This window comes from Monodon monoceros, unplaced genomic scaffold, assembly GCF_005190385.1.
Source record: "Monodon monoceros isolate NGI ecotype Baffin Bay Population unplaced genomic scaffold, NGI_Narwhal_1 Super_Scaffold_22, whole genome shotgun sequence".
Classification (NCBI taxonomy): Eukaryota; Metazoa; Chordata; class Mammalia; order Artiodactyla; family Monodontidae; genus Monodon; species Monodon monoceros.
This window is the reverse complement of record NW_021703779.1, coordinates 64,628,629-64,694,959: the sequence shown is the minus strand read 5'-3', so window position 1 is coordinate 64,694,959 and position 66,331 is coordinate 64,628,629. Positions and strand designations below refer to the sequence as shown.

The 66,331-nt window shown below is 39.9% G+C and overlaps 2 protein-coding genes and 1 pseudogene across 4 annotated transcripts; 2 read left to right on the top strand and 1 right to left on the bottom strand.

The window, feature by feature from the left end:
* The first annotated feature begins 17,060 nt into the window (after positions 1–17,060).
* On the top strand, positions 17,061–25,581 carry TAF9B (TATA-box binding protein associated factor 9b). 2 transcript variants are annotated; one of them, XM_029239903.1, is made up of 7 exons: positions 17,061–17,140; positions 17,790–17,871; positions 18,466–18,602; positions 18,679–18,813; positions 19,615–19,690; positions 21,666–21,776; positions 23,367–25,581. In XM_029239903.1, the coding sequence occupies exons 1-7, from the start codon at positions 17,090–17,092 to the stop codon at positions 23,525–23,527; spliced, it is 753 nt and encodes a 250-aa protein (XP_029095736.1). In that variant the 5' UTR covers positions 17,061–17,089; the 3' UTR covers positions 23,528–25,581. The 2 variants fall into 2 exon arrangements, with proteins under 2 accessions (XP_029095736.1, XP_029095737.1); XM_029239904.1 differs by lacking the exon at positions 21,666–21,776 and having other exon boundaries at positions 17,071–17,140.
* A 3,126-nt stretch (positions 25,582–28,707) lies between these two features.
* On the bottom strand, positions 28,708–49,501 carry PGK1 (phosphoglycerate kinase 1). Its single transcript, XM_029241103.1, has 11 exons — positions 49,304–49,501; positions 43,024–43,074; positions 40,266–40,421; positions 40,007–40,151; positions 36,856–36,959; positions 36,095–36,214; positions 32,454–32,568; positions 32,022–32,201; positions 29,949–30,126; positions 29,572–29,670; positions 28,708–29,198 (listed from the first exon to the last, which is right to left on the bottom strand). Exons 1-11 carry the CDS (start codon positions 49,366–49,368, stop codon positions 29,158–29,160), a joined length of 1,254 nt encoding a protein of 417 aa, XP_029096936.1. The 5' UTR covers positions 49,369–49,501; the 3' UTR covers positions 28,708–29,157.
* Positions 49,502–58,701: 9,200 nt separating this feature from the next.
* LOC114905827 lies at positions 58,702–59,502 on the top strand (annotated as a pseudogene). Its single transcript, XR_003796329.1, has one exon. The product of XR_003796329.1 is annotated as a tail-anchored protein insertion receptor WRB pseudogene (transcript).
* Positions 59,503–66,331: the final 6,829 nt, after the last annotated feature.

Sequence of the window (66,331 nt, the reverse complement as noted above, 5' to 3'; positions counted from 1 at the left end):
TACCGCAAAAAAAAAAAAAGGTATTCCATGCAAGTAAAAATGAAAAGAAAGCTGGAGTAGCAATACTTATATCAGACAAAAGAAACTTTAAAATAAAGACTATTACAAGAAACAAGGACACTACATAATGATCAAGGGATCAATCCAAGAAGAAGATATAATAATTGTAAATACACAGGGACCCAACATAGGGACACCTCAATACATAAGGCAAATATTAACAGACATAAGAGGAGAAGTCAATAGTAACACAATAACTGTAGGGGACTTTAACACCCCACTTACGTCAATGGACAGATCATCCAGACAGAAAATCAATAAACCCAGGCCTTAAATAACATATTAGGCAGACCAAATGGACTTAATTGATATTTATAGAGCACTCCATCCAAAAGCAACAGAATACACATTCTTTTCAGGTGCACATGGAACATTCTGCAGGATAGCTCACATGCTAGGCCACAAAACAATCACTGGTAAACTTAAGAAAATTGAAATCATATCAAGCATCTTTTTCCAAACACAACATTATGAGACTGCAAATCAACTACAAGAAAAAACTGCAAAAAAACCCCAAAACACATGGAGGCTAAACAATATGCTATTTAACAGCCAATGATCAGTTAAGAAATCAAAGAGGAAATCAAAAACTACCAAATAAAAAAAAAAAAACCATGATGATCCAAAACCTATGGGATGCAGCAAAAGTAGTTCTAAGAGGGAAGTCTATAGCAACACAATCTTACCTCACGAAAGAAGAAAAATATCAAATAAACAACCTAACCTTACACCTAAAGCAACTAGAAAAAGAAGAAGCAAAATTCAAAGTTACTAGAAGGAAAGAGATCATAAAGACCAGAGCAGAAACAAATAGAGACTAAAAAAATAGACAAGATAATGAAACTAAAAGCTGGTTCTTGGAAAAGGTAAACAAAATGGATAAAACTTTAACCAGACTCATCAAGAAAAAAAAGGGAGAGGGCCCAAATCAATAAAATTAGAAATGAAAAAGGAGAAGTTACAACCAACACCACAGAAATACAAAGGATCTTAAGACTACTACAAGCAACTATACATCAATCAAATGGACAACCTAGAAGTAATGGAAAAATTCATAGAAAGGCACAATCTCCCAACACTGAACCAAAAAGAAATAGAAAATATGACCAGACCAATTACAAGTACTGAAATTGAATCTATGATTTAAAAATTCCCAACAAACAAAAGTCCAGGACCAGATGGCTTCATAGTGAATTCTACAAAACATTTAGAGAAGAGTTAACACCTATCCTTCTGAAACTATTACAAAAACTTCAGAGGAAGGAACACTTCCAAACTCATTCTATAAGGCCACCATCATCCTGATACCAAAACCTGACAAAGGTATCACAATAAAAGAAAATTACAGGGCAATATCACTGATGAACATAGGTGCAAAAATACTCAACAAACTACTAGCAAACTGAAGCCAACAATATATTAAAAGGATCATACACCATGATCAAGTGGGATTGTCCCAGGGATGCACATCAAACAGTATGATACACCACATTAACAAATTGAAAAATAAAAACCATATGATCATCTCAGTAGATGCAGAAAAAGCTTTTCATAAAATTCAACATCCATCTATGATAAAACCTCTCCAGAAAGTGGGCATAGAGGGAACATACCTCAACATAATAAAGGCCATATAGGACAAACCCACTGCTAACATTATACTGAATGGTCAAAAGCTGAAAGCATTCCAAGACCAGGAACAAGACAAGGATTCCCACTCTCACCATTTCTATACAATATAGTTTTGGAAGTCCAAGCCACAGTAATCAGAGAAGAAAAAGAATAAAAGGAAACCAAATTGGAAAGGAAAAAGTAAAATTGTCACTGTTGGTAGATGACATGATACTATACATCAGCAGTTCCCAACCTTTTTGGCACCAGGGACCAGTTTCGAGGAAGACAATGTTTCCACAGACGGGGGTTGGGGGATGGTTCAAGAGGTAATGCAAGCAGTGGGGAGCGATGGGGAACAGTAGATGAAGCTTCACTCACTCGCCCACTGCTCGCCGCCTGCTGTGCAGCCCAGTTCCTAACAGGCTGCGGACCAGTACCGGTCTGTGGCCTGAGGGTTGGGGACCCCTGTTATACATAGAAAATCCGAAAGACACCACCAGAAACTACTAGAGCTCGTCAATAAATTTGGTACAGTTGCAGGATACAAAATTACTACACAGAAATCTGTTGCATTTCTATACACTAATGACGAAATGGGAAATTAAAGAATCAATCACATTTACCGTCGCATCAAAAGGAATAAAATGCCTAGGAATAAATTTACCTAAGGAGGCAAAAGACCTGTATTCCTAAAACTATAAGACACTGATGAAAGAAATTAAAGATGATACAAACAGATGGAGAGATATACCATGTTCTTAGATTGGAAGAATAAATATTGTTAAAATGACCATACTACCCAAGGCAATCTACAGATTCAATGTAATCCCTATCAAATTACCAATGGCATTTTTCATGGAACTAGAACAAATCATTTTAAAATTTGTATGGAAACAAATAAGATCCAGAATAGCAAAAATGATGTCAGGAACAAAGAACAGACCTGGTGGAATCACACTCCCTGACTTCAAACTATACTACAAAGGTACAGTCATTGAAACAGTGTGTTACTGGTACAAAAACAGACACATAGATCAATGGAACAGGATAGAAAGCCCAGAAATAAACCTACGCACTTGTGGTCAATTAATCAACAATAAAGAAGGCAAGAATATACAATGCAGAAAAGACAGTCTCTTCAATAAGTGGTACTCGGAAAACTGGACAGCTACATGTAAAAGAATGAAATTAGAACATTCTCTAACACCATATACAACAATAAAATCAAAATTGATTAAAGATCTAAATGTAAGACCGGATACTATAAAACTAGAGGAAAACAAGGCAGAACACTCCTTAACATAAATTGCAACAATATTTTTTGGATCTGTCTCCTAGAGTAATGGAAACAAAAGCAAAGATAAACAAATGGGAATGGATTAAACTTAAAAGCTTTTGCACAGCAAAAGAGACCATAAACAAAATAAAAAGACAACCTACAGAATGGAAGAAAATATTTGCAAACCATGTGACTAACAAGGGATTAATTTCCAAAATATAAAAACAGCTCATACAGCTCACTATTAAAAAAAAATGAACAAACAACCCAATCAAAAAGTGGGCAGAAGACCTAAACAGACATTCCTCCAAAGAAGACACATAGATGGCCAACAGGCACATGAAAAGCTTCTCAACATCACTAATTATTAGAGAAAGGCAAATCAAAACTAAAATGAGGTATTACCTCACATCAGTCAGAATATCCATCATCAAAATGTCAACAAATAATAAATGCTAGAGAGAGTGTGAAGAAAAGGGAAGGCTTCAACACTGTTCGTGAGAATGTAAATTGGTACAGCCACTATGGAGAACAGCATGGTGGTTCCCTAAAACACTAAAAATAGAGTTACCATATGATCCAGCAATCCCCCTCCTGGGCATATATCTGGAGAAAACCATACTTTGAAAAGATACATGCACCCCAATGTTCATTGCAGCACTATTTACAATAGCCAAGACATGGAAGCAACCTAAATGTACATCAACAGATGAATGGGTAAAGATGTGGTACATACATACAATGGAATATTACTCAGCCATAAAAATGAATTAAATAATGCCATTTGCAGCAACATGGATGGACCTAAAGATTATCATACTAAGTGAAGTAAGTCAGACAGAGAAAGACAAATATAAGATATCAATCATATGTGGAACTCCAAAAAAAAAAATGAACTTACTTCCAAAAGAGAAACAGACTCACAGACATAGAAAACAAACTTATGGTTACCAGAGGGAAAAGGTGGGGGGAGGGATAAATTAGGAGGTTGGAATTAACATATACACACTACTATATATAAAATAGATAATCAACAAGGACCTACTGTACAGCACAGGGAACTCTATTCTATACTCTATAATAACCTATATGGGAAGAGATTCTGAAAAAGAATAGATATACATGTATGTATAACTAAATCACCTTACTGTACAGCTGAAACTAACACAACATTGTAAATCAAATATACTCCAATATAAAACTGTAAAACGTAAATAAATAAACGTTTTAAAATGGATTAAAGGCCTAAATGCAAGATTGGATACTATAAAACTCCCAGAGGAAAACATAGGCAAAACACTCTTACCATAAATCGTAGCAATGTCATTTTGAATCTGTCTCCTAGAAAATGGAAATAAAAACAAAAATAAACAAATGGGACCTGATTAAATTTAAAAGCTTTTGCACAGAAAAGGAAATCATAAGCAAAAAAAAAGATGACCTACAGAAGGGGAGAAAATATTCGCAAACAGTGCATGTATATATATATATATATATATATATATATATATATATATATACACACACACACATATATATATGTAACAATCACTTTACTGTACACTTGAAACTAATGCAACATTGCAAATTAGCTATACCTCAATTTCAAAAAAGGATTGAAGGAGAGATTAAAAAGCTTCTCAAAAAGCAAAAACTGAAAGACTTCATCAATACTAAACCAACCATACAATAAGTGTTAAAGGGTCTTCTTTAAGTGAAAAAGAAAAGGTTATAACAAGAAATAGGAAATTATAGGAAGGGAAAAGTCGCATTGGTAAATGTAAATATATAGTAAAGGCTGCAGATCAACCACTTAACTAAGAGAGTATGAAGTTTAAAAGACAAAAATTGTCAAATGAACTATAACTACAATAAACAGTTAAGGGATAGACATGAAGATATAAATTATGACATTAAAAAAACAAGATATGGGAACATATGTATATGTATAACTGATTCACTTTGTTATAAAGCAGAAACTAACACACCATTGTAAAGCAATTATACTCCAATAAAGATGTAAAAAAAAAAACGTGGAGGGTGGGGGTAAAAATGCAGAGCCTTTAGAATGTGTTGGAACACAAATAAGTATCAGTTTTAAATCAGTAGATGTAGTTATAGGTCAACATATATGAACTCCATTGTAACCACAAAGCAAAAGCCTACATTAGATATAGAAAAATTGGAGATAAAGGAACACAAACATAATGCTAAAGAAAATCATCAAACCACAATGGAAGAGACCACAATGGAAAAGAAGAAGAAAAGAACAAAGAACTACAAAAACAACCAGAAAACAAACAACAAAATGGAAATAAGTACATAAATATCAATAATCACTTTAAATGTCAAAGGACTAAATGCCATAATAAAAAAAATGGTGGCTAATTGGATTAAATGAACAAGATCCATACAGTTGCTGCCTTCAAGAGACTCACTTCAGAGTTCCAGCGGGGATAGGGGAGGACGGGGGCAATGGCTGCTTCTTCTAGATGTTAGGGAATGCAGCTGGAACTGGATCCAAAGCAGGCTGTCCATAGCAACCAGGCCTGGAGGACAACGCCCAGCTGGAGGACCGGGTGCGGCACAGAAGGCTGGCCACACTGTGCATTTGGACTGGAGAATTTAACCATTTACATGTAAGCCATGTGGCTGACAGGGTCTTGGTGCTCTGGCTCGGTGTCAGGCCTGAGCCTCTGAGGTGGGAGAGCCAACTTCAGGACACTGGACCACCAGAGATTTCCTGGCCCCATGTAATATCAATTGGTGAGAGCTCTCCCAGAGAACTCTGTCTCAATGCTAAGACCCACTTCCACTCAACGACTAGCAAGCTCCAGCGCTGGACACCCCATGCAAAACAACTAGTAAGAGAGGAACACAACCCCACCCATTAGCAGAGAGGCTGCCTAAAATGATAATAAGTTCACAGACACCCCAAAACACACCACCAGATGTGGTCCTGCCCACCAGAAAGACAAGATCCAGCCTCATCCACCAGAACACAGGCACTAGTCCCCTCCACCAAGAAGCCTACACAACCCACTGAACAAACCTTACCCACTGAGGGCAAACACCAAATACAACGGGAACTACAAACCTGCAGCCTGTGAAAAGGAGACTCCAAACACAGTAAGTTAAGCAAAATGAGAAGACAGAGAAATACTCAGCAGATGAAGGAGCAAAGTAAAAACACACCAGACCAAACAAATGAAGAGGAATTGAGAAGGCTACTTGAAAAAGAATTCAGAGTAATGATATTAAAGATGAACCAAAATCTTGGAAATAGAATAGAGAAAATACCAGAAACGTTTAACAAGAACCTAGAAGAAGTAAAGAGAAAACAAACAGTGACGAACAGCACAATAAGTGAAATTAAAAATTCTCTAGAAGGAATCAATAGCAGAATAACTGAGGCAGAAGAACGGATAAGTAGCCTGGAAGATAAAATAGTGGAAATAACTACCACAGAAAAGGATAAAGAGAAAAGAATGAAAAGAATAGAGGACAGTCTCAGAGACCTCTCAGACAACAATAAACATACCAACAATCGAATTATAGGGGTCCCAGAAGAAGAAGAGAAAAAGAAAGGGACTGAGAAAATATTTGAAGAGATTATAGTTGAAAACTTCCCTAATATGGGAAAGGAAATAGTCAATCAAGGCCAGGAAGCACTGATTCCCATACACGATAAATCCAAGGAGAAACATACCAAGACACATATTAATCAAGCAATCAAAAATTATATACAAGAAAAAAATATTAACAACAGCAAGGGTAAAACAACAAATAACATACAAGGGAATCCCCATAAGGTTAACAGCTGATTTCTCAGCAAAAACTCTGCAAGCCAGAGGGTGTGGCAGGACATATTTAAAGTGATGAAAGGGAAAAACCTACAATCAAAATTACTCTACCCAGCAAGGACCTCATTCAAATTCGATGGAGAAATTAACACCTTTACAGACAAGGAAAAGCTAAGAGAATTCAGCACCACCAAACCAGCCTTACAACAAATGCTAAAGGAACTTCTCTAAGTGGGAAACACAAGAGAAGAAAAGGACCTACAAAAACTAACCAAAAACAATTAAGAAAATGGTCATAGGAACATACATATCGATAATTACCTTAAATGTAAATGGATTAAATGCTCAAACCCAAAGACACAGACTGGCAGAATGGATATAAAAACAAGACCAGTATATATGCTGTCTACAAGACACACACTTCAGACCTAGGGACACATACAGACTGAAAGTGAGGGGATTGAAAAAGATATTCAATGCAAATGGAAATGAAAAGAAAGCTGGAGTAGCAATTCTCATAACAGACAAAATAGATTTTAAAACAAAGACTATTACAAGAGACAAAGAAGGACACTACATAATGATCAAGGGATCAATCCAAGAGAAGTACAACAATTGGATATATTTATGCACCCAAAAAACGGAGCACCTCAGTACATAAGGCAAATGCTGACAACCATAAAAGGGGAAATTGACAGTAACACAATCATAGTAGGAGACTTTAACACCCCACTTTCACCAATGGACAGATCATCCAAAATGAAAATAAATAAGGAAACATAAGCTTTAAATGATACATTAAACAAGATGGACTTAATTGATATTTATAGGACATTCGATCCAAAAACAACAGAAAACAATTTCTTCTCAAGTGTTCATGGAACATTCTCCAGGATAGATCATATCTTGGGTCACAAATCAAGCCTTGGTAAATTCAAAAAAATTGAAATTGTATCAAGTATCTTTTCCGACCACAGTGCTATGAGACTAGACATCAATTACAGGAAAAAAATCTGTAAAAAAATACAAACACATGTAGGCTTAACAATATACTACTTAATAACCAAGAGATCACTGAAGAAACCAAAGAGGAAATGAAAAATACCTAGAAACAAATGACAATGAAAAGACGAAGACCCAAAACCTATGGGATGTAGCAAAAGTAGTGCTAAGAGGGAAGTTTATAGCAATACAATCCTAACTCAAGAAACAAGAAACAGTCAAATAAACAACCTAACCTTCCATCTAAAGCAATTAGAGAAAGAAGAACAAAAATACCCCAAAGTTAGCAGAAGGAAAAAAATCATAAATATCAGATCAGAATTAAATGAAAAAGAAATGACGGAAACAATAGCAAAGATCAATAAAACTGAAAGCTGGTTCTTTGAGAAGATAAACAAAATTGATAAACCATTAGCGAGATTCATCAAGAATGAAAGGGAGAAGACTCCAATCTATAGAATTAGAAATGAAAAAGGAGAAGTAACAACTGACACTGCAGAAATACAAAGGATCATGAGAGATTACTACAAGCAACTCTATGCCAATAAAATGGACAACCTGGAAGAAATGGACAAATTCTTAGAAAAGCAAAACCTTCAGTTAATGATCCAGGAAGAAATCGAAAATATAAGCAGACCAATCACAAGCACTGAAATTGAAATTCTGATTAAAAATCTTTCAATAAACAAAAACACAGGACCAGGTGCCTTCACAGGCGAATTCCATCAAATATTTAGAGAAGAGCTAACACCTATCCTTCTCAAACTCTTCCAAAATATAGCAGATGGAGGAACACACCAAAACTCATCCTACAATGCCACCATCACCCTGATACCAAAACCAAAAATGTCAAAAAAAAAAAAGAAAACTACAGGCCAATATCACTGATGAACATAGATGCAAAAATCCTCAACAAAATACTTGCAAACATAATCCAACAGCACATTAAAAGGATCATACACGATGATCAAGTGTGGTTTATCCCAGGAATGCAAGGATTCTTCAATATATGCAAATCAATCAGTGTGATATACCATATTAACAAACTGAAGGAGAAAAACCATGTGATCATCTCAAGAGATGCAGAAACAGCTTTCAACAAAATTCAACACCCATTTATGATAAAAACCCTCCAGAAAGTAGGTATAGAGGGAACTTCCTCAACATAATAAAGGCCATATATGACAAACACACAGCCAACATCATTCTCAATGGTGAAAAACTGAAACCATTTCCTCTAAGATGAGGAACAAGACAAGGGTGTCCACTCTCACCACTATTATTCAACATAGCTTTGGAAGTTTTAGCCACAGCAATCAGAGAAGAAAAAGAAATAAAAGGAATCCAAATCAGAAAAGAAAAACTAAAGCTGTCACTGTTTGCAGATGGCACGATACTATACATAGAGAATCCTAAAGATGCTACTAGAAAACTACTAGAGCTAATCAATGAATTTGGTAAAGTAGCAGGACACACAATTAAAGCACAGAAATCTCTGGCATTCCTATACACTAATGATGAAAAATCTGAAAGAGAAATTAAGGAAACACTACCATTTACCACTGCAACAAAAAGAATAAAATACCAAGGAATAAACCTACCTAAGAAGACAAAAGACCTGTATGCAAAAAATTATAAGACACCGATGAAAGAAATTAAAGATGATAAAAACAGATGGAGAGTTACACTATGTTCTTGTACTGGGAGAATCAATATTGTGGAAATGACTATACTACCCAAAGCAATCTACAGATTCAATGCAATCCCTATCAAACTACCAATGGCATTTTTCACAGAACTAGAACAAAAAATTTCACAATGTGTATGGAAACACAAAAGACCCCAAAGAGCTAAAACAATCTTGAGAAAGAAAAACGGAGCTCAAGGAATCAGGCTCCCTGACTTCAGACTATACTACAAAGCTACAGTAATCAAGACAGTATGCTACTAGCACAAAAACAGAAATATAGATCAATGGAACAGGATAGAAATACCAGAGTTAAACCCACGCATATATGGTCACCTTATTTTTGATAAAGGCGGCAAGAATGTACAATGGAGAAAAGACAGCCTCTTTAATAAGTGGTGCTGAGAACACTGGACAACTACATGTAAAAGAATGAAATTAGAACACTCCCTAACACCATACACAAAAATAAACTCAAGGGGCTTCCCTGGTGGCGCAGTGGTTGAGAGTCCGCTTGCCAATGCAAGGGACACAGGTTCATGCCCAGGTCCGGGAAGATCCCACATGCTGTGGAGCGGCTGGGCTGGTGAGCCATGGCCGCTGAGCCTGCATGTCTGGAGCCTGTGCTCCGCAACGGGAGAGGCCACAACAGTGAGATGCCCGCGTACCACAAAAAACATAAAATAAAAAATAAAATCAAAATGGATTAAAGAACTAAATGTAAGGCCAGACACTATAAAACTCTTAAGAGGAAAACATAGGCAGAACACTCTGTGACATAAATCACAGCAAAATCCTTTTTGAACCACTCCTAGAGAAATGGAAATAAAAACAAAAATAAACAAATGGAACCTATTGAAACTTAAAAGCTTTTGCACAGCAAAGGAAACCATACACAGGACGAAAACACAACCTGCAGAATGGGAGAAAATAGTTGCAAATGAAGCAACTGACAAAGGATTAAGCTCCAAAATTGACAAGCAGCTCATACAGCTCAATATCAAAAAAACAAACAACCCAGTCCAAAAATGGGCAGAAGACCTAAATAGACATTTTTCCAAAGAAGATATATAGATTGCCAACAAACACATGAATGGATACTCAACATCACTAATCATTAAAGAAATGCAAATCAAAACTACAATGAGGTATCACCTCACACCAGTCAGAATGGCCATCATCAAAAAATCTACAAACAATAAATGCTGGAGAGGGTGTGGAGAAAAGGGAACCCTCCTGCACTGTTTGTGGGAATGTAAATTGATACAGCCACTATGGAGAACATTGTGGAGGTACCTTAAAAAACTAAAAATGGAAGTACCATAAGACCCAGCAATATAACTACTGGGCATATACCCTGAGAAAACCATAATTCAAAAAGAGTCATGTACCAAAATGTTCATTGCAGCTCTATTTACAATAGCCAGGACATGGAAGCAACCTAAGTGTCCATCAACAGATGAATGCATAAAGAAGATGTGGCACATATATGCAATGGAATATTACTCAGCCATAAAAAGAAACGAAATTGAGCTATTTGTAATGAGGTGGATAGACCTAGACTCTGTCATACAGAGTGAAGTAAGTCAGAAAGAGAAAGGCAAATACCGTATGCTAACACATATATATGGAATTTAAGAAAAAAATGTCATGAAGAACCTAGGGGTAAGACAGGAATAAAGACACAGACCTACTAGAGAATGGACTTGAGGACACGGGGAGAGGGAAGGGTAAACTGGGACGAAGGAGAGAGTGGCACTGATATATATACACTACCAAATGTAAAGTTGAGAGCTAGTGGGAAGCAGCTGCATAGCACAGGGAGATCAGCTCGGTGTTTTGTGACCACCTAGAAGGTTGGGATAGGAAGGGTGGGAGGGAGATGCAAGGGGGAGGGGATATGGGCGTAAATGTATAGGTATAGCTGATTCACTGTGTTATACAGCAGAAAGCAACACAAGATTGTAAGCAATTATACTCCAATAAAGTTGTTAAAATAAAAAAGAGACTCACTTCAGAGCTAAAGATACACACAGGCTGCATGTAAGGGGATGGATAAAGCTATTCTGTGCAAATGGGAATGAAAAGAAAGGTGGGGTAGCAGTACTCAAGTTAGACAAAGTAGACTTTAAAACAAAGTCTGTAATAGAAGACAAAGAAGGCCACTATATAATGTAAAGGGATCAATGAAGGAAGATACAACATTCATAAATATATGTACACCTAATATAGGAGCTCCTAAATATTAAGCTAAAATATAAATTTTAACAGACGTAAAGGGAGAAATTGACAACAATTCAATAATAGTAGAGGACATTAACATTCTATTTACATCAATGGACAGACCATCCAGAAAGAAAATCAGTAAGGAAACAGTGGCCTTAAATGACACAGTAGTCCATTTGAACTTAATAGATATCTACTGGACATTCCATCCAAAAACAGCAGAATACACGTTCTTTTCAAGTGCACATGGAATGTTCAGCAGGATAGACCATACACTAGGCTATAAAACAATTCTTAACATATTTAAGAGGACAGAAATTATATCAAGCAACTTTTCCAACTACAGTGGTATGAAACTACAAATCAATTACAGGAGGAAAAGTGGGAAAAACAAACATGTGAAGAGTAAACTACATGCTACCAAAAAAACAATTGGTCACTGAAGAAATAATGAGAAAATCAGAAAATACCTTGAGACCAATGGAAATAAAAACACAACCTTCCAAAATCTATGGGATGCAGCAAAGCAGTTCTAAGAGGAAGTTTATATCAATGCAGTCCTACCTCAATAAATAATACAAATCTCAAATAAACTACCTACCTACCATCTAAAGGAATTAGAAAAAGAAGAACAGAGCCCACAGTCAGCAGAAGGAAGGAAATTATAAAGATCAGAGAGGAGATGAATAAAACAGAGACCAAAAAGTAGAAAAGATCAATGAAACCAAGAGCCTGTTTTTTTGAAAAGATAAACAAAATTGATAAGTCATTAGCCAGGCTCATTTGCAAATACTATAAATAGTTTTATGCCAACAAATTGGACAATCTAAAGAAATGGATAACTACCTAGAAACATACAATCTTCCGAGACTGAGTAAAGAAATGGATAATCTGAACAGATTAATTACTAGTATTGAAAATGAATCAGTAATCAAAAACTCCCTACTAGGGGCTTCCCTGGTGGTGCAGTGGTTGAGAGTCCGCCCGCCGATGCAGGGGACACTGGTTTGTGCCCTGGTCCGGGAAGATCCCACATGCCACAGAGCAGCTAGGCCCGTGAGCCATGGCTGCTGAGCCTGCGTGTCTGGAGCCTGTGCTCCACAACGGGAGAGGCCACAACAGTGAGAGGCCTGCATACCGCAAAAAAAAAAAAAAACTCCCTACAAGCAAAACTCCAGTACCAGACAGCTTCATGGGAATTCTACCAAATATATAAAGAAGAGTTAATACCTATTCTTCTCAAACGATTCCAGAAATTGAAGAGGAGGAACCACTTCCAAGTTTACTCTACTAGGCTACCATTACTCTGATACCAAAACCAGACAATGACACTACATAAAAAGAAAATTACAGGTCAATATCCCTGATGAACATAGATGCAAAAATTCTGAACAGAATAGTAGCAAAACAAATTCCACAATATATTAAAATAATCATACAAATTCCACAATATATTAAAATAATCATACACCATGATCAAATGGGATTTATTCCAGGGATGCAAGGATGGTGCAATATCCACAAATCAATCAATGTGATACACCACATTAACAAAATAAAGGATAAAGATCACATAATCATCTAAACAGATGCAGAAAAAGCATTTGACAAAATTCAACATCCATTCATGATAAAAAACTCTCAACAAAGTTGGTGTAGAGGGAACATATCTCAACATAATAAAGGCCATTTATGACACACATACAGCTTACATCATACTAAATGGTGAAAAATTGAAAGCCTTTCCTCTAAAATCAGGAACAAGACAAGGATGCCTCCTCTCACCATTTCTATTTAACATAGTTATGGAAGTCCTAACCACAGTAACCAAACAAGAAAAAGAAATAAAATGCATCCAAATTAGAAGGGAAGAAGTAAAACTGCCACTATTTGCAGATGACATGATGACACACTATATATTGAAAACCCTAAAGTCTCCATCAAAAAAAAAAAGAAAAGAAAAGAAAAAGGAATGTTACCAGAAAGACACCTGAGTTAAACAGGACTCTCTCATTTCTTTACTAAAATTTTAACTTATTTGGAATCCAACTTCAATTTCATGAGTTCAAATTACCTTTGTGCTTGAAAACCTTTTTTCCCTGAGAAAGAAAGATTTAATTTATGATGACATCTAACATGCTTCAGAATGTTAAAAAAGGATGGATATTTTAGACATTGACAGACTATATGGTGAATGTGTAGATGCAAAGGGCCTAATTGACTGGCAAATAGCTGGTTTACCAAGACAAGCCTCTAGTACTAAGTGGATGGGCATTTTTTGGAGAACTGAGAACTAATTTCTACAAGTCTAAAAACCTGCTATTTCTAGTAAGTAATATTTAGGAGTACTCCATACTCAAACACTTTTTTTGAAAGGATATTTAGCTTGATGTCATCACACTGGACTGACACCAGGAATCAGTCTAATGTAGGCTTGATAAGAGCAAAGATGCATATCAAAATGAATATTATGTTTGATCATATTCAGTTTTACCACTACATAAAAGAAGGATGTCCTACAGTCTGCAGGAAGTTTAGAGAAGTATTATTAGAAAAGAAACAAAGAGTAAAAATATCCTACTATACTCTGGTGCCAAAAGGAACATTTCATTGTAATTTTTTTATTAAATATAGGCAATAGATAATACTGTTTAATTTGTTTTATTGTGTTTACATTCTTCTTTTTTAGTCTTACATTTATGTATATTGAAAATATACAATAATATGACCTAAAAAATTTAAACAACCAAGAGTTGAAATAAATTGCTGTGACAGGACAGAAATATGAAAAATATGGTTAAAATTAATTAGTCCTATTAATTACTACTAATTGCCACTGTTAAGTAGTCCTATTGTTTTATTTAAATAGCATGTATGTAACAGAAAAGTAAATACTACAGAAAAACAATTTTAAATGAACATCTATTTTCATATTTTTATATTACAGCAATAACACATGTATACAACTATTTATTACATCTTATGGGTCTTTTCATCTAGTACAGCTGTGTCCCGATTGGCTCTCTAAAGGTTGGTCACCCCAACGGTACAGTACCATTTGGGTAGGGGAAAAAGATATAAAGGAGGTAATATTTGCAAATTAAATAGACAAGAAACTGGTAAACAGTGATGCCTTCTGCGAAAGAGAAATGAGTGGCTGGAACAAGCCAGAGAGGCTTTTTCTTAGTTTTTAAATATATTTTAAAATATTTGTACCCTGCGTATATGCTACCTATTCGAAAAACATTATTAGTCTTACATAGACGTTCCCCGCACTGAGCTGGGAAAGGCGCTTGTGTAGCATGAGGATCAGTGTTCCTCCCGGAACCACAGTGTTAACAACACGTGGGTCGTGGGGAGACCTGCTCAGAGTTCAATATGGCTGTGTGGTGGACGGATTCAGACAGGCCCGATGAGGTAAGACGGTGGCCAAAACTGAAGGGCCCGCCAAGCCCCAGAAATCAGTTTGAATTTGTGTGTGTGTGTGTGAGGGAAGCCATTAGAGGGTTTTAAGGAAAAGAATGCAATTATTTAGTTTATGACTAAGAAATCTCTCCGGTTGTGTAAAAATGTGGGGGAGCACAATTTCGGGGTCCTTTTGCTGTAGCCTTGGTAATTAGGGCTGTTAGCTTGGACCATTAGCATGGTAGCACTGGATGGAGATGCGGAGCCATGGACAGAGGTTTTGTGACTTTGGGAGGTCACCCTGACAGGACTTGCTGCTAGACTTAAGTGTGGCTTGTTCGGGAAAGAGCATAACATGGCTGACGGCTCTTCCCGGCTGGGTGGGTCAGAGTGCATTTCTCAGAAATGGAGGGCGTTGGTGGATGTTGAGGAGGAAGAAAGAGTTCTCTTTGGGACACTTAAAGCCAGAGACAGTTAACTGATGCATGTTTTTTGAAAGACCCTCAGGCTGTTCTGTGGAGAGTGGGAAGAAGGCATCTGGGGCTCCAGGGGCGAATCTTTCAGGCTGTCAAAGGCTTTAGCTTTGCATCAGTATGAAATGAGCAATTATGACAGGGCTTTGAGTGTAGGAGAGCTGACCAAATGCCTGCTGGGTGGAGAGCAGACCATAGTGTAGAGTTGCCAGATTTAGCAAATAAAAATAGAGAACACAATGAGGTGGATAGACCTAGAGTCTGTCATACAGAGTGAAGTAAGTCAGAAAGAGAAAGACAAATACCGTATGCTAACACATATATATGGAATTTAAGGGGAAAAAATGTCATGAAGAACCTAGGGGTAAGACAGGAATAAAGACACAGACCTACTAGAGAACGGACTTGAGGATATGGGGAGGGGGGAGGGGGAACTGTGACAAAGCGAGAGAGAGGCATGGACATATATACACTACCAAACGTAAGGTAGATAGCTAGTGGGAAGCAGCCGCATAGCACAGGGAGATCAGCTCGGTGCTTTGTGACCGCCTGGAGGGGTGGGATAGGGAGGGTGGGAGGGAGGGAGACACAAGAGGGAAGAGATATGGGAACATATGTATATGTATAACTGATTCACTTTGTTATAAAGGAGAAACTAACACACTATTGTAAAGCAATTATACCCCAATAAAGATGTTAAAAAAATAAAAATAAATAATAAAAATTTAAAATGTCATTGGAATTTTGAAAAAAAACAAAGAGAGAGAGCACATAGGGCTTCCCTGGTGGCGCAGTGGTTGAGAGTCCGCCTGTCGATGCAGGGGACACGGGTTCGTGCCCCGGTCCAGGAGGATCCCACACGCCGCGGAGCGGTTGGGCCCGTGAGCCATGGCCGCTGAGCCTGCGCGTCCGGAGCCTGTGCTCCGCAACGGGAGAGGCCACAACAGTGAGAGGCCCGCACACCGCAAAAAAAAAAACAAAAACAAAAACTAGAGAGCACCCAGTTAAATTTGAATATCAGATCAACAATAAATCATTTCATAGTGTAAGTATAGTCCGTGTAATATTTGGGATAAACTTATGCTAAAAACGTGATTATTGATCTGACATTCAAATTTAACTGGGCTTTCTGCATTTGACCAGGCAGCACTACCACAAAGGCAGGTGGATGCAGGGACTCTGCAGACATTCAGGGAGAGGGAAGGGGCCGGGGTGGCTGCAGGGGACGTGAGGAGGGGCCCCAGAAAAGACAAGGGTGCCCCTTTTCGTGTACTTTTCCGGGGAACAGCTCTGGGAAGGCGAACTTATCAGTCTTCCAAGCGTTGGCCGAGGGCTCTTCGGAGAAGGCTTCAGCGCCGTGGGCTCCCTGCTAGCCCGGCCTCCCTCTGCCTCCGCGGGGCGGGCGGGCGGCTGGGAAGCGGCAGCCAGCGGAGCAAAAGGACCGGCGCGGTAATCCCGCCCTCCGCGCCCAGAGGGGTGGAGCCTGAGCGAGGAATCCGCGAGCAGTCCTCTCTCCCCGGATGACTAGCAGCAGGATAACATGGAGTCGGGCAAGATGGCGCCTCCCAAGAACGCTCCGAGAGATGCCTTGGTGAGTGCGAAGGATGCGAGGCGGGGTGCGAAGCTGGGCGCGACCGCAGCCGGGGACCTGAGAGGCGGGCCTGGGGGAAGGACCTGATGATGGGCTCGCGGGTCGACTTCAGCCATGCCAGGGCCGCCAGGAGCTGGAGATTCGAGTGCCCTGGACCCCAGGGCTCTCTCCCGCCACCCCGGCGGCCCAGCCGGAGGGAGGCTGGCGGCCCGCCGGATGCGCAGGCCGGCCTCCCGGCTTTGTCTCCTGGGCCTCGGGCCCGGGCCGCCTAGTCGTCCCGCCCCGTCTGCGAATCCTGGCTCGCGCCTCCAGTGTTCTGATGCAAAGCTACCGCAGTCGCCACATCTGAAAATGACAACCAGCTGTAACCACCCCTACCTCGACTGGGAAAGCCAACCCGGGCCTTTTTCTTCTCTTTGCCCCCGCCCCCACCCCCACCCCCACCCCCGCCAAAAAAAAAAGTTTTCAGCAAAGAGATCAAGACGAGATTTGGTGTGAACCTGACACTCGCTTGGGAGGAAAAGGATAAGTACAAGTTTGGAACCCAGAGAAGGGGGAACCTTGTATCATAAATATAATTACTACCTTCGGTCCAGTCTTGATTTCTATACCTAGATTATGCATCTGGCGTTTTAATTTGAATCCACAGGTGATGGCACAGATCCTGAAGGATATGGGAATTACGGAGTACGAACCAAGGGTTATAAATCAAATGTTGGAATTTGCTTTCCGTAAGTTAACAAAACACCAAAATCGCCTAACTTGTGAATTTTAAAAATCGTTCATTGTAAGAACATTTTCAACCAAAATACTTTAACAGTTAATGTCATAACATGTCATTATACACTTGTCCAAACCCACAAAATGTAGAGTTCCAAGAGTGAACCATAATATAAACTACGGACTATCGGGGATTATGATGGGTCCGTGTAGGACTATCAATTGTAACAAACGCACCACTTTGCAGGGAACATTGATAATAGAGGATGCTATGCATGTATGGCGTCAGGGAGTATATAGGAAATCTCTGTATATTCCCCTCAATTTTGCTGTGAACCTAAAACTACTCTACAGAAATAAAGTCTTAAAAATATGTGAAGAAAAAAAAGAGTTAATGTTATAGAATTCAGAAAGCAGTAAAAAGGAGCTCAGGCTAGGGAACAGTATATTGTGATATCTGTTTAAAATTGATCATATAGATAGGCCAATTAGATATTAGAACCAAAATTCATAAACTTTCTGGAAATTAGTGAAACTTTTTAAAAAAACTGGCCATAAATATTAATCTATTTTCATATGTTTTAAATAATGTTTTGTTCTTAAAGGATATGTGACTTCAATTCTGGATGATGCAAAAATTTATTCAAGCCATGCTAAGAAACCTAATGTTGATGCAGATGATGTGAGACTGGCAATCCAGTGTCGGGCTGACCAGTCTTTTACCTCTCCTCCCCCGAGAGATGTGAGCAAAATTTTATTTGAAGTTCATTTTACTTATAATTTTTAATTGTAGTTCTAATAAGGATTTTTTTTTTTAGTTTTTACTGGATATTGCAAGGCAGAAAAATCAAACCCCTTTACCACTGATTAAGCCATATGCAGGACCCAGACTGCCACCTGACAGATATTGCTTAACAGCTCCAAACTATAGGCTAAAGTCCTTAATTAAAAAGGTAAGAATTTTTAGTCATCTTAGCTTTTAAAAAGGGTAAGATGTGTTAGGGGTAAATAGTGCAGTAAATTAAAGGCTAAGATAATTTACTAGGATTTTTTAAAATTTAGTTCCTTGAAAGTACTATGTCTGCAATTAGCTACTATGTTAAAATATAGAATATATGATCCAAGATTTTTAGGGCTAAAAGGAACTTTATTGTTCATCTAACTCATCAGGGAAGTGAGCCCGAACTCATCTATGAAGTTAGTAGCAAAGTTAAGACTGATTCCCAGGTCTCATAACTCCCAATCTTTACACTATACCATAACAGAGTAAATGATATACCATCAGGCATTGGACTTGCTTTCTGAAATATGACCTAAGGCTCTCCCACCACTGAGAAAGTTCTCCCCACATTGGGCTACCTCTGTACCTCTGAAATTCCACTATAAGGAAGTTTCTTACTGGGTTAAGATATTGACTAGTTAAGATTAAAAAATCATAAGGAAGTTAGCTGTTATCCCTAAATAACACTCTACCTCAAACTTTAAAACTATATAGAATTATATATTTTATATATATATTCTTATCCATGTTTATATAGATATGTATTGTTTGTATTATATGTGTGTGTATATATATAGATATTTGTGAAAACCCTAGTTTAAATGTTGCATTAGAACACTGAACAGAAACAGGACGTTCTTGCCATCAATTATCTATTAATAATTCATATCAGCAATCCTAATTTCATTTCCTGCTAAGTTTAGGTGTCAAGTGTGAACAACGTTAAAACTAATTTGTTTTTTAAATCCCCTAGGGACCTAACCAAGGAAGACTAGTTCCACGGTTAAGTGTTGGTGCTGTTAGTAGCAGACCTACCACTCCTACTATAGGTAAGTGCGAGAGGGAAATGGCTTTTCTGGCTGGTAAAGAAGTGCCTCAGCACTTGATTTTGAACTGTAATCCAAGTAAAAAGGTGAGTCAGCAATTCCGATATGTGTTGCCATTAATACATTTACTCGTCCTCTAGTAAAGCTATAAACATATTTTATCAGACTTCAAAATGAGAAAGCGACAAGGAATATCTGATCCCAAATGAGTATAGAATTGGGCATTACCCAACATTGTTGCCGGTATTAACTATGGTAACAAAAACAGAAGTTTAAGCAGTGTTCTTTCTGGGTTTTATACAAATAAAGTTGCCAAACTCACAGCAGTAGCCTACTTATTATAAGAAATTAAATTTCTGAGTAAATTGGCAAGAGATGCAATCAAAAGAAGTAAGTTTATAAGTATACAAAAAGCTTAAGACTATCAAAGAAAATCATTTTTAATATAACCTTTTCAAAAGTAGTACTGATTATCCTGTATTGGTCAGTGAGCACCCCTTCAGACTGTTTCCTGTGTCCTTTGTGACAGGTCTCCATCATTCTTTGAGCATTTCTTGCTTCCTGGCACAAGATGTTCCAAGCTCATCTTATATTTTCCTTACCCCAGTCCTAGAATCAGCCATTTCTCTAAAGAGCCCTGGTTCCTCTTAGTGGAGAATGGCATTTAGAAACCATAATGTCATTGTTGCTTAGATAATAAGGAACACATGAATAATGGATTTAGATTTCCTGATTTTTTTGTCCTATGTTCCTGCTGTATTTTTTTCATAGTCAAAGTCTTTTCAGAAAAAAAAACCCTTCTCTTTGACCAGTATTGATTTCTTAGCTCTTACAACTTGAGTACTATAGATGTCATATAGCTCTAGCGTAAGCAGCATTTGATTTTTGAGATGTGTAGACAACCTCTTCATATTTTCAGGTGTGAATTCACATTTCAGCATTTTAAAACCAGACTGGTATAGTATTAATTTGTACACTTCTAATTATATGCATGTGACCTGTGTAGACAGGAGTTTGCATATATAATTTGTGTAACTTTTTGATCATATACTGTTTATCTGTGGGTTCATATCTCTTAAGTGAATACCAACTTTTTAAAAACTCTAGGCTGTGCTAATCAGTTACATGTGTTGGCAAGTTAACCAATTTTAGTTACCAGTTGTGATTTTTATTCCTAGTTAGACATTTATTGTACATGTTTTAGAGATTTTTAAGTCTAGAGTGAGGGAGCTGCTAAAAACTACTATTAAAGATGCAAGTTTTAAACTTTAAAAAAAATTTAAATGTGTTTCATAAAGCATAAGACCTAAGCGTATACTCTGTTCAATTTTAAAACCTAAACTCCATACTTAGATAAATGTTAACAGTTTCCTTATGGTAATGGACAAGAAAACATCCACCTACTGTGAATTTTCTTGACAAAATAAAATACTTATATTGCTTCATTAAGCTTCACCAAATTCTTTGGACCACTCCTTAATACATGGAAAACTTACCTAAAGATGGAGATATGTTAGGCTTCTGTTAGATGCATGTTGATTTAGCTTCATGGGCATAGTAGACACCTCCTAATTCCCAGCAAGTGACAGAGATTAAAAGTGCCACATAAGATAATTAATAGAAAACTTGGGTCTTTAATGCTGTTTATTTAAATGTTCAACTTCATGACTTCATGCAGCTAAAATTCAGTGCCAGATGCTATGTGAAGAGTTTTACATGGATTATTTTAATTCTCACAAGAATCCTATGAAACAGGTATTGTTATCCCCATTTGATAGATGAGAAAAGCACAAAAAGATTAAATAACTTGCCCAAGGTCACTCAGCTAGTAGGTGATAAAGCCTGGATTCAAACTCAAGCAGATCTTTCATTAATTCCCTGTGCTTTGAAGGTAGTTTCTGGTAAGCTAAAGGAGAGCAGAAATTGAACCTGTATAATAAGTCACCTAACTAACATGGTCTGTTAATTACAACTACAGCAACCCCACAAACAGTGTCTGTCCCAAATAAAGTTGCACCTCCAGTGTCAGTGACAAGCCAAAGATTTACGGTGCAGATTCCACCTTCTCAGTCCACACCTGTCAAACCAGGTAACATGATGGGCAGGGCATGGGGGATTGAAAGTGGTTCTTTTAAAATATTTTTCTGAATTTTAAAATTTGTGAATGATTCGTGATAACAGAACAGTTTGTATTCCTATAGCAATAATTAAATTGTTTTAATATCGTAACAGGAAGGCGGCCGTAATGCTGCAAATCTGGGTTCTTCAGAGGGGGTCTATAAACACACTAAAATTGTATGAAATTTTACATGTATGTAACATTTTGGGGGGAAGGGAGAGATTTCAACATGATCATCAGAGTCTCAAAGAACCCTATGAACTAAAATAAGTTATGGTCTACAAATCTCAGGCAAAATCACTTAGGGTTAAAGCTCAAGAAAATAATACAACTTAGTATATATCCAATGAAAACTGTACTTTTATTCACTTCACGGAAGTATATGTAGAAAGTTAGAATAATATAAGTAGAATTCTGTTATAACGTAGTTTATTCATGAATATGTTTAGATTTCACATCTTCTGAAACCTAACCGTACACCATAATATTGGTCTGTAAGGAAGCATGATTCCTGACCTTGAACATGTGCCTTTAGTATGTTCCGTGATGAATCCAGTGCACTGCTTCCCATGACTGAGAACTAATTGAAATTTTAAGTAAATTAAAAACAGGGCTTCCCTGGTGGTGCAGTGGTTGAGAGTCCGCCTGCCGATGCAGGGGACACAGGTTCGTGCTCCGGTCTGGGAAGATCCGTGCGGCGGAGCAGCTAGGCCCGTGAGCCATGGCCGCTGAGCCTGCGCATCCGGAGCCTGTGCTCCACAACGGGAGAGGCCACAATAGTGAGAGGCCCGCGTACCGCAAAAAAAAACAAAAAAAACTAACAGAACTTCTTTAACCTTATACTAGATACTAATTTAAGTACTTTAAATCATTAAAAAATGTAATTTAACTCTTAATGCAGTATAATTATGTTTCTTCTGATATAGTTTTACTTCATGCTATTGAAATTGTTATTAAAATTACATTCAGCTTTGTTGAATACTTTTTACTCTCAGAAGCATTATACTTTGTGTACTCTTGCTTTATGTCTCATTTTTAATTGAACACTAAGGGAATGTAGTATTTTAATCATAACTCTTTATCTAGAGGCCTGTTGCCATTTTTGTGATTTATGAAATTTTTGTCGCCAAAAAAGGCAGGATTATGTTTTTTCCTTCCAGATTGAGTTGGTATAGTGTATTCTTGGCTGTCAGAATACTCACAGCTTTGGGACTTTGAAATGGTAAATATTCATGATGTGTGAAAAAGCATATACATAACTGTATGATCTTAATTACATAAAAATGGATGCTTAGTTATGTAGATACACAAACAAAACCTAGAAGGACACATCAAATGGTAAACTGCTTGTGATTATGGATGACTTTGTTTTTTGCTTCTTGTGTTTTTTGGTTTCCTATTATGCACATGTTAACTTTTAAGAAATAAATGTTATTTTAAAAACCTTAAAAAAAGAAATTATTATTAGAATTACATTTCAGCTTTGTTGAATACTTTTTACCATATGTTTCTGATTCTGTGTAGTTCATAGTTTGGGGGTGTTTTCTCCTCTGTTTACAGTTCCCGCAACAACTGCAGTTCAAAATGTTCTGCTTAATCCTTCAATGATTGGGCCCAAAAATATTCTTATTACCACCAACATGGTTTCATCACAGAACACGGCCAATGAATCAAACCCATTGAAGAGAAAACATGAAGATGATGACAATGATACTATGTAAGGAATATAGTGTAGTCTCTATGCATTTCAAACGTGTAGTTGGTTTTGAGCCCAGTATACCAAACTAGAACATTCTTCATCGAAAACTTAAATGTAGCTGCAATATCTTTCACCTTAAAGTGTTATGTTTATTTCTTAAGGGTACCAATGTTTTTTCATTAGGCTTCAAGTATAAAAAGTTAAGTGCTTGTTTATTAATGGTTTCATTAATGTTGAGTCCTGCTATGGTAATTCTATTTTTGGAAGCAGTTTTCTGCAATGTATCTGACAGCAACACTTAAGTTTCACTTTCTACAGCCTGATCAGTGGACTAATCTTTAACAGCATAATTTCTAATCTATATTTAAATACTTCTTTTGTACGATAAAATAGTCACTTTTATTGTCACCAACTTTTTTGACCAGATCTCTCAATTTAGCAAATATTGTTGGAGAGGTTGGATTTAGAGGGATTCTAAATCCATTTTGAATATATTTAAGCTGTTTCTTGATGTTCCCTAACCTCCCACCTCAGCCCCGTTTCTAGATCCCATTCATTTTCTGCACCACCTCCTCCCCACAGGCTTACGTTTCTCCCTATTGCTCTTAAATTTAAAAGGCCCAAACTGGAACTTTAGGAATATAATTCCTGATAATACAGCTCAGTGTCATTTTCATATTTTTAAAACCTGCTTTACATGCCTGATGGTCTATGGTTCACTTTAACCAGAAGGTTTGCATTTGCTGTTTTTCTCTCCATACCAGAGCAGTTGGGTTTTATCCCTTACCTTTTATGCCCATTGAGCATTACTCTGCTTTTGACAGGTAGTTTAGGGTCAGTTACATTCAGTTTCAGTCATATTCCAAGTTGATAACTCCACCATATTTCACAATTTGAAATTTAACATGAAAGATGCTATAGCTTAAAATCTGCCTTGATAAGTATACTTACACTGGACCTAGGCAAAACCACTGAAGAGCAAGTGTTTTCTTCCTTTCTACCATACATATATATGCTTTGATCACTACTGCTTGAACCCCCCTATTGGTATAATTCAGATTTTTCCAGCTTATTGCTGAGGATGTCACACATAAGATGGGATCAAACCTGAAAGTTTTCTAATGGTTTTCCTTCCTCTAGAAGGCCAACACAAACAAATTAGTGTGATGTGACTTGCGTTTAGGTGCATTCTGCATAGGCTTCCCAGTAATGTTGCTAAACACCTTTCCCTATTCCATTTATACACATCTAAACATCCTATTGAGAAAGACTGCAAAGCTTTCAAAAATATAAACAGGCTTGTGTTGTTTTTGTTTAAGTAAGTTTGACATATTCAACATAGGAATACTTTTGCAGAATTTCTAAAACAAATTTTTATATCATAATTTAGAACTTATAGCCAAGGATCCTCAAAACTTAAAACACAAGTAAGTTTCATCTTAGGATGGTGCTTGATACATCAAAGAGAAATAGTCCAGTAACAGGGAAGAAATATCTCATCAAAACTGTGATTCAGTGTTTTTGGATATTAGGAAAAGGTGATACCAGACTTATAAAAATAGATCTGATCATCATAGGAGAGAAATTTTCATTATATAGCATAGGATGCCATTACTTGAATGTTCTCAGGGAGGCATGTCAGAAAGCCTAGGTTCTAGTCCTGGCTCCATCGCTAACCAACTGTGTGACCTTACTTCACCCATGAGCCTTGTTCTCCTCACTAGTAATAGGAAAATAACACCAACCCTGCCTACCTCACAGGGATGTTGTGAGGGTTTAATTGGTATTTGTGAAAGTGCTTTCAAAATTGTAAAAATGCTATATGACTCTAAGGAATTGTTAACGTATTTGTTCCAAGATTATTAATAAACAATTGAACTTACTGTATTTCTCACTTTTGATTTAAGGGATTCAAAGAGGATGAACAAGGCCCAGTAATTCTGAGGTCCAAAAAGCAAGATTTGCTTAATGGATGATTATAAATCAGGGAATTGCTTGCTTTTATTTGGAATCAGCATGTGACTCATCATAATGAAGCAAAATAAATATGAAAGGTTATGGGTTTAAATCTGTTAACATAACATGCTCTGTCTTTAGTGGGAATTTATACATATAATTGAGGTTGCAATCTGAGTGTTCATTCTCTTAGCCAGCCAGTGGGTGGTTTGCCCTTTCCGATGAAGACTGCTTTATCTTGCAGATCTCCCTTTCCTAATTACATCCACCCATTCTAGCATCAAGAATGACTTAAGGGACTTCCCTGGTGGTGTAGTGGCTAAGAATCTGCCTATCAATGCAGGGGACATGGGTTCGAGCCCTGGTGCGGGAAGATCCCACATGCCGCGGAGCAACTAAGCCCATGAGCCACAACTGCTGAGCCTGTGTTCTACAGCCTGCGAGCCACAACTACTGAGCCCGCGCACCACAACTACTAAGCCCATGTGCTGCAACTACTGAGCCCACATGCTGCAACTACTGAAGCCCATGTGCTCTAGGGCCCACATGCCACAACTACTGAAGCCCATGCACCTAGAGCCTGTGCTCCACAACAAGAGAAGCCACCGCAATGAGAAGCCCATGCACTGCAACGAGGAGTAGCCCCCGCTCACTGCAACTAGAGAAAGCCCACATGCAGCAACGAAGACCCAACGCAGCCAAAAATTAATTAATTTTTTTAAAAAAAGAATGACTTAAGGCAGCTCTTGTCCTCTGGCTTCTAGGTGGAATTTTTTTTAAAAATGTACTGATAGGAAATGAGGTGAGGACACTGTCATCCCAAGTTCTTCCTTCTACAAGTAGGAAACAAGTGTCTTTGCTGAGTAAGAATATAGGAATACAGCCACTATGCAGGGAGAATGGAAGATGTGGCCTAAGGGGTCCAGAGTGAAGAGAAGTAACTCAGGAGGTAAGGAAAAAAAACATCAGAACGACAGGTACAAAGCAGTGTGTGTAATTATGCCACCATACACCAACACACACGTGCACATGCATACCCTTTTTATATGCATTAAGTAGCTCGAGATTGAAGTAAACCAGTCTTACAGTGATTGGTTGCTTCTAAGAAGGGAAACTGGTAGCTAGGGGACTAAGGTAGGAAGGAGTCTTCTCATTGTACTCCTTTTTGACTTTTGTATCATGTACTAGAGGGAAGTTTTGGACATGAAAAGAAAGGAAGCAGGAAACACTGAACTAAAGAAGAGATTGAACTCATTTATGATGATTATAATTTTTTTCCTATATACAGGCATACATATGTTGTCTGGGGGTTAAAAGTGAATTTGCTACACTTAAGCCTAAACCTTTGCAGTGTTTTATCAATAATTCATAACTCTGTATTAAATCAGGAAGCACATACTTGTACAATTCTAGTTTATATATGCATAAATTGTTTGTTACATACTATCTTCCTTGACTAGGTTGTAAATTCCTTCAGGAGATAACTGCTATCATCTTATACTGCCTCTATTATGTCCTGAGCATATAGCAGGTACTCAAAATATTTGGCTGTTTGCGTTTCCCCATTCATTTTCTGGATTAATGACCGAAATAAATGGGGAAAAGATCCTGGAAGCAGAGTCTGGTAGAAATTACTTATAAGGTACAATCAGGGGTTGATGGATGGACGAATGGCAGTTGTAGAGTCTAAGTGTTAGGTTTATGGGTGTTTACAATTCTTTCAATTCCTCTGTACATTTGAAATAATAAAATGTTGAGGGAAAGGTAATCAGTAGGGGAAGAAAGTCATCAGTATGCTAAAGTTCTGGCCCGGCTATGACATTAATTCTCTGGATCAATGTGTAGCATCTCTGGGCCTCACCTACAAAAAAGATTGTACTAGAATTCCTGCTTCTCAAACCAGGGTAGAGCATGCCATTAGAGATGTGCAGAAATATGGCGTTTTTAAAAATTAACTACAACTATGGTGACAGTATTAAAATACAAATGAATTTTTAGAAAAAATTCAAGCCTTCAAAATTTGTTTTGTTTAAAGCAGCCACCAAAATTTTCTTTTGCTGTTCTCTCCAGAGTTAAGCAAAAAATTCCTAGTCTAGAAGAATCATTTCAGGGAGTGAGGCACACTGAAAAAGCACCAGCCTTTGGAGTCAGACAGACCTGGATTTGAATCCCTGCTGTTACGGGCTCTGTGATCCTGTCCAATAGTTTATTTCTTTATCCATAAAGGTGAAATACATACTCTAGTATGTAAAATGCCCAGCAGAAAAATTCCAGTTACACACAGCCTTTTGAAATTGCACCATTTACCTCTGCTCATTCCTGAAACTCCCATTAAAATGACAGGAAAGAGAAAGGAGGGAAAATTACAAGGACAATAAAAGAATAAGAATGTCGTTGAAATCGCTTTGGCCTTTTGGCTAAGATCAAGTGTAGGATGTCATTAGATTTTCAGCAATGACAGTGAATCAAAGGCTTTAAGTCTGAGAAACTGATAGGTAGGCTGAAATTCTACATATAACCAAACAGGCAAATATAAGAGCTGAATAAAGATATCTTCAGACATACAAAAAATTTTGCCTCCTACACCCTCAATTTCTCAGAAAGCTAGTGGAGTCTTGTATTTCACAAAAAGGAGAAGTAAACCAAGAAAGAAGGGGAAAACAGATCCAGGAAAGGGAAGGTTCAACACAGGAGGTTAAAGGAATCCCCAAGAGTTACCCCACAGGGATTTCCTCTGGAAACAGGAAACCCCAGGGCAACAGCTGTACAGCCAACATAGGGGGCAGCCAGTACAAACTGGAACAGGAACACAGAGGACTGCAGGAGGGACGTCTCTAATAAAAATGAACCTACTGTCCCATATGTTTGAATATGTTGGGAATGAATCAGTGACAGATACATAGAAAAAAAGAAACTAATTTTTAAAACTATTTTTAACTCCAAAGAAAATTAAAAGATACATAAGTAAATATAATCATGACATATGACATAGCTCAGCTGTGAATAATATTTATAATCACAATGTAGACTCTATTGATCAAATCTAAAATTATGACAAAACTATACTGGGAGAATTAAGAAGGGGACATACATATGGAACAAAGGCTATAAGAGAGCTAAATCTTCCCATGTATGAAATCAAGAAGTTAACAGTTTAAGCATGTTACTTAGAAACATGGACGTAGATATCTGATCCCTTCCTCAAGATTCTGTTCTCACCCTAACAAAATATGACAGGAAAAAAAATCCCAGTTTCAATGGATATTTTTATTATTTATTTAATAGATCACCAACTTCATCTCCCTCCTTACCAACAACTGGAATTTCATTTTGTTTCCATGCTGAGTGGTGAAACTATGACAAAGCTAATCAGAATAAGCTACTTCATAAAGAGAACTAAGCTAACACAGCTCACTTTCTTTTAACAGGCATAATACAAATATATGCACTCTAGAATGGACAACGGTTTAGTCTCTAAGAAATTCAAATGGGATCTTGAAGAATGTAGGCAAAGCCAGGGTGCAGTAAAGGTGAGCTGAGATGCCATACAACTGTTTAAGGGTTCCTGGCACTACATCTCTTGGCCACTAGCCGAATCTTGACATAGAGGAAGATATTAGCTAATGCCAAGTGGAGATGCAGAAAGCACTAAGTTGACTTAGGGGCTATGCACAGGAACCAAAAGGCAGGAAGGTACTAAACACTGCTGAGAGCCTCCACCCCAGGAAGGACTTTACCTGTTTTTGAGAGAACACACACACACACACAGTCAGCATTACTATAGGACCCACTAAGCCAGATCTGTCCCCTTCTATCCGCCCAATAACATATCAGCTCTTCTCTAGGGTATATGGCCAGGAGTTAGGTAACTTTTACATTTTGGGTCCCAGGTCTACTAGAGCATAACCTCTTTGAGAATAAGTCTTCCCATGTAGCCCTCCCCACCTCAAATGGAAGCCAGGAGCTTTATTTGAAACTCCTCCATTTGTACTGCCCAGCTAATGACTGCTAATGACACTATCTACCGTCTCCACTCCGTTCTATTCACCTCTCACTGCATAAACCCCATCCTTCCCCCAAATAAGTCAGAAAAACATTAAAGAACCTCACCTTCCAGGAGCTCTAAACTGGCACCACCTCCGGTGCTTACATGGCTGACTTTATCCTCTGTGTTCCATTTGGCACAGCAAGTAGCAGTGTCTCCACCACCTGTCGAATGAAAGCCAAGTAAAAAGGGGAAAGGAGAGAAAAGAAAAAAGATTGGCACCAAAATTATAAGGCAATGTGCTCTCGAGCCCAAAAGGTAGCCGATAACCCCCCAAGTCCATCTCATTTAGAGGTTCCTCCATGAATTATATACCCATTTAGCTCTCAAGATTCACCTGGCACCAAGGAACCTAGGAAAAGTTAACCATTTCTCCTCTACTTTCCTCTGATCAGAATTCTGCCAGCTCACATTGGCAATAGCTTTGTACAGGACCCCTTACCTATGATGGTGATGCAGCCCCTGGAAGTGGCTTTCACCACCTCATCCATGAGGGCTTTGGTTCCTCGGGCAAAAGCTTCCCATTCAAATACACCCACAGGTCCATTCCACACAATCTGCTTAGCCCGAGCAACAGCCTCAGCATACTTCTTGCTGCTCTCAGGACCACAGTCCAAGCCCTAAGGGGCAGAGTTAAAAGAGAGGATGAGCTACCAATAAAAGCTACTTAGAGGAGCAAATACCATACCTCCACCAAGACCAGAACTCAAGGCTGAACACCAGAGTGTCTTCTAGAACCAAAAGATACCCCTCATTCTTTAAAATTATAAACCTGTTCATATCCTTTATGGAAGATCAAGTCTAAGGGAAAACCTCAAAAGTTATTTGGTAAAAACATTCTTAGCCACACTATTTTATGATTGTGTGTAACTAGATAAGTGGTTTTCAACTAGGGTCAATTCCGTCCCTCCCTAGGGAACATATGGCAATGTCTCAAGACATTTTTGATTGTCATGATTTGGAGATGGTAGGAGGTTGCTTCTGGCATCTAGTGGCCAAAGATGCCTTAAACATCCTATAAGGCAACAACAGCCCTCCACAGCTAAAACTACCTGAGATGTCAATAGTGCCGAGGTTGAAAAACACTAAACTAGATCAGTGGTTCTCAAATCTTGTTGTGCATCAGAATCACCAGGATGGCTTGTTCGAGCACAAATTTCTGGGCCTTACCCCCAGAGTTTCTGCTTCAGCAGGTCGGGGGGCAGGGGGCAAGAATCTGCATTTTTTAATGAGTTTCAAAATGATGCTGATGCTGCTGTTCTCTTTTTAATTTATTTTTGGCTGCTTTGGTTCTTCGTTGCTGCACGCGGGCTTTCTCTAGTTGCCACCAGTGGGGGCTACTTTTCGTTGCAATGCGCAGGCTTTTCTCATTGCAGTGGCTTCTCTTGCTGTGCAGCACGGGCTCTAGGCTAGCAGGCTCAGTAGTTGTGGCTCCCAGGCTCTAGAACGCAGGCTCAGTAGTTGTGGTGCACAGGGTTAGTTGCTCCACAGCATGTGGAATCTTCCCGGACCAGGGATCGAACCCATGTCCCCTACACTGGCAGGCGGATTCTTAACCACTGTGCCAGCAGGCAAGTCCGATGCTGCTGCTCTTGAGACTACACTTTGAGAAACACTGAACTAAATAAAACCCACATGCCTATCAAAAGGAAAGTGATGGGACTTCCCTGGTGGTCCAGTGGTAAAGGATCCGCCTTACAGTACAGGGGATGCGGGTTCAATCCCTGGTCAGGGAACTAAGATCCACATGCCACGGGGCAACTAAGCCCATGTGCCACAACTACTGAGCTCGCATGCCTCAACTACAACCTGCGTGCCGCAAACTACAGAGACCACACGCTCTGGAACCCACGTGCCACAACTAAAGAACCCACGTGCCACAACTACAGAGCCCACACACCCTGGAGCCCAAGCACCATAACTAGAGAGAAGCCCACGTGCCGCCCGATGCAGCCAAAAATAAATTTAAAAAATAAATCTTAAAAGAAAAAATATGAAAGCTTAAATAATTCTAAAAAAAAAGGAAAGCGATAAGCAAACTAGTATGTCACCATTAACAATTTTGTACAGCTATTAGAATGATAAAATATGGAGAACATTACAATCAGCTAAATAAGTCTTTAATACATACATAAATTTTTCCCTGCTTGCAATAATTATACTTGTACTATCTTAATGTTTTCATATAAGAAAAATTTCTTATACAGGTTTCTAGGCAGCAACATAATCCAGAACAGCCCAAACCATGAAAGTACATAGCATCATCCCCAGCACACAGTCAAGTACTTAATAAACATTAAATAGATGAAGAAAGAAAAAACAGTTTTGCCCCCACATTACTAATGAAAAGTCTTAGCAGCAATCTGATACCACTGCTTTTCCCCATGGATTTTCCCCAAAGGAGGGTCTCACTCAACATTTGTAGCCCTTCTTTTAAAATTCCCATTGGTTGGTTGAGTGAATGATACCAAAATGTATTTGTTCACTCATACTACAAACCACCCAAGTGACTCACCATCCAGCCAGCAGGTATGCCAGAGGCCACAGTGGCTTGGCCAGTCTTGGCATTCTCATCAAACTTATCAGCAGTGACAAAGTCAACAGGCAAGGTAATCTTCACGCCATTCTTCTCAGCTTTGGATATCAGGTCTTTGACGATCTTGGATCCCTCTTCATCAAACAGAGAAGTGCCAATCTACACAGGAAAGTCAAGATGATGAAGATCAGCCTCTATACTAAGAATGTGATTACCTCACAAAGCAGACAGGAACAAAATACAACACAATACAAAGGAATAATTCAAAGACGAAAGAAAAACAACTTGCAAAATAAATAAAAATGGGAGTTTTTAGGGCTCATGTCAGAAGCTAATTTCCTTTTTAAATTTACATAACCGGCTATTTCTCATGGAGAGCTATTTCACATCCACTTGGCATTGGTTTCCTACCTCCATGTTGTTGAGCACCTTAAGGAAGGTAAAGGCCATTCCACCACCAATAATCATTTCATTGACTTTGTCTAGCATATTACTGATCAGCTGGATCTTGTCTGCAACTTTAGCTCTGGAAGGGAAAGCAAGAATCATCACCCAAAGAACAAACAATGGACTAAGGAACTGATATTACATAAAGCCTGAGTTTTGATATTAAGAGACAGGAACAGAGAAATGTCCCACAGAGTGACAGAAGTATTGGCTAACTTTGCCCTATGTTTCTCCAACCCGAAAAGCCAATCCATTACTAATAAATCCTTTTAAGGTGTATCTCTTGGCGAAGAAGGGCTTAGAAGACTTACAATCATCTAAAGAAATCACAAGTTCCAAATAGATCTATTTTGCCCCTTCTCTCCCCCCAAAAATCAAAGGGTCAAGATTGCTAATTGTACCTGAGAAAGATTGCTAATTGTGGAATCCCTGAGCTCCCTGAGAACTGTCCTAATCCTAGAGCAGGAACCAGATTATATACGAAATGAATATATACTGAGCAAAAATAGATATTCACACTCTTAGGTCCATGCTCAGCTGCTGGAACATTTGCTTTATGGCATTCGTTATTCTATTGGACCATTTGATTCAACACACTGATTGAGCACTTACTCTGTGACAAGGTTCTAGGTCTCTGAGAAACATCACTGGGCAAAAGAGAAGATCCCTACCCCTTTGGAGCTTATATTCTAGTAGAGGGAAATAAGATAATAAACACAGATGTACCTTTCACCTCCGAGAGAAAAAAAATATCTAAACAAAAGAAAAACATTCACTTGAAGCACAACCTTTAAAATCCTTCACGTAAGTAATAGCTTGCCTTCCACAGATATTCTTATATATCTAAATCCCACCTAAATGAACCAATGACCTTGGGCCTATCTACCTCTTCATTCAATAAACAAGATGATACCTACTCTGTGAGAGGCCCTATGCTAGGATTTGTGAAATGGAGGTTCAAAACAATAGCGATGTGGGAGAATGGATGGAAAGAGACTATAGATATCTCATTTGTAAAGACTGGTCACCACCAAGGGTAAGAATGGATTAACTGTTTTATACAGAAACAGACACACACAGAAAGAGAGAGAGAGACAGAGAAAGAGGGAGAAACGAGACTCAACGTCTTCTAAAGAATGTGGGATGTTCTACAGATCAAATGCCCTGCTTCTTCAACAAATCAATGGAATGAAAATAATAATGAAGAGGGAACTATTATAGAATAAAATATACCTAACAAGCAAATTCAATGCATGGACTTCATCTGGATCCTTATTCAAACAAACTGACTGTAAAAAGGCATTTCTGAAATGATGGAGAATTTCTGAATACAGACTGGGTATTAGATGATAGTAATAAAATTGTTAAATTTTGTTAGGTATAACACACGGTGGTTATTTAAAAGAAATCTCATCAGTTATGAGATGCATACAGAAGTATGAGAAATGAAATTATATGATGCCTAAGGCTTGCTTTCAAATACTCCTGACAAAAAAAAGGATTAGAGGACAGATGAAACAGGATTGGCAAAAATGCCAATAATTATTACAGCAGGGTGAGAGGTACCTGGGGGTTTATTATACTATTCTTTCAACTTCTGTAATGTTTGAGCGTTTCCATAATAATGGGGTTTTCTCTGCATCATGCGGCTTGTGGGTTCTTAGTTCCCCAACCAGGGATTGAACCAGGGCCCTCGGCAGTGAAAGCACTGAGTCCTAACCACTGGACCACCAGGGAATTCCCAACACAACGTTTTTTAATAAAATGTAAAATCTTCCCCTAAATTGTTAATGTTCTAAGGAGACTACATTGCAAGAAAGGTGGCAAAAAAAAACCTCCACGTCAACTTCCCCAAAATAGCTATTTTAGGCAGAGTCCAAAACCTAATCATAACCCCTAGGTGGCACTCACTTCCATATTCCAGATCTACGGAAGGTTGGAGAACAAAGCCCAACTCCTAATCTCCAGAGAAGCAAAGATCAGAGTCTGACCTTTATAAACCAGTGCACAAGAGGGGCAATGATTCCAGGACACAGATAACAACCTATACCCACCTTAACTATTTTTAGGACCCTGAAACTGGGCTCATGAACCTGGAGAGCAACTACGCTATCTGAAATTGACACCCAACTCAAGTCAGCATTCATAGGGAAATGCTGAGTGTGTTCATTCCCATGGAAAAAAAAAAAGCCCCGCTCATAAGAGGGTCAGGAGCATCTAGCCATAAAGAGGCTGCCATCTAGATAGCCATGCCAAGTGACAAGATCTTATCCAAGCAGTCCCAGGTCTCTGTCACCTAAAATGTATCCTCCTAGCCTCTTGAGTTGCACTTCTGAAATTCGTATTTTTTTTTTATTAACTGCAAAATGTTTATTTAGCACAGCTTTACACTTTAAATGGTAGCTATTATTATTTCCATATAAAAAAAGTTCTGTTATTAGAAACTTCTAATACATTTGTAAATGTTAAGTTCAGAGATGGTTTAATGTCCTTGAGCTCCTGACAAAAGGGACTCAGGGAAAATTCATCCTGGGTTCCCCATCCTGATGAGGTTCCCTCCTGAGATCCAAAATGCCTGCTTTCTACTATTATGACTGCGCATTTCTCTTACAGTTTTGCACCAGAAGCAGTTTACATGACTGGTAGCATTTTTTTCTGTTGTGCGACATGCAAGGGGATTCATGTTAGGCATGCTATCCATTACAAAGATGCATGGCAAAGAAAGTCTCTGTCCTCAAGGAAACTACAGTCTTGTGTTCTGATTCTCAAAACTGGTTGTACCTTAGAATCATCATAAATATTTTTTTAAACTACCAACATTCATATGTGTATCTTTTCCCCCTCTACAGACAGTGGCTGTCTTGGGACAGAAACTGTACTGAAATTCGTATTTTTAACTAAGCCAGTAGAATATCACTATTCACAGGGTACCTTTCCCCACAGGAGAAAATATAAAAAGGTATGTGAGCTGGAGAAATGAGTTCCAAATGATATATTAAACACATATGAGGAGGTTTTCATATCTGAGAGGCTGAAGTGCTTCAAAAATCGTTAGATGAGCAATGGTGGATCTTTCCGATTCTTCCCTCCAGAGCCACTTTCTATCCTTTCCAGCCCTGTTCTCTGTCCCAGGAGGCTGACCTGAGTGGACTGCATCAAGGAGTTCCCTTGCCCTCTGACGTCCAGCTAGGTTGCAGCCCATTGTGGGTAGGAAGGGGTACATCAGCAGGACATTAAAAGGAGATCAGAGTATCTATTTCCCTGGCTCCTTCCCTGCTAGATGACTATCCCTACATCCCTTGACCAAAGGCTACGGTTTCTATCAGAGAGACCTCTCCACGCAACCACTGTCTCCGGATTTTGGTAACCATCCCTTTCCTTTTTCCCTTCAGGCCTAGGGATGGTGATGACTGTTGCCCCAGTTTACTGTACTGTCCCTTCTGGGTTTCCCTAAACCCTACCCACACCTTTTTAGACAGTCCCTTTATTAAATTCTCCTCAGTCACCCAGTTTGATTGTGCTATCTGACAATAAACCACCCAAGTTATGGCCTACTACCAGGCAAAAACACTACTTAAAGCATGATCTTGAAGAGTTCTCCATACCCGCCCAGGATGGCCAGGAAGGGTCGCTCTGGGCTCTCCAAGGCCTTGGCAAAGTAGTTCAGCTCCTTCTTCATCAAAAATCCTCCAGCCTTCTCTGGCAGATTTACTCCCACCATGGAGCTAGAAATGAACGAGACATTCAAATGTTAGGTCAATCCCTAGCAATTCTCCCAATTCTAGAGGCCATCTCCTTATCACTGAAAATACTTTCACTTTTGAGATGCCAGGCCACCACGGTTGTCATGCCCAAACTGCAACAAAACACTTAGGTACAAGATAAGATTTTTGACTAATAATGCAGGGTCAAGGGGAACAAGTGAAAAGCAATGACCTAAGGTAGAATTTAAGATACCCAATTAATAGTCTTCAGGCCAAGGGTTTAATCACAATAAATAATCAGCCAGGTGATGACAACAGGAAAGGATTCCTCAGTTTGCTTCCTACCGACAGCCTAAGATTCCACTCCCACAGCATTCACAAAGGGAGAGCTCTCCACGAAATATCCCAAAGTGAGACAGAGGAACATCTTCCTGAAGCTCAACAAAAAGCTCCACAATTCTCAACATTTGCTTTGATTTCCTCTTTAGATCGGAGATACTCAACAAGAACCTCAGTGTAATTTGTAGCTCCAATTAGAGATAGAAGCCAAAAAGATCATAATATAATACAGAAATATCCAAAAGCAAGCCAGAGCTTGGGCTGCTCAAGTAAACAGAGAAATAATGCTCCCAGTCTGACAATGAGCAAAAAACATTTAGTACCTGTGGGCTCGGTGAGCAGTGCCAAAAGCATCATTGACATAGACATCCCCTAGCTTAGAAAGCGAAGCTCGAAAGGCTTCTATTTTGGCTGGCTCAGCTTTAACCTGCAGAGAAAAACAAACAAAAAACAAAAGGAAAAACAACAACACAGGAAATGTTGATGGCTCCAAAGACAACTGTAAAAGCATTTCATACCAAGAGTCCTCTTCAACACCTCTAAAGACTCTGAGTTGGTAGGATAGCAGTTTTTAAAACTAGCAACAGGATCTGTTCTTTCTTCCTAATATTCCAGGTCTTTGGGTCATTTCTGCATGTTTCTGCTCTCCTCCACCTTACCTCAAATTGCAAGCCTAAGATTCCTGAACCACAGCTTAACCCCTAATCACATCCCACTGGCCTCTTTCCAGCTCCTAGGACAAGACTCAAATTATCCTTCTCTCTCCTTATCTTGACTCATTTCCTCATTCTAACATATTCTCCTTGTAAAATTTAGGATTATACTTGAGTCAAGCTGCTGGCTACCAAGACCTTTCTGCAAAGGGAAAAAGGCCCTCATACATATTCCTCATCAAAGCAACAAGGGCAGGCTGGAACAGAGAAGGCAGATGGAAACATGACAACAGAAAAGGACCTCAGAAACATTTTATATAATAGCAAAAGGAGGTAATTCATATAGCCTTCCCTGGAAGTTAGGCATCTGATAAAACAATACACTTCTACAAAAAAGAAAGAGGAACAAAAACTAGAAGTAAAACATAGGGCTTTGAATGTCGGCTCACTATCCAGGGATAATACCCACCATGCTCCCATAGGGGAAAGAAAGCAGGGCAGCAGGATGAACAGAGTCTCCAGTAGGAATTAAAGTGAAGATGCACAGGAAGCCAGATAAGAGGGACATGGCAGGGAAGAGCACAAAACAGATGTTTGTTTCAGTCACTGTCCACTCCCATTCTCCCATGTACTGAGGAGAAGGAGGCTGCCACAGATAACAGGTGCTTTCCTCTAATGAACCAAAGAATGCAGGGGCACTAATGCTAAAACTGAAGACTGTAGAGCCCCCATAATCTCTTTACAATGGAATATAATCTGCCACTGGTGACTGCAAGATGATGTGTGTAGTAATGAAAACACTGCCCAAATGGCAGGAGACCTGGGTTCTAGGACCAGGTCTGACGCTAATTTACTGTGTAACCTTTGTCAAGTTGTTCTCTGCCCCTGAAATCTTCCCATCTATTAAAAGGGAAGATAACCCCTCTATTTAAGAAGAATTGTTTGAGGAAAAATGAGACAAACTGAAAGCTCTTCATGGAAAAGGTACTATAGAAATTAATAGTAATAAGAACCCATTTCTCATTTTTGATCTGCCAATAACTAGAAGGAAGAGAATGCTCCTAAAAAACCAATGCAGGCACACTGGATAAAGGAAAAATTTCATGCCCTCGCTTTGTTTTTATCCACTTTGAACTTATGGCTGGCTCCTGAAATTTCAAGCATGAAAAGCCACTGGACACTAAATGTAAAGTAAACTAACTAAAAAAGACATAGACTAGCATAGTTGGTTCATCACTTCCTGAATAAAAGGTTTTGCCTCAATTTGCCAGTTGCCTCCTGCCATTTCTAAGCCCAAGCGTATAGCTGGTTGAGTTTCAGTCTAAAATGGCACCAAATTTTAGGTCAGCATTTGACTCATACTACTGTAGCAAGACCATGCCAAAGGCAAGATAAGGCAAGACCAGAGCCTGCAGTGCTAAGAAAAGAAAGCAGGCACTGCTTGAAAGCAGGCACTGCAATGACCTTAAGAAATGTCAGAAGTACAACAGGAGCTTGAGATGCTAGCCTCAGAGCATCTTGTTCCACAAGATACTAAAGACCTTAAAAGTAGAAAGTACTTAAAGGGTGCTTTCAGCTTCCCTTCTACCAATAAGCAAATTCTAAATCATCCTCAAAGAGCCAGCTTTATCATTTAATATTTGAATTCTGGTTGTCGTTCACAGTAATCTATTTTGTGGGTTATCTATGGTTGCCTTTTAAAAAAATTTTTGGTTTTTTTCCCTATGGTTGCTTTTGCACAACAATGTCAGAGCTGAATAGTTCCAACAGAGACCATATAAGGTTGTGGCTGACCGTATGGTCCACAAAGCCTAAACTATTTATTGTCTGGCCCTTTACAGAAAGTTTGCTGATCTAATGGACTAAGCTCTATATAAGGCCCAGCAACAGTACCACTACCTCTAACTTTAATCAAATGACTGCCTTTCTGAGACCTAGGTTTTTTTTGAAAATATGATGATATCTGTACTTCCTTAAGAAGAAATTCAAAGAAAGATGCTTTACACTTCTTAAGAAAACTGTCTTAAACCCAAGGCAGTATCATCATGACCATCATTTACCCAACTACAATCAAATGTCCCAAATAGTCCCTTTCCACTTGACTCAGGAAAGTACTTTTTCTGCTCACATGATTCTTTTATAAGAAAATCCCAATGATATCAAATTTAATTTAGTGTGTTAGAAGTATCAAGCTCAAGCTTTAAGTTAATTCCCCTTCTAAATAAAAATACAGATTGTCCTTCCATAACACACCAGGGCCTGTTGCTTAGAAAAACAGTTCCAGCCTTGACAAACAAAAAATCTAAAACTGGCTCTCCTGGAGGAACACCTGGTGTATCATGGATACTCACCGCCATGCCCCCAGCCAACAACCACCTGTGAATGTCTGCTCTCAGCACTTGGCAATCACAGCCTCCCCCTTTGATAGGATATTATCACATACTATTAGAAAAAACAATCTTCATGTATCACAGGCCAGGTGTGTAACAAAGGGACAATTAGAAGCAGCATGTCCACCAAATCCTCGTACACCCAAATGGTGTTCACGTATTTTTCCAATGTATTTCAAAACCACTTGAGCATGATGAGGAGGGCTTCTGGGATGCTGAGAATATCCTATTCTCTGACCTAGGTGGTGGTTACACAGGTGTGCTTACTTTGTGATAATTCATCAAGCTGTGCATTTGTGCATTTTTAATCGTATGCTGTACTTCAATAAAAAGCTGTCAAAATAAACATGAGCTTCCTCTACTCTTCAATCACAGTCTCTTATACACTCAGCCCTCATCACCCTCACTAATGTCAAAATCACAGGTCCTACCTTGTTCCCAGAAGCATCTTTTCCCTTCCCTTCTTCCTCCACATGAAAGCGAAGGTTCTCCAGCAGGATGACAGACCCAGCAGCTGGGTCAGCACAAGCTTTCTCCACTTCTGGGCCCACGCAGTCCTTCAAGAACAAAACATCCCTGGGGAGAGCACAACATGGAAAACACTTGAGCAGTCAGAAAGTTAAGAACCAATAACAACATGCTTGACAACATCTGTCACAGAGTCCACCAGCACCAGAGCCTGAAACGTACTTGCCCAGCAGAGATTTGAGTTCTACAGCAACTGGCTGCAAGGAGTACTTGTCAGGCATGGGGACACCATCAGGCCGGCCCAGGTGGCTCATAAGAACAACTGACTTGGCTCCATTGTCCAAGCAGAATTTGATGCTTGGAACGGCAGCCTTGATCCTGCAACCAAAAAGAGACAACAGGTAGAGTAAGGTTACTCCTATGAATTAGTGGTAACTATTCTATTCATGGCCTCATAAAACATAAAGCCCCCTTTCTTCTCCAAATTCCTTCAAATCTACTGTCAACAACTCAGCGATGGTCCTCAGGTCCATGTGCAGAGGAAGAAGTTAATTAGGATGTCAACCCTCCCCCTAGGATTATACAATCTCATCATGTTTTGCCCCTTGTGCAGAAAAGAGTTAATATAGCAGGACTGAAGCTGTTATCTTCAGAAGGACCTGCTTGCAATGTTGGCCCTTGGCTGGTATCTGGGAACTTGGTTTTTGAAGTGGTCCCTCAGTTTTCTGACAAGGGCTGCTCACAGTTCCTAGACTGTCTGTACAAACAAGGTGATTTACGCTCAACACTTGCTCCCCTCTAGGAGGAATTTTGGTAGTTGCTGGGCAGAGGGTGCCTATGTGATCAGCTGCCAGTAAAAATATTGGGAGCTGAGTCTCTAAAGGGCTTCTCTGGACAGAAACATTGCACACAATTATTGCATTTTTCACTGCTGGAGAAAGGAGCACGCTTGGTGTGTCCCATCATAAGAGGGAGAAAGCATGGAACCCCATGCATGGATTTCTCCAAATTCTGCCTGTGTCTTTTCCCCTTGCTGATACTGTCATGCATCCTTTCACTGTAATAAACTTTAGCAGTGAGAACTATATGCTGAGTCCTGTGAGTCCTTCCAGTGAATCACCAAATATGTGGGTGGTCTTAGGGACCCCTGAAACATCCTAAGTGTTTGACTGTGGAAGAAATATAAAATTCCCAAATCTTGAAACCATTACAAGAAATTTGGGGAAAACTGAAAAACATGTAACTTTTCTGCACCCGTTACAGATCCTAAGTCACTTTTTTATGTAGGTAAAAATAAATACATTATATAGAATGTGGTTTACATAATGCATTGCATTTACTAAATTATAGTTTAACCTAACATTTATTAAACCTCCTTTAAACACTTCAAATTTTTGTTACAAACTCAATACTAACTTTCCATTCTTGGCAGTCTTTAAGAAATTAAAATCGATAACAAAGAAAATCATTTATTTATTCAAAACATATTTATTGAATGCTTCTTTTGTGGCAGCTACTATATCAGATTCTGAGAATACAATAGTAAATAAAATAGTCTCTGCTCTCATAGAAGTGGTAAGAACTATGGAGAAAATAAAGCAAGGTAGGGGGACAAGAATGACTGGAGAATAGTGGTGAAGAGGATTTTAGAGAGGGTGGCCAGGGAAAGTCTCTCTGATAAGGTGACATTTCAGCAGAGAATGGAATAATAAAAAGCCAAGTTATGTTTCTAAAATATCTTATGCTACTTGGCAGATATAAAAACTCATTTATACCAAATAAAGAAGAAACCTTCATCAGGTACAACGTTTGCCCAATGAAATCAAATTAATCTTCAGGGCTATCCATTACTGGCCAAGTCCTATTATTTCTAATGCTTCATTTTGTTAATCAACTCCATGGAGTTCTGAAAATGAAAAGATCTACTCAGACCTGTTTCTCTGTTTTTTACTTATAAAATACCTTGATAGGCATATTTCCAATCTTTTATGTGTGCTACAGAAAATAATGAAAGACAAGAAGGGTCAGAGGTGCCTTGTACAAAGACCTTCCACTATGGTGCAGCAGGGATGTGCTTGGCAAAATGCCAAGCTCTATTCTGGGGCCAATATCTGAAAGTGTTCTGAGTCTATACCTGCACTGTACAATATGGTAGCCATTAGCCACAGGTGTCTCCTGAATACTAGAAATGTGGCTAGTCCAGATTGGTATGTGCTGGATCTCAAATAATACCAAAAAAGTTAAATGTTCCTTTGATTAATTTTTAATTGATTACATACTGAAATGATTATTTGGGGCTTACTGGATTAAATAAAATGTATTATTACGTTCACCTGTTTCTTTTTACTTTTTTAATGTGGCCACTAGAAAATCTTAAATTACATGTGGCTCATATTATATTTTTATTAGACACTGCTGGTCTATACCATTGGAACGTACCTTTCCAGCTCAAACCTTTCATTTAAAATTTAAAATAAAACCTTCTTTTACAATCTAGTCAAAAGCAAGAGCAGTACTATCACTTAAAATTTCTGCTTCTGAATCTAGGAGCCAAGACATTTGGAGCAGCCTAAACTGACTGAAAATATTACTTCTGTAGTCTTTTCCCTTAAATCAAAATTCTCAAAAACTGATTTTATCAGGGCCAGCTAGAATAGAGGCTTGTAAAACTACATGCACAGTTCTTCATTTTGCAAGGGAAGCCAAGTAACCGTAAACCTTTATATTCTTTAAAAATGCATAACACCAAATTCTTCAAATTTAAAAAAAATGGGAGGAGAAAAAAATCGCTTTCTTAAAATGATTTTTTTCAATTTCTAAATTCTCATAAGAAGGCAAACCAGATGGTGGGTTGTTGAAAGCCAAGATCACATGGCTTAAGTTATCATAGTTCTACAATAAGGAAGTGAAACCATTTCATCCCATATACTCAGACCCAGGTACATCGTAAACCTAGCTCAAGGATTAGCAGGGACATTACCTCTGGTTGTTTGTTATCTGGTTGTTCTTCATAGGAACATTGAAGTCCACTCTGAAAAAGAAACAAAGTGTTGGGTTCAGAGCCATGATCAATTTTCCATTCCCCCAAAGATTAGGAGAGGGACTTTTAGTGAACCAGTTAAATAAGTTGAAGTTCAAAAGTCACCTTAAAAATAATCAGCAGTATCAGAAGATGGTGATTAGCCATGGGGATGAGGGTAGGAGTAGTGACTGGGATAGGACACCAGAGGGAGCTTCAGGGGTTCTGGTAATGTTCTCTTTCTTGACCTGGGTGACAAATGTGCTCCTTTAGTGATCGCTCTTTGAAGCTTATGATTTGTGCCCTTTTAGGTACGTATCTCATACGTTTTAAAAGAGAAATTTTAAAAAATAAAAAACAACTTAAATCACAGGAACTAGCCCTGAAGACCAGGGAAGCTAAAGCCAGTACCATCTAAAAAGATTTCTATGTGGGCCCAGCATGATAGTATCTAATAACAGTGGCAGCTGGAGGAGTGAAGGGTTATAGGGAACACGTCTGGATTTTGATTCCTTTGATAGTATTTCTGGGTTCTAAGGAAGCAAACATTATTCAAAAGAAAAAAATTAATTGGAACAATAAAACATGTCAAGAGAATATCATTCTTTTGGGAGAAAGGCTGGGACCTCGGGACCAGAAAGAAACCCAGTATCCAAGACCAAGTTCAAACAGTATCCTTCAAGCAAAACACAGACAATAACAAAAAGACAGCCTCTTTCTAAAAGCCTGAGAGGACACTTTGCTGTACACCTGAAACTAACACAACATTGTAAATCAACTATACTTCAATAATTTTTTTTTAATTAAAGAAAATAAAAGCCTTAGAGGAGAGGATGGAACGTGTGACCCTGCCCACCTGACAAACTGGCAATTAGAAAAGAAGTGATCCAGATAGCACAAGCAGGAAATTCCCTGGTGATCCAGTGGTTAGGATCCACTGGTTAGGACTGCTGGGGGCCAGGTTCAATCCCTGGTCAGGATCCCACAAGCCACATGGCACAGCACATGGCCGGGGGTGGGGGGGGGGGGGGGGAGTTGGGGGTGTGGGTAGCAATTTACTGCAGTCTCCTTTCTTACCCAACAGATTGCTGCTTTACCATTTTTAAGAACTGATCATTTCTTCCCCCTTCTTGCTAACTCCTTAGAACCTCGGGCTACTTCAATCTGACTGAAAACAACGATGTGTGATAGCTATCTGTAAGGTCTAAGTTTTGCCTGCCAAGATCCTTTTTAAGCGATTTTTTTCTCATCTCTAGAATGGGGATGATACTACTATCTACTTCACAGTTATTGTGAGAATTAAATGAGTTACCGATTTGGAAAGTGCTTTGGAGAGTAACTGATACACAGTAAGTGCCATAAAAGTGGTAGCTATTGGGCTTCTCTGGTGGCGCAGTGGTTGTGAGTCTGCCTGCCGATGAGGGGGACATGGGTTCGTGCCCCGGTCCGGGAGGATCCCACATGCCGCGGAGCGGCTGGGCCCGCGAGCCATGGCCGCTGAGCCTGCGCGTCCGGAGCCTGTGCTCTGCAACGGGAGAGGCCACAGCAGTGAGAGGCCCACGTACCGCAAAAAAAAAAAAGTGGTAGCTATTATTATACATGCTAAGGCTTCTCCAAAACGTGATTCTGTGATCTAAAAGGCAGATCGACCATTACTAAAAACAGCTAGCAACATGCACTAAGGGACTACTGTGAAGGTATGACCTAGTCAAAAAGACTGCTGCCATGTTTGACCACAAAGCTCCATCACTAGGCCTTCCTCTCTAAGGCTGAGGCTTGGCAGACAATTACAAAATCCTAGATCTACTAAGAAGACCACCAATTTCCTATGTCCCCTAGGTCTGTAGTCTAGTTCACTGAAGAACAGCTTTTCCAAAGGTGAGTTGAAGGACTAATTCTATATTCAAACATTTTAATTAAAATCTTAAAAAAATAAAGGCAGTATGCCTCTAAAGAAAGAAATACAGTCTACTTAATTTCAGGCTACTCGATTCTGATTCTAAGCATCTTCTTTAAATATCCTGAACGAGGCCCCTGCCAGCCTTAAAGTGCATTCCAAAGAGGACAGAGTATCCCATTACCAAGAGTCATTTTCTCCCACCCCCTGCAGCCTCCCAGAAGGCCCACATTCAAAAGGGCTACGGGACTTCCCTGGTGGTCCAGTGGCTAAGACTCCGCACTCCCAATGCAGGGGGCTAGGGCTCATCCCTGGTCAGGGAACTAGATCCCACATGCTGCAACTAAGAGTTCACATGCCGCAACTAAGACCCGGCACAGCCAAATAAATACATAAACAAAAGGGCTAATGGCAAGGGGCTAAGCATAAGCCACCCTTGCAGTGCTGCTCCCTACCCCCAAGCCCTGACAGAGAAGTTCTTTGGAAACATTCAAGAATCTCTCTCATCTATCCACGCTGCCATGGCATAGCTTACTGATGAGAATTGGACTTGTACTCTCTTCTCATTGTTTGTGGAATATCTTCCCTCATCATCTCCTAGACTCTCAACAACAGGTCTGCTTTTAGCTTCTCCTGTCTAAGGACTCCACCACTGAAACTGCTCTGACCTACACATTCCACTTGTTCTGTGTAAAATCTGCACCCCTTCCTTTTCCACTTCCCTTAAACAATCCCGAGCTTAGCCTCAGGCACAAAGTCAGATATCACTACACACCAATCATAATGGCTGAAATTTAAAAAATGACATCAAACGCTAGTGAGGATGCAGAGCCATTGAGCACTCATATACTGCCGGTAGGAATGTGAAATGATGCGGCTGCTTTGGAAAACAGTCTGGGAATTCCTCAAAAGGCTAGGCATATGACCCAGCAATTCCACTCCTAGATGTTTACCCAAAAGAAATGACAGCATATGTCCATACCAAGACTAGTGCACAAATGTTCAATATTCACAGAAGCTTTATTTGAAATAACCCCAAACTGGAAACAACCCAGATGTCCTTCAAACTGTGGACCATCCATACCACAGACTACTACTCAGCGATACAAGGAATGAACTATTGATACATGCAACAACATGGATAAATCTCGAGGGCATTATGCTGGGTGAAAAAATGCCATCCCAAAGGGTTATATACTGTGTGATTCCACTTATATAACATTTTTGAAATAACAAAATTTTACAAATGGAGGAGAGATTAGTAGTTACCAGGGGTTTAGGAATGTAAGGAGAGGGGCCACGACTCTAACGGAGTAGCATGAGGGAGATCTTGGCAGTGCTCAAACAAAACTAGTTTTGTATCTTGATTGTGGTGGGAGTTACACAAATCTACACATGTGATAAAACAGCAAAGAATTATGTACTTTATTCCAATGTCAACTTCCTTCCTACTCTTGATATTGTACTATAATTATGTAAGATGTATCCAATGAGGGAAACTGGGTGAACACAGGACCTCTCTATACTATCTTTGCAACCTCCTGTAAATGTACATAATTATTTCAAAATGAATCTTAAAAATATTAATTTAGTTGTAATAAAGATATCAAGACTCTATCACCTGAAATCGCAGGAGTCCAGGCCCAGTTCCATTAAAAGCTCTCAGAGGAACCATTCCCACCCTCGCTTTACTGCCCCTGACTAGAAAATTGGGGTATTACGGCTCCCTTAGAGACTTTTTTTCCTCCCCTGCCCTCAGTTTTTCCTCCCTGTTTCTTCTTCCACTACACCAAGGCTGTTGCTTAACAAGTTACAACAGGTTAGGGAAAAAACAGTGAGGTTTAAAAAAATAGGGGGAGGGAGAGAGGTGGGGGAGAGCAAGCAAAAGGGAAGCGCTTCACAAGTCGGCAAAGGAGTAAGACTGGCAACCTATGAGAAGAAAAAAGGAAATGACATTGCAAAATTAAACAGGAAATTTACTCAAAGGGCTATAAAGTCAAATGGAGTCCTAAAAAACTGAGGTAGAACCTGGTAATTAGCCAGAGATTTCTGGCTATCTGAAGTTCCCTCAACAAATCAGTCAATTTCCCTTGGCATTCAAAGCAGGGGCCTGAAGACTCTACAAATATCACAGCTCCCTTTTGCAAGATAAAGAGAGGAGGCAAGTGAAGCAGCCACTACTCCGGAGGCCCCACTTCCGGAGCACTGCCAGCAAGCACCACATAAAGGCAATTGAGACAAAAAGAAATTTGAGCTGATGAGGCATGGCTGCCTCTGTTCTAGAGCTACATTAATAATCTGAGAAAAAAGCAACTTCCTGTTCTCAGGCCAAATAAATTCTATCCAGATTACAGGGAAAAATTATTGACTGCAACCTTCAGCGGACAAAGGTCTACTTTAACCTGTCCCAATTCACTATGTCCAAGAATTTAGAGAATCTGGTTGGTAACCAAGGAGACCCAAATTCTAGTCCTGGCTCTACCACCAACTTGCTAGTTCAGTGACCTTGGACAGGTCATTTTCCATCAGCAAAACAGGACTAGTCAATCATTTCAAGGCTCAGGGTTAATCTGTGTTAAATGAAACTTTGAGCCCTTGGGCAGAAACATATTTCATATTAGGTCCATAGGGAGAAAAGATAAGCACCTCCTCTAGTCTCACTCCCAGCCAGCCCAGATAATTCCTCAAGCCAGTTTCCCTGGGAAGAGAGGAGATAAAGCCCAAGACTGCAATTGTAGGAAGGTAGCCAAGATGATGCCCCATCTCTTGTCTTTCAGCTGGTGCCTGCATCTGGAAAGGTCAGCCTTGAGCACAGTGGAGATGGGAGGAAATCACTAAAATCTAAGATCTAGTTGCATGCCAATGTCCACTTGTCCTGTTTTTCATAGGGTCTATCCCCCTTCCTTAAGAGCATCTGAGGGGTAGATAGGGCCCTTATCTAATACTAGGATGGCTATGATTCCTACTTTGTCCAGATTGCAAAGGACTAGGTGATTTAGCAAAAGGGGGACACCAGGTGTTCTTCATGGCCATAAGCCATTGAGTTCTTCTAATTATTTCCATAGCAGGGCAGAGAAGGCCAATTGCAAACTAATAGTGGCCATAATGAAATAAGAGGGAAGGGGAGAGCTACATGAACTTTTAGGGTGTCCATACAGTTCACTAATTCACGGTGCCTACCTTCGTTTAAGCCTTAGGTAAAGGGAGATCCCCTACTGCTTTCTGCATCCATTAATAACCAAAAGTTGCCCTCTCTTGAACCAGCCCAAATTGGGAAAGGGGCTGGATCACATCATGCACATGCCTGCCCATCAATCAACCACTTCCCTAAAAGGACAAGACTACACAACGCTATCAGTTCAAGCCCTTATGGCCCCCACAAAAGCGCCACCCTTGGATCCTGTCAAGGTCAAGTCCATCAGTTACATACATAACTGAATTCCTGCACTTAGCTCCTGGCATGCACGAATGTACATGTTACGAAAAGGATAAATGTAAAAGCTCCACACATTATACTAGTTAACTCTGGCAAACAAGGGAAAAGCCATGTTGGTAAGTGACCAGGAATCCACATGTTTGGAGTAAAAGACCCCAAAGCGCATGGGGAGCCTTCCCCACTTCTAATATCCTGCTTCTCTAGCCATCTGTGGGGGTGAGGTTAGAGAACAGCAAGAATGAGCAGCCACACCCTGCTCTAGCATTACCCAGTATGTGGCACAAACCTGGTGCAAAACCCATGGCCTGTAGTCCAAAGACACGTAGAGCGGCAGCGGCCTGTTACATAAGCCCTGCAGGGCCTCCTTCGCTGCGCCCACCCCACCTCTCCCTCCCACCCCCAACGCTTTAGTGGGTTCTACTCCTGAACAACGAAATCAACATTCTCTGGGAAAGATGTCCTTTTGTGCAGGGCCGTTTCTGATTTGTCTGGGACGGTCTACGGTGGTGGGGGAAGGGAAACTAACCAAATGGCCTTTCAAGGTCCCTTCCCTGGGGGTCTAGGGATCTGCAGGCTAAGCATCACATCCCACCTCGCCAACTGGGAACTGGAGGTGATAGAACTGCCTTTCAGAAATAAGAGAAGAGAGCAAAATGGATCCCTGCAATCTGAGCCCTTCCTGGGTGGATCCAACCCTGCAAAGGGCAACTTCGGCTCACTTTTTGGGTTGGGGAAAATGAGGTTAGAAACCGTTAAATCCGGGCAAAGCTTCAGCCACAGTGGTGGGCAGCCCAGTCCTGCAGGGCTAGGACCCATGGGGCCGAGACGAGAGCTAAAGTTCACTTTGGGCAAGAGGGAAAGCAAGTCGGCCCCGGCCGAAGAGCCTGCGGCAGAATCCCGAGTATTACCTCATGATGACCCGCTTCCCCTTCACGTCCATCTTGTCCAGAGTCAGCTTGTTAGAGAGCGACATCTTGGCAATTCAGCGGCAGCGAGAGGCCGGGGGAAGAGACTGTGCAGCGACAGCAGCAGAGACTGCAGCCAACTCGCGCTCGGAACGCGTGGAAAATGCCGAGCGCCTAGCGGGCTCGATCGCCCCGCCTCCCACCTCTCCCCGCCCCTTTCCGGCCGCCGCACCCTGCTCGCCGGCCACTCGGGCAGCTATAGGACGCGGCCCGAAGGCGCCTGCGCGCTGCTATTGCTCCAAGGCGCTGTCAGTCTGCGAGGGCGCTGGTGGGACGTGCTGCTGCCATCTGTCACGTCCGGCACGCAGCGAGCCGCTGAGAGCCTTCGTGACCAGAGGCGGGCGGCGGTGCCGCCGGGCCGGCAGGTGGAGGAAAAGGGAGAGGTTGGCGCCGAGGGGTAGACGTGGAGAGTCTGAGGCCCAAGGCCGCCGTCTCGGTCCCTGCGGCCACGCCCAGAGCAGCTGCAGCGCCACGCAAACCCACGACAGCCTGGGGAAAAGCGCCATCCCGCACGCACCCCGTGGAATTGCCCGCAGCTGTATCAGGATAGATGCAAATGGCAGCTCCTTTTGGAAAATTTCTGTTTTCCTGGCTCCCCCAAATGGAATTCTCCGTAAGACTGCTAAGGGGCCTTTAAGAATTGAGACCTCTCAGACGTTGGGAAAGGCCCTGGTTCCCCCTGTTCCCCCCCCCCACCTTTTTTGTAATAAGTACAATGTAATTGTTTGGTTACGACATGAAGCTAATGGCAAACGCTTAGAGCATTTTTCATATATTAACTCACATTGCTCACAAAACTCGCAATCCTCATTTTACAGATGAATTAACTCATCTACAAAGAGGTTTAGTGACTTGCTTAGGGTTTCAGATCTTGTAAATGGTGGATTCAAACCTAGGCAGTTAAGATGTAGAGTCCATACACCTACTTAACTATAGTATAGTACAGACAACCATTGCTCAGAACTAGGCACTCGGGTCCAACATGCTTACAGGGTTGGCTGGAATGAAGTAATTTGAGTCAGAAACAAAAATTTCCCACATGGCACTCAAGGTCCAGGTAAGATGTAGGAAATATTAATTCATAGTGCATTGGTATTGAGACACAAGTTCAAAGTTATGAGATAAGCATTGGTGTCTTTTAATCCTGTCAGTGTATATTTGGGAAATCTCCATGGAGTTACTTCCAACTGAGTCTGCATTTGAGGCCCAGATGGGCCTTCTGGCCTCCCGGTGATCAGCTCTGCATATATTTAGCGCTTATTTCACTCCACCTGGGTTACTGTGGTAGTGGGAAGCAATTCCTTTTGGATAAGATAGACTAGCAACCAAGGTTGTCAGCAAAGAAAGCAAAACAAGCATACAATCTGACACACTGAATTTAATAATACTTCCCAATTATTGAGCGCTTGCTGTATGCCAGACACTGTGCTAAGGACTGAACATACATGACTCATTTACGACTCACAAAAGCTTTGAAGTAGGTACTCTTATTATCTCTATTTTACAGATGAGAACATGGAAGCTCAAAAATATCAGAAAACTTTATCTACTACAGATCTGAAGCAGCATCAGAGATGAAAAGTTCCTAAAATGGGAAAGCGCCTGAGACAATATAAAAAGTCAAGTGTTGCTGGAAAATGGAGTGGAAGGAAGAGAGTTCTAAAATTATACTGGTGAGGCAAGGTAAGGAGAGACCAGATCCTGTGGACTTATAACCATGATAAAGATGTGATTTTTATCCTAAGAGCTATGAGAAGCCATTTGTTGCAGTCACTGTTACCTTGTATTCATGATATATAAAGAACTCTCAAAACTCAATGGTAAGAAAACAAACTCAATTTTTAAAAAATGGTCACAGGACTTAGACACTTCCCTAAAGAGAATATACAGGTGACAAATAAGCACATGATAAAATGTTTAATACCATTTGATATTAGGGAAATGCAAATTAAAACCACTATGAGGATGTATATGTATAACTGATTCACTTTGTTATAAAGCAGAAACTAACACACCATTGTAAAGCAATTATACTCCAATAAAGATGTTTAAAAAAATAAATAATAAATAAACATTTAAAAAAACACTATGAGGGGCTTCCCTGGTAGCGCAGTGGTTAAGAATCCACCTGCCAATACAGCAGACACGGGTTCGAGCCCTGGTCCGGGAAGATCCCACATGCCATGGAGCAACTAAGCCCATGTGCCACAACTACTAAGCCTGCACTCTAGAGCCCACATGCCACAACTACTGAGCCCGCACACCACAACTACTGAAGCCCGTGTGCCTAGAGCCCGTGCTCCACAAGACAAGCCACCGCAATGAGAAGCCCGCGCACCGCAATGAAGAGCAGCCCCCGCTCGCCGCAACTAGAAGAAAGTCCGTGCACAGCAACCAAGACCCAACGCGGCCAAAAATAAATAAATTAAATTAAATTAACATTTAAAAAAGAAACTCACAATGAGATGCAACTTTATATCAATTAAGATGGCTAAAATAAATATAAAAATAATAATACCAAGTGTTAACAAGGATGCAGAACTCTGCACTGGAACTCTCTTACATTGCTGATAGAAGTGCAAAATGGTACAGCCACTCTGGAAAACAGCTTGGCAGTTTCCTATAAAATTAAACCTATACCTAGCATATGACCCAGCAATTCCCCCACCCAGGTATTCACCCTAGAGAAATGAAGATTTATGTTCACACAAAAACCTGTACATACATGTTTATAGCAGCACAATTCATAATTGCTCAGAATTGAAAACAATGCAGAAGTCCTTGAATGGATAAGCAAACTGAAGTATGTTCATACAATGAAATACTGCTCAGCAATACAAAGGAATGAACTATTAATACAAGCAACAACTTGCATGAACCTCAAGGGTATCATGCTGAATGAAATAAGGCACACTCATGAGTTTCATGGTGTATAAGATTCCAAATGTATGACAGTCTGGAAAAGGCAAAGCTAGAGGCATGGAGATCAGATCATTGGTTGCCAAGGACTAGGAGCCGGTGGAATATGTGACTAGAAAGGAGATGCGTGAGGAAGATTTTTGTGGCAATTGAACTATTCTGTATTCTGAGTGTGATAGGGGTTGCATGAATCTATACCTGTATTAAAACTCATAGCACTGGCCCCCAAATAAAATAAATGGAAAAAAAGAAAAAACTCTACAGGCCAATATTGCATAACTCAAACAGAACATCTACCAGCTAGATTCAGCCCATGAGCTATGAGGTTTTAACCTGGGCTCTTTAGTTTGTAGTACTCATATTAAAATAGAGCACCTCAAAATAATCTATGGTGTTAGAAGTCACGATAGTGGTTTCCTTTGGGGAAGAGGAGTGGGTAGTGACTGACTATCCATATGAGGGCTTCTAGGGTGCTGATAATGTTCTATGTCTTAATCTGGATGGGTTAGGGTAACCAACCATCTAGTTTGTCCAGAACAGAGGAGTTTCCCAAGATGCAAGTCTTCCAGTGCTAAAACCGGGACACCCCTAGGGAAGTTGGAAAAGTTGGTCACTCTACCAGTTATATGGGTATGTTAACCTTGTGAAAATTCATTGAGCTGTATAGTTGTGATTCATGCACTTTTCTACATGTGTGTTATAAAATACTTTGCCTTCAACTGGGCACAGATGAGGTCTGGTTAGCACAGGGTACACTAGAACTGTTATTTACAATAACGTAGACTTCTATTAACTCAACTTAAGGTTGCATTATCATTTTTCTCTGTCATGCCATAGAGCTAAAGCTGTGGTAAATTAAACCTCTCAGATATTTTTCACATGAACTGCTTTTAGGACATGGCAACCCTTTGCCTCATTTTACAAATAATTTCTAAACTTAGAGAGAGGACTTTAGATCTTTTCCCCCTATTAAAGTTCATCCTGGGACTTCCCTGGTTGTCCTGTGGGTAAGACTCTGCACTCCCAATGCAGGGGGCCCGGGTTCAATCCCTGGTCGGGGAACTAGATCCCACATGTATGCTGCAACTAAGAGTTCGTATGCCACAACTAAAGAAGTCTGCATGCCATAACTAAAGATCCTGCATGCCACAACTAAGACCATGTGCAGTCAAAATAAATAAATAAATATTTTAAAAATTCAGGGGCTTCCCTGGTGGCACAGTGGTTAAGAATCCGCCCGCCAATGCAGGGGACACGGGTTCGATCCCTGGTCTGGGAAGATCCCACATGCCGTGGAGGAACTAAGCCCGTGCACTACAACTACTGAGCCTGTGCTCTAGAGCCCGTGAGCCACAACTACTGAGCCCGCGCACCTAGAGCCCCCGCTCCACAGCAAGAGAAGCCACCGCAATGAGAAGCCTGTGCACTGCAACGAAGAGTAACCCCCACTCGCCACAACTAGAGAAAGCCCGCACGCAGCAATGAAGACCCAATGCAGCCAAAAATAAATTAATTCATTAAAAAAAATTCGAAAGCAGCAGTGGAATTAAATTGTTGAAAAAAAATAAAGTTCAACCTGCTTTTGCTCTTATTCTATTATATTTTACTGAAATATATGTTTGGCTTTGGGGATTTAATGTGTTAGCCTGGCCCCACATGATATTTTGCATGCTATTTAAAGGCATGAAAGAGCTCTCATCCACCAAATTCTATCCCCTTCACCCACCCTTGACATTATATATCAAAACCACCACTTTTTTCTGAGTAGCCCCTCCCTCATTGACTCACCTGTCAATACAGTTCCGAGCCCTTAGAACACTTTTGTTGTTATAAATTCAACTAAATTTTATTCATAGTAGTTGGGAAATATATGTACTAATTAAGGAGATTTTATGGTTAACCAAGTGTAATGGCGATGTGACATTTCACTCAGAACCCCCTCTTCAGAACTAAGGCACTCATTTCTAGCTGCTGGGAATATTGGTTGCCGAATGCTCACACTGAGTACCTCCTCAGAAATTGTCCTGTGTTGAAGGGAGCTGCCTTGCCTAAGGTCATGCCCCGTTCTCAGGGGCAGCCTACATGCAGTGATTGCTCAATGAAGGTCACAAAGGCCTACTTTCTTTTCTTCATTTCAGGACATTTCTGAAGGACCATCTCAGTCTGTGAGATTGGTTGCGACCTCTTTGCATCTTCTCCCTCTCTATCCAATCCTGATTTCCTTACTCCTTTACAGGTGTTGTTCCCAAAAGCAGCCCCCAATAATCCACTTACACACAAATCTCAAACTCAGAGTCTGTTTCCCAGGGAACCTTGGGAAAAGTTCAAAGATGACTCCCATGATCTTCACCTTCTGGTATTCACATCTTTGTATGACCCTCTCCCCTTGAGTGAGTAGGGCCTGCGACTTGCTTCTAACTGATGGAATATGATGAAGATGATGGCATGTCACTCCTATGATTAGATTACAATGTAGATATAAGACTCCCTCTTGCTGGCATGCACTAGAGAGACTCCCTTGCTGGCTTTGAAGTAAACTGCCATATTGTGAAAGGGACTATGGAGAGGGCCACATGGAAAGGAACAATGGGTGGCCTCTAGGAGCTGAGAGCAGCCGTTGGTAAATAGCTAGCAAGAAAACAAGAACCTCAGTCCTACAACTGTAAGGAGATGAAGTCTGCCAACATTCTGAGAAAAGTGGATCTTTCCTTAGCTGAACCTCTGATGAGACTGTCACCCTGGCCAACACCTAGATTGTAGTCTGGTGAGACTTTGAGCAGATTACCCAGCCAAGATGAGCCCAGGCTCCTGACTTACAGAAACTGTGAGACAATAAATGGGTGTTGCTTTAAACTGTTGAATTTGTTACACAGCAATAGAAAACTAATATACCAACCTATGACACCAAGAGCTAATACATACACTTGTAGAAAGAGTCAAGGAAGACTGGAGAATGAGAAGCCTTCATGGTGTACAACATTTGATTTTGAAATTATATCAAACTGTTCTTAGAGATATCTCAAGTTGTAGAGAAAATCTTTTGATGGGGATTCTATTTTTAATTAGGTAACTTGATATTCTGCTCCAGAATGGAATGAAGTTGACACATCCTAAAATTTTTCAGTATCTAAATTTGTCAAAACAGTCAAAGGAATTAAAAGTAGAGATAGGGCTTCCCTGGTGGCGCAGTGGTTGAGAGTCCGCCTGCCGATGCAGGGGACACGGGTTCATGCCCCGGTCCGGGAAGGTCCCACATGCCATGGAGCGGCTGGGCCCGTGAGCCATGGCCGCTGGGCCTGTGCGTCCGGAGCCTGTGCTCCACAACGGGAGAGGCCACAGCAGTGAGACGCCCGTGTACCGCAAAAAAAAAAAAAAAAAAGTAGAGATAACTTAATGGACAACATTTTGTCTTATAAAAATATTAGTCAAGGAGAGGTACTCTGAATGGAGGCAAAAAGACAGAACCTGTGAATATATTTGAGCTGAAGTATATATACTTTCTAATAAAAATATTAGTATTGAGAATGTTTTCCATTTAGTAGAATTTTTTTCTTCTCCTGTAGAGGGTGTTTTCTCAGTTAAAAACATTGTGATGAGAAGAATCAATTGAAGATGTTTGCAATTTCAAATTTATTAACCATAAAATGCAACTGTGAAACAAATTGCAGGCAATTTTATGAAAAGATTTAAAACATTATAACCATATTGAAAAAAATACGTTTTCAGAAAAATATTGGTAACGTGCTGTTAGAGACAGGTGTGGCTAAGAAACTGATTAAGGTATGTGAATATATACCAAAAAAATTCTGCTTGTGTTATTTTTTAATGTTCAGATAATCAATATAAGTGTTTTTTGCTTTAATGTACAGTGATATATGTTGTTTTTATTTTTAGAAAGAATTTTATTTTTGAAATTAGTTTTTAACAGAACTGTTTTATAGCCTACCAATATAATAAAGCCAATTTGTTGATCAGTAGGTAAATATTTCATATATACTGAATTGCTTTAGTGCCTCCTTTCACTCTCTAAAGTATTCCAGTTTAGTTCATATGGTCTCCCTAAGGCTTTAGGATCTTTTCTTTTTGGCTTTATCCCTATCCTTTAGCTTAGCAGTCTCTATAACCCAGATCTCATTTCATATGCAAACTTCATCTTCTGCAAATGTAAAAGGTCACTTATTTGGGCCGCTTAAGCTATCCATTCTTTATCACATTCAAGTGGGATAACAAGGAAAGGGATGTAGGAAGTTCAGAGGTATAAACAGGTTCTTGTTTTTGTTCTCTGGGAGGCCTCTTTTTGCCAATTAATTCATTAACAAGCCCCAAGAGTTGCCTCAGAAAAAGATTGATATCTCCAAGGACATGTGAGTAAAGTAATGAGAAAAGAACAAGTAAAAGGAAAAAAAAAACCCACACACATATGAGAACACATACAGAGAGAGAGAGAGAGAGAGAGAGAGAGAGGAGCTCTAACAAACAATAAATATGATTCTGAGGGGAAAAAACACCAAAATTGTGAGAGCAGGAAGGTAAAGCCTATATGAACCCTAGACACCTGTGCATTAGTCCCCTGGAGAGAAGAGTTTATGCCATTCTTCAGGTTACAGTGCCTCACTGTTGCAGGGAGGGGGACCCCTTCCAGGGCCCAAGAGTGAGCTCTTGTCTAACACTTGGAAATGAATTGTCCAAGGTGGCACGTGCTGACAATGCAAGAGACTTTATTGGGTAGGGGCGCCCGGGCGGAGAGCAGCAGGGTAAGGGAACCCAGGAGGACTGCTCTGCCATGTGGCTCACAGTATCAGGTTTTATGGTAATGGGATTAGTTTCTGGATTGTCTCTGGCCAATTGTTCTGACTCAGGGTCCTTCCTGGTAGTGCGCGCATCACTCAGCCAAGATGGATTCCAGCGAGGAGGATTCTGGGAGGTTGGTAGGACATATGGACTGGCGTCTCCTTTTGACCTTTCCTGAATTCTTCCGGTTGGTGGTGGCTTGTTAGTTCCGTGTTCCTTATCAGGACCTCCTGTCATAAAATAACTCATGCAAATGGTTAGTGTGGTGCTGGCCAGTTTCTTTCAGTGCTTCCCCTAACATCAGTACCTTCAACATTGGAGTCCTTTGCATCAGGCCACCATTGTAGTAAAGACCATTTCCCCCTATTATCTAATAGAACTCTTAAGTTGTAGCCAGGTAGATGGCTATCCAGCAAGAGACTACATTTCCCCATCTCCCTTGTGGCTTGGAGTGGCCAAGTGACCAAGTTCTGGAAATCATTGTGAGCCATTTCCACATTGTGACACTGAAAGGGAAAGTTCATGCTTTCCTTTGGCCCTTTTCCCCATCTGCTGGCTAAGAGATGCCAAAAGATGAAGCAGCCACCTTGGACCCAGACATGGCAGAGCTTCTTTACCAGCCCTGGACCACTTACCTCTACTCTGTTAACCTAAAAGAAAAACCAATTTCTATCTTGTTAAACTACTTGTGTACAATCTTGGGTCTTTTTCTTATAGTACCTGCACCCTCCTTAATAAAACCATGCTGAGCTAAACTTGCAAAATTTTAAAAGTACACACCGAGTCACTGGAACATGAGTAGACAGACCAATGGGACAAAAGAGAAAGTCCATCATAGAACCAAATACATACAGAAAATTAGTACAAAATCAAATCAGTGGGGTAAAGACGGACTTTATTTTTTACATGAATAGTGTTGACACAACCAGGTATCTATACTATAGAAAAAGATAAAGTTCCATCTCTTCCTCACACCATACAGCAGGTTAAAACTCTAAGTGGAATGAAGATTTAATGAATTTACCCTTTGAGCCAACAGTTTCATTTCTGCAAATTTATTCACGATAAGGACATATCTGCACTTTATGGATAATGTATGTACATTTTCTCATTGTTTGTAATAGCAAAAGACAGGAAAAAAACTTGTGTCTACCAATAAGGGATTAGATTTTTAAAACTATAATATATAATTGAATGTTATACTATACGAAGTTGTAAGAAAGAATGAGAAAGCTCTGTATTTTCAGGATGTACTTAGGTGAAGAAAGCCAGATGCAAAATAGTGTATAGTACTATGCTACCTTTTGTATAAGAAAGGGGAGAAATGAAAATATATATTTATTTTTGCTTGTATCTGTATAAAGAAACACTGAAAGGATATATCAGAAACTAATAAAATGGTTAGCTATGAGAATGGAAAGAGTGGGGTAGATGGGGACAGGAATGGGTATGGGAGTTCTAAATCTAAGTATTATGTAAGTAATAATTATTACTATTAAGTATTAATAGGCAGTGCGCAGGCACGGCGGCGCGCCTCTGCGGGGCGCTGGGCTCACTGCGCACGCGCGGCCATCAGCTTGGTCCCAGGTGGAGCTGTTTTAGCCGAGCTGGCGCCGCCGTGAGCCTCCGAGATGAGCGCGGCAGAGGCTGACCGCTGGGCTTGGCTGCTGGTGCTCAGCTTCGTGTTTGGGTGCAATGTACTCAGGATCCTCCTCCCGTCCTTCTCCTCCTTCACGTCCAGGGTGCTGCAGAAGGACGTGGAGCAGGAGTCTCAGATGCGAGCAGAGATTCAGGGTATGAAGCAGGAGCTCTCCACCGTCAACGTGATGGACGAGTTTGCCAGATACGCCAGGCTGGAGAGAAAGATCAACAAGATGACTGATAAGCTCAAAACTCACGTGAAAGCACGGACAGCTCAGTTGCCTAAGATAAAATGGGTTATAAGTGTTGCTTTCTACATATTGCAAGCTGCCCTGATGGTCACACTCATCTGGACATACTACTCTGTCCCTGTGACCGTGGTGCCGAGTAGATGGATAACTCCACTAGAACGCCTCGTAGCATTTCCCACTGGAGTAGCAGGGCTTGCAGCAAAGGAACAGACGCCTAGAGAACTTATGTGTCCAGTGTCACCGAAATGTGAAGTAGCAGGGCTACAGTTCAACCCAAGCCTGCCTCAGTATTCCAAGCCCAATACCTGGGGTCTGATACCCCATTTATTGAAACACCACCTCTGGTTCCCAAATTCTGTGACTCCTTTTCAATTCACACTATGCTTAGCCCCTCTGCAGCATTTCCTGCTATCGGCCATTCTTTCACTTCTGAAAGAATTTCTTTTGGGTTTTAAAATTAGTACATGTCATCGTAGAATGATTAGAAATATAAGAAAAAACTTTTTAAAAGACTCAGTAGCTATGGATAACCCCTCTTAACATTGTGGTATATTTTTTCCAGTCTTTTTTTCTATTTATTTTTGTATGGTTAAGGTTATCTGGCACATACAATTTTTTACCCCTCTTATTATGTAAGCATTTTCCCATATCAATAAATTTCTTCAGATAGGAGATGGACGTGCTGCTGGCTGTGCTGAGAGGGCAGCTTAATAAGTTTCTTTATTAAGGAAAAAATATATATTTGTATTTGTTTAATGTCAGGAAGTACTTGGTTAACTCTATCACTATTGCTTATTCTGAGGTATCTCCATATTTTAAAATATCAGTATAAGAACATTTTTCTATATTGACCTTTAATTACATTTCCACCATGAATTGACTTTAAATACTTTAGACTGATGAACAAAAAAGTTCTGTTAAGAAGTCTCTTCTGTATCAGTGCTAAAATCCAAGTACCATGAGCTCCAAGACCAGTGGCAGTGCTGGCACTCTATTTGGTTCTGTCAAAGTCCCTTACATCCTTTAGGACCAAGCCCATTCACCCATATTTGTTCAATTTATAGCTGCAGTTCCTGTAGTAATTCAGCATGTATCACAGACACACTGTATATATCTACAAATTTTTAAGCCTAACTGCTTGGGAACAAAAGTTGAAATAAACATAGAGGGAAAATATTTAGTTTCAGGAGGCAAGATTTTACTGAGCTAGATGAATACAAAAATAAACGATATGATGTTTGTGCTTTTTTATAAATAAATTTATTTTATTTTATTTATTTACCTTTGGGTGCATCGGGTCTTTGTTGCTGCACGCGGGCTTTCTCTAGTTGCAGCAAGTGGGGGCTACTCTTCGTTGCATTGTGCATGCTTCTCACTGCGGTGGCTTCTCATTACGGAGCATGGGCTCTAGGCGTGCGGGCTTCAGTAGTTGTGGCTCGCGGGCTCTAGAGCGCAGGCTCAGTAGTCATGGTGCAGCGACTTAGTTGCTCCACGTCATGTGGGATCTTCCTGGACCAGGGCTTAAACCCATGTCCCCTGCATTGGCAGGTGGATTCTCAACCACTGTACCACCAGGGAAGTCCCTGTTTGTGCTTTTTAAGAGGTGGTTATTTCACCTATTTATGCACAATTTCTGAGAGTTCAATATGTATATATACATATAAAGAGGTGACATATACATATTTTTTAAAATCTTGAGTCAATTTAGAATTAATATTTGTGTAAAGTATGTATGTATGTATTCATAATTCCTACTTATTTTGCTTAACATCTCACATAAAAGCATTTTTCATGTTATGGTACACTTTTCATAAACATACTTTTATGACTATAAAATATTTCATCATATAGATGAACCATAATTCACTCAACTATTACTTTCTAAAGGTAGACATTTGAGTTGTTTACAAACACTCAAGAGCACCATAAAAAAAGGACATAAGGAATGTCTTTGTGCATAAATCTTCCTGTATTCTGATCATTTCCTTAAAATAGAGTTCTAGGCTTCTTAGAATTACTGGATGGAGGTACATGATATATATGTAGAATTGTTCTCCAAAAGGATTTTACCAACTCCACCAGTCTCACCAGCAGTGTTTGAGAGTGCCCATTTCCTTATACATATAGAGGATTTTAAGGGTTAGGATCACTCACATTCAGTTTATTAAAAACAAACAAAAGTTAAATCTTAGCTCACCACCCCTTTCTTGCCCTTTCTATACTCTCTCCTCCACACCATGTGCCCAGAGTCCTCTGTGCTGCTTCCCAGCCACCCAGGGTCTCTCACTGAGCTGTCCCACCCAAGTTGGCCTTCCCTAGAAAAGTTGACACTCTAGATTTTTCCCTCCTTATCTCATCCCCACACCCAAATTCAAAACTTTATATCCTGCATCCAATCCTCTTGGCCTGCCCTGGCCAGCAGATCAATCTTTATTTTTTTTAATAATTTTGTTTTTATTAAACCAAAGAAATGTTGGGTCTTCCTTGCTGCACGTGGGTTTTCTCTAGTTGTGGCGAGCGGGGGCTTCTCTTGTTGCAGAGCACGAGCTCTAGGCACATGGGCTTCAGTAGCTGTGGCACGCGGGCTTAGTAGTTGTGGCTCGCGGGCCCTAGATCGCAGGCTCAGTAGTTGTGGCACACGGGCTTAGTTGCTCTGCGGCATGTGGGATCTTCCCGGACCAGGGCTTGAACCTGTGTCCCCTGCATTGGCAGGTGGAATCTTAACTGCTGCGCCACCAGGGAAGTCCCAATCGATTTTATATATTCATTACCAACAATGTATAATAAATGATAATAAAGAATAAATGTGTTAGGCCAAAAAATGGTCCCCAAAAGATATTCACATCAAATGCCTGGAACTTGTGTATGTTGCCCTATTTGGAAAAGAGTCTTTGCAGATGTCCATTGAATTAAGCATCTTAAAATGAAGAGAAAATCCTTGATTTTCCAAGTGGGCCCTAAATGCCATTACAAGCGTCCCTTTAAGAGAGAGGCAAAGGAAGATCAGGCACACAGAACAGGAGAAGACCATGTGAAGAGGTAGGCAGAGATTCGAGTGATGCAGCCACAAGCTCAGGAACAGCGGCCAGCAACCAACAGAAGCTGGAAAAGGCAAAGAACAGATTCTCCCCTAGAACTTCTAGAGGGATCATGGCCTCGCCCACACCTTGATTTTGGACTTCTAGCCTCCAGAACTATGAGAGAATAAACTTCTGTTGTCACCATCTTTGTAGTAATTTGTTACAGTAGTCACCAGAAACGAATACAGTGCATCACCACGTTCTCTCCGTTAACACTAAGGCTGTACTTTAGGACAAGACTATGGGAGGAAGAGATATTGTGGTTTATTAAATAACCACCAGGTGGCAGTACTGTGCAGAGGCTAGCAAGGAAACCGGTTCTGCTACTTCACGTTCTCTCCGGTCCCCTTTCCTTTCATCACTGCAACTCACTGATGCCAATCTTCTTTCTAACCCTAAAAAGCTGCTGGCTTGGGCCTTGGGCATCCACAGGTACTTTAGATTATAGAGATTAGGTTGGGCATGTCAGGGGATGGTAAGCAATGAAATGAGATCTGTCTTTTAGTACTCTACAAAGCTTGAAATACCGTCAAATCTGAGCTGTATCCTTTGAGGGAAACAACCCAGGTCTCCCTTTAGGGATGACCTTTAGCAAATGGTGAAGTAGACAAAGCTGGTGACCTCTATGTTTCTAGCTACTCCTTTTCAGTAAGCCCATCCTCAGACACCCAATGCTCTTTCTGCCCCAGGTCCTTCAGTCATGAGGAAGGTGAATTTCTTAGCTAACATATGGGCCAGGCATCCTCCCAAGACCACTTAGTCTTTAACACAGCCTAGAGAAAGCTATTGTAATTATCCTGATTTTACAGAGTGGAATACTGGAGTTTAGAGCGGTCAACTAACAGGGTTACAGTTCTTAAGTGGTTGAGTCACGCCTCAAACCTTGGTCATCTGATGTTAATTGCCATATCTTAGTGCAACTCGGCTTCTGGCCATCTTTCTCTAATTTAACATTTACTGTCTGTATCACTCATTTGACTAGCATTTTAATTATCTGTTACACAAATATATGTTATCTCCTAATTAGATCGCAAACTCCATTAAGCCAGGGACTACACCTTAAGCTGTGTTTGCAGCCACATATCACCTGTGACAGTGAGCCTAAAAGTTTTAGTTTTTCACTAGATGCTTAACATTTCTCATCTTGGGAAACAGTTCCCCCCAGTTAGAACCCCTGTCTATGTCACTTTATTTAATGATTTTCAATTTAGAAAGATTCCATTGAGAACTTTATTTGGAAACTACAAAATTGTTAGGACTGGACTTAGAGCCACCATAATCCACAATAGCTTTATCTCAGTTCCTCCTAAATGTTTTAGGATGCAATAGGCCACCTATTACAGGCTTAAATTCCTCCTAGAGGTACAGTATAATAAAATCAAAGATGATTATAGTAAGTGACATTATTGGGTCAATGTCACCTTCTTAATCTGCAGACAAAACTTTACAGCAGTGTCCAGATATATCTACAAACCTGTTTTTATAGTTCCCAAGTTAATAGATCCTCTATTCTCATTTTTGCATTGTATATCTGCATTTTCTTAGGCTAATTCTAACTCAAGTTGTTACCTGATTTAAATGAACACATATGTAGCTTCCAGAGCCACTTCTTTTCACTTCAACAATTAGAATGAATGTTATTTTAGACATAATAATTAAATCTACCCAATGATGAAGATTCTTTCTGGGATTCTATGAACCCTTCTATATTTTCATGCTTAGAAATATATCCTCACTATATTATCTTTTATCTCAAAACTCTTATGTCAATTTTGCACTCATCTAGTTGGATTTCACTGTACCTATATATTATTCTTGCAGTTTTTTCCCAGCTTTATTGATATATAACTGACATAATATTGTATAAGTTTAGGGTGTACAATGTGTTGATTTGATACATTTATATATTGCAAAATGATTACCATCAAAGTATTCTTTGATTTTTTAATGGTCTTAGGCAAAAGCAATACAATATTGACCTACCTTCATATTTACTGGTAGAATGATAAGGGTGCATTAGTTTAATGGGCTACCCATCACAAAGTTATCAAATGAGATCACAGGTATGAAAGTGCTTTGGAAATGGTAATTAACAACACACATGTAAAATTATGGTATTGTTACTGTTACTCTTTTGAGAAATATTACAAGAAGAGAAATCCAAAGAATATTTAATGATTACATTTTGATCACTGTGTAACCTAAGAGGAGTTAATATTTGAAGATAGGAGAACATTCCCAGAGATTTCTCAATGTAAATAATTGCTTAACCCAGTGCCTTTCAAGCTATAATGTGTGTAAGAATCCTCTGGAGATCTTGTTAACATGCAGATTCTGGTTCAGTTAACATGCAGACTCTGGGCTGGGCCTGAGAGTATGCATTTCTGACAAGCTCCCAGGTGATGCTCATGCTTCTGATCTCTGGACCACACTGTGTGTGCCAAGGAATAATTTTGGCTCTGCCTCTTAAGGTCAATCACTAATCCTATTATTAAAGGCAAATGTGTGGTTGCAAGGAAACATATATTCAATAGGTGGAGACATCCCTTTCTCATAAATACAGAGCTGGCACTGAAACTCTGGTTTGGAAGATGAGCTTAAAAATCATCCAGGTAGGGGCTTCCCTGGTGGCACAGTGGCTAAGAATCCACCTGCCGATGCAGGGGACATGAGTTCGAGCCCTGGTCTGGGAAGATCCCACATGCCGCAGAGCAACTAAGCCTGTGCGCCACAACTACTGAAGCCTGTGCACCTAGAGCCCATGCTCCGCAACAAGAGAAGCCACCGCAATGAGAAGCCCACTAGCCCCGGCTCTCTGCAACTAGAGAAAGCCCGCAGGCAGCAACGAAGACCCAACACAGCCAAAAATAAAATAAATTAATTAAATAAATTTTGCAAAATCATCCAGGTAGGCCCATATAAATAATTCTAAACAGAGAGATTTCTATCCCTTTTTTCAGTATCTGTAGGGAAAAAAATTCAGATCTTTCTAACAAATTAAGCTTAATATATTTTTAGCTTTACTGGCAGGAACATTTCTCTTTTTCTCATCTAAATTTTTTTCTGTTCCAATTTAAACCACTTGTTACTGCAGATTGATTGATGATAGAGAAATTAACTATATAATCATTTCCAAATATCTTTTTTATATAATTACAGCTCCAATGGCTTCATTTTAAAGTGCCTATAGTTTTAGTAATTTGGCCTAGGAAATGAATTTCCCTGTATCCCAGCTAAGTAAATATTTGATACATGTAAAAACATAATGCAAACCTTTGTATAATGGGTATGCCTTGAGTTAGTGCCCCAATCCCTTCCAAGACTAAAACAACAGGAATGACAATGGCACCATTTCATCTGTGGTGGTGTGATGGCATTTTTTTTTAATACAAAAGACAATTCCATTTCTTTTTTAAGATGACCTCAAAGACTGGCGAGACAGTTTCGTTCAAGGAAATAATCATCCCTTTACTGGATTAAATAATATGTTCTGTGGGAAAATACACACTGTTTTCCTATTTAAAGATTTAAGTTGTGAGGAGAAAATCCTATTCACCTGGCTGATAGTCACAAGCAGGACCAGCTTCATGGGCATGTGACCAGTGCAGTCACACAGGGCTCCACACTCAGAAGGTCCCTGTACTTGGTTTAGTGCTCTGCCATCACTGTCTTGAAATTCCGAATAACTTTTGGACAAGTGGCCCCGCATTTTCATTTTACATTAAGCCCTGCAATTATGTAGCTGGTCCCAAGTACATGGGTGAACACTGCTGTTCATCTGGTTTCCTGGAATATGTGTATAAAATTTAGTCTCTGTTCCAGCATGATTGCCTCATCGTTTCGAAAATGAAACGAGTTCAAGTTATTAATTATCCACCTTTCCTTCCAAGAAGGACTACACACACATGCACCAATGTGTACTTTCCTACTAGGCTACAGCCATCACCCTCTTCATGGTATTGTGCCCCTCATATCACACACTGTAATTTCAAAGAATCCTATACAGCCATTGATTGCCATGCTGCCCAATGATCTTAGTCTGCTAGTCATTTTCACTTATTAATTTCATGGCAGAATAATGTATAGAGATGTTTTTGTTTTATTTTTCCTGCTGTGGAAGAATCAGGAAGAATAAGAGAAATATAGCTCCCCCCATCCAAAGGGAACATACTCCTATGCCTGTTGAAGTTGTCTGAAGACAGGAAGTTGTCTTCCTGTCTTAGTTTATTTAATCATGCCAGTGTGTGTGTGTGTGTGTGTGTGTGTGTGTGTGTGTGTGTGTGTGTGTG

Bases quoted from the DNA above. Each gene is read 5' to 3' on its own strand.
- TAF9B (XM_029239903.1), top strand. From the start codon at position 17,090: ATGGAGTCGGGCAAGATGGCGCCTCCCAAGAACGCTCCGAGAGATGCC. The intron at 17,872-18,465 runs GTAAGTTAACAA...TTGTTCTTAAAG, and splicing joins AATGTTGGAATTTGCTTTCC to GATATGTGACTTCAATTCTG. The intron at 19,691-21,665 runs GTAAGTGCGAGA...TTACAACTACAG, and splicing joins ACCTACCACTCCTACTATAG to CAACCCCACAAACAGTGTCT.
- PGK1 (XM_029241103.1), bottom strand. From the start codon at position 49,368: ATGTCGCTCTCTAACAAGCTGACTCTGGACAAGATGGACGTGAAGGGG. The intron at 43,075-49,303 runs GTAATACTCGGG...TTTCTTTTTCAG, and splicing joins GGGAAGCGGGTCATCATGAG to AGTGGACTTCAATGTTCCTA. The intron at 32,202-32,453 runs GTAGGAAACCAA...TTTCCTGTGTAG, and splicing joins AGGTGCTCAACAACATGGAG to ATTGGCACTTCTCTGTTTGA.